The sequence below is a fragment of the Pinus tabuliformis genome, chromosome 4_1, assembly GCF_031772625.1.
Source record: "Pinus tabuliformis cultivar Carrire ecotype Pingquan chromosome 4_1, CPIR1, whole genome shotgun sequence".
Lineage (NCBI taxonomy): Eukaryota > Viridiplantae > Streptophyta > Pinopsida > Pinales > Pinaceae > Pinus > Pinus tabuliformis.
In genome coordinates, this window is record NC_142303.1 from 293,340,832 (window position 1) to 293,412,920 (window position 72,089).

At 36.2% G+C, this 72,089-nt stretch overlaps 3 protein-coding genes across 3 annotated transcripts in view; all 3 read right to left on the reverse strand.

Moving 5' to 3' along the window:
* Positions 1-518, reverse strand: part of LOC149175431 (late embryogenis abundant protein 41-like) — a 658-nt gene extending 140 nt beyond the window's left edge. The window contains exon 1 of the mRNA XM_089422828.1: positions 1-518. This exon is cut by the window's left edge and continues 140 nt beyond it. Coding sequence (XP_089278954.1) covers positions 182-472 — 291 coding nt within the window. The 5' untranslated portion in view covers positions 473-518 and the 3' untranslated portion in view covers positions 1-181.
* A 15,472-nt stretch (positions 519-15,990) lies between these two features.
* LOC149175432 (uncharacterized) lies at positions 15,991-28,711 on the reverse strand. Its single transcript, XM_089421133.1, has 4 exons — positions 28,212-28,711; positions 27,438-27,499; positions 16,460-16,618; positions 15,991-16,058 (listed from the first exon to the last, which is right to left on the reverse strand). Exons 1-4 carry the CDS (start codon positions 28,709-28,711, stop codon positions 15,991-15,993), a joined length of 789 nt encoding a protein of 262 aa, XP_089277259.1.
* Positions 28,712-53,787: 25,076 nt separating this feature from the next.
* Positions 53,788-54,697, reverse strand: LOC149175433 (late embryogenis abundant protein 2-like). Its single transcript, XM_089422830.1, has 2 exons — positions 54,501-54,697; positions 53,788-54,378 (listed from the first exon to the last, which is right to left on the reverse strand). The coding sequence occupies exons 1-2, from the start codon at positions 54,602-54,604 to the stop codon at positions 54,147-54,149; spliced, it is 336 nt and encodes a 111-aa protein (XP_089278956.1). The 5' UTR covers positions 54,605-54,697; the 3' UTR covers positions 53,788-54,146.
* Between the last annotated feature and the right edge of the window lie 17,392 nt (positions 54,698-72,089).

A 72,089-nucleotide genomic window follows, 5' to 3' on the forward strand; every position in this document is an offset into this window, starting at 1 on the left:
CCATAAGGCAGAATAAAATTGAGAAATTTTACATCAATTCATAGTTGGGAAAACAAAATATAAATCAACCCAGAGTACATCTTCTCGGACCAAAAGCGTCTGCTGCACGTGTATTTAGTCGAATGTCTTGACAGCTGAACAAGGAGAGTAATTGTCTAATTTGAAATTGAATCTACCAGCGTTAATTTGGTCCTCCGCGAGAAATAGTTGAATGTTCCTTTAGCATATTTTCTCGAAGTTCCGCTATATCAGTTTCTCCGAAATGGTCTTCCGGTATATAGTAACCGGTTACAGGATCCGGCATCCAGGACCTCTGTCTATAACCTGCAGCAGCCTTATCGTCGCCTTGTTTTGGATCCGCCCGAATTGATCCCGTGGACAATCGTACTTTGCCTGCTAGTACGCTGTATTCACGCCTGCAACGGAAAAATGGATAGGTAATCAATGCCCGAGACAGAGCACCGGCAGCCATTGAAAATTATGAGAAATTAGCGTATTGCAAGCGGACAAATTCCAGATTGCAATGGTGATGTTTAAATTGGAAAGAACATGGGCCATTTAAATAGGGCAAACAAAGTTGTTGTTTTAGGAAAGAATAACGAAGATGCGAAGATGATAGAATTTGTGGGACGTCTTTTGCAATGTTGACTTGTCGTTGTCAAATTCCAAAGAAGCAGAAAAAAACACAACCGCGTACGCTGCTGTCCAGGTCGTAGGGAACTGCAGGCTTCTGTGTAAAGGATACATCCATGTGTGCCGCCTTGAAGGCTATTGGAAAACAACGCCTTTTTCTAGAAGGTCGCGAGGCGTGAATCAAGGCCATCCATGGTTTTATGGAGAGAGCGTGAATCTACTTTTCTAAGAAGGTTGCGACTTGCAAGATGGGAGAATGGGAGACTACTTCTCGATGATTGTTGGAACTTGCAGACCTAAACTGACTGAGTCAACTTCAAACTTCGTAGGCCCATTCTCTTTAAGACTTTTCAACAAAACGTACAGAGCTTATTACCAGAAGCACCCTCGTGCCAACCGCGTAACAAAATTTACCTTGTCTTATGTGCATGTGGGCCTAGACAATGGCAAACCTCTTAAACCCTTAGCAGCACAATGAGAAGTTGAGCAAAACAATAGTTGATATAAATGCTCAATAAGAAGAGGCTCGCAGATTAAATGGGAGCCTAATCATTCAGCTAGATGAAGCTCACTGTGAGAGACACGCTGAAATAGTCTCATTGGGACATGATCTAGAAAAGAAAAATAAAAAATTGTCTCTATAACAATCTTGGTGAAAATTCCATGTAATAAAAGTTAATGAAGGAAAAATAATAACCATGGTTATGGGACACTTATTCCAAGTTGAATGTTGGGCAAAAAATCCTAGTGTGAGTCTTCATTTGATTTATTATGGCTAAGGAAATTGAAAAAAGAAATGGCAAAGGATTTGGAAAGGAAAAATGACATTTTTGGCAATTTATTTATGAAAATAATGGAAATTAGGAGAAAAGGAAAGTGAAAGGTCACAGGTTGCATGTGAGAAGGAAAATGAAGGAAAATAATGGAAATTGAAGAAAATAGAGGCTTCATTAATAAAAAGGCTTATGAGGATTAGTTTGTAACCTTTTGTGAGTTTAAACTTTTGTCAATTTAGTCTTGGAGCTCTCTCTCTATTCTCTCTCTCTCTTACACACTCTTGGACACTTAGAGTTTCTTGGAGCACTTTGTCTTTAGATCAAGGAAAATAAAGAAGGAAAGAGGAAGCAAAGGTCAAGCAAAGGAAGAGTAGGATCAAGTAGCTACAACGAGATTATTTGCAGGTATCGATTTGCATGTGTGATTTCCTTCCTAGTTTTGGCATGCATGGTTATGCATGTGTGTTCTTAGTTCCCTCACTGTCATTGGCATAGGTTTTTCTAGGTGTGATAGTGTTCTTCGGCCTTTCCTTGCCATTTCCGAATAGCCATTGTGTGATGGATTCTCATGTTTTTGGTTGAGCTGGGTTTCCAGATGGATTCAAAACTAAGTGAGGTGGTCTTTGAAAGAAAGAACACATGGCCTAGTGACCCATGAACTGGACTGTGGGTAGCAGTAAAGCCAAATTTTATGTTACCTCGGTAAGCCTAGGGATCCTTAACTAGTGAATGGAGGAATATATGGTAGATCCTAGAGGTGGGTGCTCTCCATTAGGCCTAGGAATCCTTGACCGGTGATTGGAAAGATATATAATAAAGCCTAGAGGGCGGAGTCTCAATTAGGGCCTAGTGATTTGGTGTGGATTACGGTAAAGCCTGGTTCTATTGATGAGGGTGAGGTGGTGTAGCCTCAAGAAGCCTAGTTGATTGTGGTTATGAGTCCCACATTAATGCTTGGAATATAGCACGGGAGTGATCCACTGAAAGAAATATTTCATTCAACCAATCTATGGTCGAGTGGTTCATTGAAGTCCCAAACCTGGTTGGATTTTGCATTCATTAATAAGAGTTTCTTTCCCTTAGTATTTCATGTGTAAATGTATTGTTTTATATGTGGATTCTATGGTTGTTGTATCCTTATTATTTTTGTTGTTTATATGTTGGTTACGAGTATTTTTTAATGATAGTGATGATGTATGGCTCTCATCATGTTTTGATTTGTAAATAAATGAACAAGCATATATGACCTAATAGATGATAATGCAACTAATGTGATAAGGCATCAATGCCTCTTAGAAATTCTCTAATAATTATGAGACCCATATTCTTAGATATGTTGTTATGACCTGTAGAATGCATATTTGTGACATATTTGACGAAATGCCTGCAATGGCTAGGAGGGGTCTAGTCACAGGGCTTCACTCAATGAATCTCTAACATAGCACATACGTTCGTGACATACTAAACAATACCCTTAATTTGACTACATATTGGAAAATACCTCTAAAAATCACTTTATTTAACCCCATGCCAATACGAACCCAATACACCTTCCCAATTTTAAAAACCACTACTTTCACTAGATATTGTAGGTATCCATTTTTCATTAACATTTTTTATACCCCTTTATATTTATATCACTAGTATAATGACATGATGCCTCTCTTATGATCCCACATGCATTCTACTATGCACCTTTCTTCTTTTGATATACATTGTAGATGCATATTAGTTCTCCCACAATGCAATTACTCAACCCACACTCAAGAACATGTTACTATGATTTGTGACATTTAATGGTCTAAGGCACACAAAGATCAACCATGTTTTTGGAAGATTGATTATGTGCATGTATATAAAATGACATATAAATTGATGTATATGATGATGAAAAATCAATTGATGGATCTTTATGAGTATGTTTGCACCAAACATGGTATTCAAGCACAATTTTAGACCCTCTAGATGCAAGAATATTATCTACAACCAAGGTTGGGGCCCCAAATCTCAAATCAAGGGTGCAATCCCAATCTAAACATGCTTATAAGAAGAGGATGGACAAGTCCTAACACATGCACTCTTAAGGGAATAACATGAAAGCATGAAATCACATTTTGATTCATTGTCATCTCACCAATGAGATATGGGCCATCACTCATAGACTATGTAAAATGAAACAACAATGGATTGGAGATAACATTGAGGCATTAAATGAATGGACTACAACTAAAATAGAAGAGAACAAAATTTTGGTTCTAGAGGTGATCTAATCCATTTGACTAGCTCAAAACAATGGTGTATTCCAAAATAAACCTCCAAATGTCTACAATATTTTCTACATGTTGAAGACAAGAATTCACTTATTGTGCACCTCACCAAAGATGAGGCTTCCTTGCACTATCATACCTTTGAAATACAATTATAAACTTTCTAGAGGATATTTTGATGGTGCCTCTCAAGGGAACACAGAGACTCAACAACACTAGAGGATGGATCTTAACACCCTCAAGTGAGACATTATCTTTCAAACATGGACTTGGAAGTCCCACCAACAATAGAGCATAGCTCATCGCAATGTTCACACTTCTCGATATTGCTTGGTAGATCACATTAGAGATTTGGAAATCTATGGGCTCTCACAAGTGATTCTAGGTTGGATTCCGAGTGACTCCACATTTATTAATATTTTCCATCAAGCACGAGTAAGAATCGCATGCGATTTTGTTTCCAAATTCCATCCTAATATCTTACTCATATGAGTTTAATAGTGAAGCATAACATTTAGCAGTTCATGTTGCACTATTTCCCCCAAGTTACAGATCAAGAGCACACTGGAGGGCCTCTCCCTTCCATGTACCAAAGTCCTATTTTGACTCTATGAATAGAAGTGAAGCTATCTATTTAAGTAGCCCCTCCCAAACACATGTATTACCATGGTCTCTTGTTGACTATTTCAGTGTAGGGGGTGTTCTTTTCACTAAATAAACATCCTTTTCAGCAAAAATATGGATGAAATACTTCATGTAATGGAAATCTACTATGAACTAAACTCTGGAAAATATGGAACCAATGAAAAGTTACTATTTTACATTCGTACAAGCTAAGAAGCCATATATAGGTACTCCCTCTATAAATAAGATGATTAGGTTGTTTTCTTTGGGAAAAAATTAATGACCCAAAATAATATGCAAATGCATGTGTGAGAATGCAAGGAAACTTCATTGAGGATTATTGAGATTCAAGGAAACCATGCTTATAACCAAAGTTAGGCACATTCACAATTCATAACCATGACACAAAATAAAGAAGCAAATTCTAAAATAACAAAGATAAAGACGTGTCTTCCCACCAAGGGAAAGTAAAAAAATCGACTTTGTGTGAGTCATTTCCACCAATCCATAGGTATTTAGGATATATGCCACCCTCGCACTAAGTTATGAAGCCACCAGGTCGAAGGAAGCAAACTATAGAGACAACAAACTCAACCAACCAATCGGTATTAATCTTAATGACTCTGCTCACTACAAATAAACCCCATCGGTGACTTCACATAAGAAGCTAAGTCTCCATTTATTGTTTTCCATTTCAGACTACCAAGAAAGGAGTGTTCCATGTAAAAACCTAAGTCTCCTCCAAATAAACCCCTTAAAGTATGATAATTACCAAGTATGGCATTCAAGAAACTTAACTTAATCTAGATAAAATAGATTGAATTAACCATTAAATGGTTAATTCAACCTCAACATGTTTCCACAAAGGTTAATGTTCTAACAAAACTACAACCCAACCCTTGAATAATCACCAATTGATTAAATCAACATGAAAATGTGTGCCAATAAGGGGGTGCAATCCAATGGTTGTTGTACCATGCAAATAATTTGTTCTCCGAACAAAGCCCCACCATTGTGTTGAAGCCCCGAAAATCGGGTCGACAACAAGGGGGATACCCACCCGGTCCGGACCTTGGTTGGCAGCTCCTTATCCGTTTGGTATAGCGGGTCCGACTGGGGATAATGGGACCAGTTTCCCAATCTAAGGGTGTGTGTGTGTGTGCAGAGTTGGATGTTGCTGATCTAAGAATACTTTGAGGCTAATCTAATTCAAACTTTTAAACTAAATCTATGCTATTGTAATCTAATGAAAAACAACACATCTAATCTATGCTAACCGGGGTGTATTTCTTCTATTATGTGATCTAAAAAGATTTCAGACAATAACTGGTAATAAAGATCATTCAGCTATCATAAGAATAGAAATCAATTAAGATGAACTACTTTGCATAAAAAGTTAGGCAAAACAGTTGTGAACATCATATCGCATAATAAGTTATTCATAAATCAGACATAAATAAATGGCTCCACCGTACAAAAGTGCCAAATGGTAACTCACACATTCATGCAATAACATATAAACAACTAAAACTGTATATCACTTTCAGAATATAAGCAGAAATGGTCAAGAGATAAAAGTACCATTTATGACTGATTCTACTCATAAGCTTCAAGCAACAATGATTTATCTCTCCTTGCTGTAACATCTACTAAGAGTACAGAAGTGCAACATCAGTAGCAGATATCAAATGCAAACATTAATAAACCTTGATCCATCCATTCATCAAAACCCCCTCCGAGGGTGCAAAAGTGCATGTTCTGAGGACAAGTTTTTGACAAATTTCTGGACCCTTCTCCAAACACATGAGAAGGGTTTAAATACTGCTAACTAATTAACTTAATTACATAAATTTAGGATATGGTTTAAATGACCGCCATTCTTCTAAAGCAAAACTATTTCTAAAAACTGAATCTAATTCCTAACTATTTTTGCATTTGCTCCTTAAACGTTGCGAGCATTCAACATTCGTCTGGGAAGAGTCGGCTGGTTGCCTTCTGCTTTTGTTTGAGTCACGCAAACAACAATGGCAAGCACTGGCACCACTTTTTAGTACACTAGAAGATATTTTTGAGAATTATCTTCTGGTTGGGCAAATTTACTGCGTATATACTTGGCAACAACCCAAATTTCCCTCAAACTGCTTCTGCTTTTTCTATTTCGGTTTCCGGACTTGCGAATGACTAAGCAATTCAGGGACTTTGCTTTCTGAACAATTTTCTTAGCGATGCGCGATTAGCGCTAAGCGCTAATCGCGCATCGAAAACTGCCTCTGTTCTTTGATCTGAGCTTTTCTGGTGCGTTTTCCTTCTTTAGCGCCTTTTTCCTTTACCAAGTAGAAGTTTCAGGATTTTTCGTAAACATGCTGCTTTTGTGAGCTTTCTGACCCTGAATGTTGAATCACCTATCGACCTCAGCATCTGTTGAGTGATACTTTGGAGTCTGTGGTTCTGTTGCATGCGGCATCTGTTCATGAAGGCATCTCTTCTCTATTCTCCGAGCATTGACGCTTTCCCCTTTTCCTTAGGTGTTTCTTGCTCATTGCTTCATAATGTTTCCTGTTTTTCATTCCTGCAGTTCACGCAAAGGAAAAGAGTAATGATAATAAATATTGATACGAAAGCTCTAACCTCTACGAATGCATAAAATAATGACACCCATCGTGAACTGACTCTTTGAAAAACACAAAACTGTCCTTCATTAACACTTTGACATATGTTCATTAATTTCTTTTAAGGCGCGCGCCTAATTTATGGTTTACGGACAGCTTTCCTTGAATGTTGAGATGAGGAAACTTGCAATGGGCGATAGCAGCATCGCATCATCGCATTACCTAGATATGTCATCGCAAGCTTTTTCAGATCGGATTATCGCAGATCGCAGATATCGCAGATCGCATTTATCGCAGATCGCAGATATCGCCAGATCGCAGCATCGCGGATCGCATGAGTCATTAAATCATTGTGTGCTGCTTATGCGATATTGCGATATGCGACGTCGCACATCGGCCGTCGGAGATTTCTTAAGATTTTCATTTAAGAGCGCTTCTTAATGTGTGCGATGCGATGAATTTCGCGTCGCTTCTTCGCAGTTTTTATTATGTTCATAAGGGGATGTTTTATCTTCTCCACGCGATGCGACATAATTTCAAGGAGTAGAATACAAAAAGTTTTTATAAAATGTTTTTTGGATTTTTTACTAAGAGTCCCCATTTGCTTAGTGTTATTGCTAATACTAAACAAAGAGGGGGGTTGTTGGTGGCCACAAAAATGGCGATTCACTTGGAATAACCAGTTATCTCTGCTTTTCTATTGAATTTTTCTAAACTTTCAAAACAGAAAAATTTTCATAAGTCTAAATTTTGTTATGGACAGATAGAGTACATTATGCCTTATCCTATTAATGATATTTTGTTTCAACCTTTTTTTATTCTAATTGTTTGCTTCCTCAGGCTTGTTCTTGTACTTATATCAGCCACTAGTTGGTCTTTTTAAAGATAAAATAAAGTCTTCTTTGTGTGCTGGCTTTTTAAAATATGTTCATTTGTCGTAGGTAGAGCCTCTGCTGCCAGCAGGCGTCCATAGCCTCGACAAGGTTACCTGTTACCCAGCAATGATCCTTTATCCCGCTTAAGGCTATCTACAACCTTCGAAGAAAAATCCACATCGACACTTTTTCCTTTTTTATTCTCAAAGAACAATGTCTTGGTTTGGTAGCCAAAATTATGACACAGTCATTCACTTGATTTACACTTTTGCTGAACAAGCTGGCTCGTGATGAGACTCCTTGTCTTTTGATTGCAACAATCTTGAGTCGTTGCCCTGTTTTGGTGGACAATATTGGCAAAGTCAGCAAGTTATAATATCTGTGATCATGATAAGCCGGCTCGTGATGAGACCTCTTATTCTTTGAGATATGGCATTTCTTGGATTGTTCCTCTGAATGCTGCGATTTTCTTTAGCGGGGAGAAAGTCATTGTTTTTCCTTAAGAAAGCTCTGGACGACAATAATAGAGTTTGAAAACAACAGTTTTTCAGAGAAGCCTTATTTTGCTATTGATACCTTTCATTGTGCTGATATAAAACAATTCCTTCGCTAAAGTTTGCTTTCATCAAATTTTTTGAAGTTGAAACTAGTATCATATCTAGGCTAAAGTTTTTAACTGTATCTGTCAATAATAAAAATCAGATTTTCAAAAAATTTTGCTACTTATACAAGCGAAAGCTCAAAATCTGAAAGAGAATTGGTGTCTTTTCCGTGAATACTTGTAGTAACCACTTACAACTGGTTTTATTATGAAGAAGAAAAGAAAAACTATTCTACAAAATAGAAGAATAATCTTCTATGGAAAATATATTTTAAGGATTTGTCCATTAACAGGAAAAGAATCCCTTATACCTGCTAAATCCTGCAACACAAACGTTGATGGACCTATGACTTCAACAATCTGAAAAGGACCAAGCCACATCTTTTGAAATTTCGTATGTTTGCCCTTTTCTTCATGAGCCTTATCCCATTTCAAAACTAAATCTCCCATCTGAAAATTTTTTCTGGTCATTATGGTTGAATCGAAAGAGGATTTTATTAGTGCTTGGTGATGAGCATGGGTTTTCTTAGCTTGTTCTCGTTGTTCTTCTAATTTAATTATTTCTATTTGTCTTAGTTGTATCGAGGAAGTAGATACTTCATTGATGTATTGTACTAAAGACAAAGAGGGAATGATTAAGTGAGTTGGAAGAACCACTTCTTTCCCATAAACTAAATTAAAGGGAGAAGTGCCGATTGAAGCTTTTTTCGTTATTCTATCTGCCCATAAAGCATTTACCAAAGCTTTGTGCCAATTCTTTTGGTTTTGGTCAACTGTTCTTTTAATAATCCTGATTAGGTTTTTATTTGTTGACTCAGCTAACCCATTACCTTGCGGATAGTAGTTAGCCGAATATTTCAGTTTGAACCCTCTTTTAAATGCAAACTCAGTCATTGCATTTCCAGAAAAGTATGATGCATTATCAAACATTAAAGCCGTTGGCAATCCAAATCTAGTGATTATAAATTGATCTATGAATTCAATAATATTTTTAGAATTAGCTGTCTTGAGAGGAACTGCTTCTACCCATTTAGTAAAATAATCTGTTGCCGTGAGGATGTATCTATGCTGCTTAGAAGAGTGAGGAACGATCTCACCTATTACGTCCAAGCCCCACTGACTGAATGGTTGCTCGATGTTTACCGGCTGTAGTGGCAGGGACGGCTTCTTTTGTCCTCCAGCAGTTGTTTGGCAGACTTGACATTTCCTTACGTAACTGTGTGAATCTTTGAACAGCGTAGGCCAGTAATATCCTGCACGTAAGATCTTATGTGCAGTAGCATCTCCAGCATAGTGTCCGCCTACTGGTCCGTCGTGGAGTTCCTGCAAAACTTTTTCAGCTTCAGTTTTCTCAAGACATCTAAGAAAAACAGAATCATAATTCTTTCTAAAAAGAACATCATTTATGAGCTGATATTGTTTAGCTTTCAATCTCAGAGCTCTTTTCTTAGTGTGATCTAGGTGTGATGGAGCATATCCGTTCTTAAGATAATAAATGATGTCAGCATATAATGATTCTGCATCGTTTAGGCTTACCTCATACAGTTGTACCTGTTCAGATGAATTTTCGGAAATATGCGATGCTCCGGCCAACATTTTGCAGAAGCTTTGACCTCTTACAATGTTTGCTGGCTTGATCTCAAGGTCATATTCCTGTAAAGCAGTGATCCAATTTTCTCTTTTCTCACCCACATCCTTCTGTACTAGAAGATTTCTTACCGCTGGAAACGATACTATGATCTTAGTATGGGTTTTAAGTAGGAAAGGTCTGAAATATTTGACCGCTTTGAAAACAACATATGCCTATTTCTCCATGTCTGAATAGTTGAGTTCAGCACTTTGTAAATTTGAGCTAAAAGATGCGATTGGAGCTTCCGCTTTTTCTTGATTTGCTTGAGTTAGAATCGCAGCATATGATTTCTCTGAGGCAAATGTGTATAAGATAAAAGATTCTGAAAAATTCGGGGTTGTTAAAGATGGAGCATTAATAATAGCTTGTTTGATCAGGTTGAATGCTTCATGTTCATCTTGACCCCATTTAAAATTTGAATTCTTTTTAATCATGGTTTGCAAAGGAGACACAATTCGTGAAAAATCTGGGACAAATCTCTTTACAAAATTGATTTGACCAAGGAAAGATTGCATGGCTTTTTTATTATGAGGTAGGGATATTTCAGAAATTTCTTTGATTCTGTCAGGCTCGATGTGAATACCAGATTTTGACACTATGAATCCTAGAAGTTTCCCTTCACTTAGTGCGAAAAAAGATTTCTTTGGGTTAAGTGAAATCCCATACCTTAAACATCATTGAAAGATCTGTTTTAAGTCTCTGAGATGGTCGCTTCGCTTCTTGGAGTACACTGTTATATCATCCAAATAAATTACTACGGATTTATTGACTAAACCCTTGAATGTGATGTCCATGGCTCTCTAAAATGTAGCACCGGCATTGATCAAACCAAATGGCATCTTCCGATATGCGTATGTGCCCCATTTAGTTCTGAATGTGGTTTTCAACTGATCATCGGGATGTACTAGCACTTGATTATATCCTGAAAATCCATCCAAGAAAGACATCAGTTCTGAGCCTGCTACTGCCTGTAATATCTGCTCCATAGGTGGGAGAGGAAAATTGTCTTTTAGACAGGCTTTGTTAAGATTTCGAAAATCAATGCAGATTCTAATATCTCCGTTTTTCTTTCTAACGGGTACCATATTGGAGACCCATTTGGAATGTCTGACGGGGAAAATTATTCTGGCTTTTAACAACTTATTTAGCTCAGTTTTTATCTGATTTTCTAAATTGGGGTGGATCTTTCTCAGTTTCTGTTGGACAGGTTTTTCGTTGTCAATCATAGGAATAGTGTGCTGAATGATAGAAGTGTCGTATGTCTTCAGCTCATCGTAATTCCAGGCAAAGACATTTTTATATTGTCTCAGAAGACGAATATACGCTAGTTTTTCTTCAGGGGCTAAGCTGATGCCTAGATTAATGTTTTGTGGTTTATCATCGGTTCCTAGGTTTACTAATTCGTAGTTCAGAGTTGAACTGTAGAGCTTAGAATTGGTAGACCTTTTAACTGACTTTTCAAATCATATAAGTCTTCCAACTTAACCACCGATTTAGGTATAGGATTATCAGTGCCATTTTGTTGAGTTTGTCGATCGTGATGGTCTTCGTCAATTATCTAATTGGAGTAGGATCCTTCGGAAGTGAGAAAATTTACAATATCGGGATTGTCATTGAATACTCTCCAATTTGTAATGTTGTCAGGGATGGATGGTCTGAAGATTAATTCTATTGAGAATCTATCTGGACTAAATTCTTCGGAGGGAATAAGCCTAGAGGCTACGTTAGCCAAAAGGTCTGCGCTTGCGTTTTGGAGTCTTGGGATTGAAGAAATATTGAACGCTATGAAATGCTCAGTCAGATCTTGCACTAAAGATTGATAGTGTTTTAAATGACTTGATAGGCAATGAATAGTGTTACGTACCTGTTTGACAACAATCTCAGAGTCTCCGAAGACTTGAAGATACTTGACGTTCAACCTGATTGCTTTGTATAGGCCTTGCACCAAGGCTTCATATTCTGCTATATTGTTTGTGCAATCGAATTTGAGTCTGCACGTAAGCATGGTCTTATTATCTTCTGGACTAATCAGAACGCATCCTGCTCCTACTCCTTCGTTAGATTTAGAGCCATCAAAATATAATTTCCAAAACAAAGATGTATTTATAGGTTTATCTACAAAATTAACACACTTTGAATTATCAGTTTGGGAAAAAATTTCGACTTGGGACAAAACTGAATTTTCTAAGTAAGGTGATGTATGAGCATTGAAATTGCCGAGAAAAGAATCTACCGAGTAATTGCCTATGATACTATTGTTATACGCTATTGCTTCATTTTCTCCCTCCAATTCCGTTACTATGTACTTCTGGTGTAATTCTCGTTCAACCTTTATTTGATTCGGTTTACCATTGTAGGGTAACCACATGTGTGACCAGTCGGTTGAAAAGTATCCATGGAGTTTCTCGGACCAATCCCTGCTAAGAATCAAGCCATAGAATTCTGGGATATCAGCCACTAGAATGTCAATAACTTGACATACTTTTGGGTTGGATGACAATCTTATGGTTACTTGATTAAGTTCACCAATCACTTCGACTTGAGATCGATCAAGTTGAACTATGCGCACTGCGGATTTTTGTGGTTGAACATTTAACTTGGCACATATTGATCTGGGTAAAATATTCGTTGAAGCACCAAAATCTATCAAACAATTGTGCACGTTTTTATTGAAAATTTCATAAGTGAGAAGGAAAGGAGGAGTGTGAGACCTTGATCTCCCTCCAATCAAGGCGATGTCATTTGGATCAATCTTATTGATCGTGTTGGTTGGAGGTTTTCCCATGTTGTGGGAAGCTATGAATGTAGGCAAAGGTGTAATAGGCACGGCATGTAATTCTTTCATGATTATCTTCTGTTGATGTTTCAATTTGCTCAATTTGTAAAGGGTAATATTAGCCCTAGTCTTTTTCATGTCGTCCATAATATTGTATTCCATTTCATCCGACACTATTAATGTTTTTGATGGAGTTGTCTGATCTGATTGGACCGGGCTAGGTTGAGTCGCTTTAGTGGTCTTTTTTTTGTTGCGACTTTATCTTTTGCTGCAGAGCTTGTGCTCTTCTGCTTAGGGGTAGTTGGGGAGGATCAAGTTGATTTTTGCTTCGAGTGCTAACCGGAAATGCTTCTTGATCTTCTTCTTGTGGGAGGATGAAATCCCACATTCCTTGTAATTCCACAACTTCTTCGTCATTAGTCTGCCCTTCAGTGGTATTCTCTTCTTCTTCCTCTTCTTCGGATTTGACATTTGAAATAACGTTGGGTGGTTTCACATCTATTGAAGGACCTCTTTTAAAAGCTCTGTAGGGCTTTTTCGAAGAAGTTTCTGCTACTTGTTTTTTTATGTCAATCATCTCATTGGACATGGTTTTTAATACTTTTTGCAATCCTTCCAAATCGAAAGGGTCTTTCGTTTGTTTCTTCTTGGAGTCTTCCTTGAAGGTGACTTTTTTAGACTTGCGTTCCTCTATCGCAGATCTCTTTTCCAGGGCTATTACGCGTTTCTCTACTGCTATCGCCTCTGTCAAGTTTTCAACTAAGGTTGTTTTATTTGCCCTATCCACGAAGATTGCTAAGTTTGATGGTAAGGCCGTAATATACCATTCACATCGTACTTCTTCGCTGGGTTGGGAAGCAGTGGGAATTTTGTTGAGGATCTTATTTAACCGTAAATTGAAATCTTTGATGGGTTCTCTAGCCTCGGCTTTAAGATTGGACAGGTCATTGATTAACGTTGTCGTTGATCTGTCATCACCAAACTTGGTAAGGAATTGACTTTGGAAAATGTCCCAACTTGTGATAGACCCGGAGGGTAATGAAAAATACCATGACCCGGCTGTTCCTTGCATTGTGTAGGGAAAAAGCCGAACAACAGCATCTTCGTTAGTAACTCCGTTGAGATTGACAGAAAGCATGAAATTGTTAATGTGTTCTTCAGCTAGCATGCCTGTTTCTGGATTGAATTTGGGTAGCCATTTCTCAGGATGGGCCGGTATTTGACTCAAGGGTGGAGGCATTAAAACTGCCCCAGGATTATTCCATGGAGACTGGGCCATCGTTGAGTTGCTAGTGCATGAAAGTGCAGAAGATGATCCTTGTGGCTGAGAAGATGAAGATACTATGATCGTAGATGATTGAAGAGGGGTTGTGGGAGTTCCAGTGAGCGGATGGATGATGGTTTGGAATGAAGATGTGGGTGGCTGACTTCGCGGTGAGGGAGTTGAAATGGAGGATGTAGATGAAAGAGTCTCATTGTCAGACTCTTGTGGTGTTCTCCTCGCTCTTTTCCTGGTGGGGAGAGGCAATTCAGTTGGCTAGATGCCAAATTTTTCCCTCTTTAATCTGGTCAGGGGATGAGCAGGATTGTACTACGAAGTCACGCTGCTTTGAGATTTATCAAACCTCTGAGTAGAAATGGAAAATCCCTGGAGTTTGTGAATCAGAGTTTGAACTTCAGGGGATTCAATGGTAGATTGGTCTGAAATATTAGGTTGTGTAGCAGCGGTTGATACTCGAGCGACTTCTGATTCTGGATTTAAGCGTGCTGGGGAAGTCGGGGGAGTTGACGAGGGCGATTTACTCTCAGAATGGTATTTAGATTTTGATTTAGGTGCCATTCATAGTTCGGGCCCTCCTTCTAGCGCCAAATATGTTGAAGCCCCGAAAATCGGGTTGACAACAAGGGGGATACCCACCCGGTCCGGACCTTGGTTGGTAGCTCCTTATCCGTTTGGTATAGCGGGTCCGACTGGGGATAATGGGACCAGTTTCCCAAGCTAAGGGTGTGTGTGTGTGTGCAGAGTTGGATGTTGCTGATCTAAGAATACTTTGAGGCTAATCTAATTCAAACTTTTAAACTAAATCTATGCTATTGTAATCTAGTGAAGGAACTTATAAATTTTTTCTCCAAATTATTTGTCTTTAACCATGCATAAAATGAAACACATAAATAGAGATCAAAGCATAAAAGATAAATATGAAAACCATTCAACGCATGGAACACGAGTATATTTGGTGGAAAACCCTCACGAAGGAAAAACAAACCACCCGCTACTCCTGCGCTGCTCAAATATTTATCATGTTAAGCAAGTTCTTTTACATAGAGATTCATGGCTACTATCAAATGGATATCTGTTTCTCATGTAGATCTACAAACTACCAGCTGTTGGAATCCACCATGACCAACGATCCTCATCCAATTACTCTTGAACTATCAAACAACTCTACATACTCCTATCTACTAGAAGCCACCATGACCAATGAGCATCGCCCAGTTTATTCCAAACAATCCAACTACCATTGGATTGAGAAAAGTGCTCACTTATACTGATTTCACCAGAGTCCTCCAACTCCACTCATCTATGTGGTTCCCATTTCATACATTTTCATACTAAAACTGAGAACTTATCAACACGATCACTACAACAACATATCATCAAGGAACACAATCAAAAACCAAATCCACACCACAACTGCAACACAATCTCACCAAGCACTACATAAAATAATATGATCAATATATCATCTAAAACTCTGTGTGCATGAAGAAAAACTGCTCTCAAATGATTGTTGCGCACAAACAATAAATTGAAGAATATGTTAGAAGAAAACAATCTCTAAATACTCTTAAAATCAAACTCTTCTCACCTCCTTGTTTGCTGCACAAAATACTTATTGAAACATACTGTAGCTAACTATTGCAACACCTGCAAACTACTTCAAAAAATATGCATCACACAACCCTCACAAAATTTGCACACTCTTCTCCACTCTCACACTCACTCAACACATCAAGAGAATCAACCATCTTATCATTAAGCTTTCTCCAATATATGGATGAACTGAGGTGCTCATCTCAATAATTACAAAGAACTGCTAAGCTACACAAACTTTGTTCATATGCTTGATTTGATATGGATTCAACTCATTGACTTGATCAAACCACTAACTCCACTTCATAAGGAACATTTACAATGTTAATCACATTCTAGAATCTCATTAACATTTTTCTGACTTTTACAAAATGAGCCTCGAACAAGACAAGCTGGAAAAAAAAATAAACAACTAATGTGCACGAGGAATGTGGAGAAAACCATGCTTTAGACCACAGTTCAGGGCACAACGATAGATGATTTCCACTGGATCCCTTTAGTCGCATGCATACACCTACTTCCTAGTGATTGGAGCCTCTCAGTCATTCCCACAAGCTTGCATCCCTGCAACGGTGGCACGGATAAGAAAAATCAAACCAATTCAGGCCATATCTCTGTTAAACATCTTGGACACCTTCATCGACTCCAAAACACACCTCCAAAACTCTATGAAAAGTTTGCAACTGATGACATAGGCCGAGACATCTACAAAAAGTTAATGATATGCATGGCCTATTCTGCCAAAATCCTCATCAAGACCAACACCTCCAACTCCTCAAGCAACAATAACAACCTGTACAAACTCCTCCAGCACATGTAGCAACATCTATAGCACCTGTAGCATCATATTGAACACGTACAACAACACTTCCTCCAATGTCGGTAGAGGTATCCCCAACACATGTAGCAACATCTCTAATGCTTCCAACACATGTAGAAGCATATGCAACACCTGTATTAGTAATCCAAGCACTTGCAGTAGCAACATCTTCAACCAACACAACATGTCCTAAATCCATCTCTACTCATCCTCCCATTCCTACACTAGGTCATGTCATAAGTATGTTGACATCAATGCGAACCAATAAGACCAACAAGCCAAACACTCATCTCACAACATGAAGACCACTAAGTATCATCAAGTAGACAAAGGAATATAATGAACAACATCACTACCTTGTTGACATCAATGCCAACACCACCCATTTTTCTAATTTGTTCTTCCAGGAAATAGTGATCTACTACATGGAGTACCCAAGAGAATTGTTTCAGATAGAGACACTAGATTCTTGGGACATTTCTAGAGGACTTTATGGAAGAAGTTAGGGACAAATTTAAATTTCAATTCATCCTATCACCCTCAAACTAAGTGGAAGACTGAAGCATTTAATAGGAGTTTGGGGAATTTTTTGAGGAGCTTGGTTGGGAACCATCCCAAGCAATGGGATTAAGTATTGGACCAAGTTCATTTTTCTTATAATAGTTCTCCAAATAGAAACACTTGTCAAAGTCCTTTTCAGATTATGTATGGGATTCATTCAAGAGAAGTCTTTAAGCTTAGAGAATTGGGAAGCGTTGAGAAAAGAAGTGCAACAAGAATATTTTTTTACATCTATGCATAAGATCCATGAATAAGTGAAGAAAAAGTTAGAAGAGAGAAACCTAAAATATAAAACGAGAGAAAATCAAGAGGAGATAACAAAACTTTGAAGTGGGAGATTTAGTTTTTGCACATTTGAGGAAAGAAATATTTCCTAAAGGAGAATATAATATATTGAAATTGAAGGAAATCAGTCCTTGTAAAATCCTTAGGAATTTTTCAACAAATGCTTATGAAATAGAAATGCCAATAGGGATTCGAATCTCTCCCATCTTCAATGTTGCAGACGTGTACACATATCAACTAGATGAAGAGATGCATACAACAAATGACAACATATTCATTTGCAGAAGAAGTTACCAACAATAGAGTCGTTGCAACCAGATAAGATTTTGTACAAGATATTGATCAAGAAAACCAGGGGAAAGGAGTACTATGAGTATTTAGTCAAGTGGAAAGACTATCTAGTAGTTGACACAAATTTGACCACTGCCACATTATTACAGAAAAATGGAAAATTTGTTGAAGACATCATGGGCAGGAGCCCATGATTTCTTTGTTTCTTGGGAGTATGATGTAGGGGCATCTAATAAAACTTCACTAACTGAAGAGGTCAAAATATTTTACGAGAGGAGCTTGTTCCTCAATGTATAGGATTTGTTAGGGAGGTTAGGATATAAATTCTTTTTATTGTTATGTAATCTATAAAAATAGCGAGCTGTTATAATTTTTAATTTACATCCCATGTTTGGGCTCATCTGATCCTATTTTCAAGGATCTGAAATGATGCCATAGATATGCATTTAATTAAAAGTTTTAATTAATAAAACGATAGTAGAGAGAGAGGATTTGAATTTAAATGAAATATTGTATTGTGCCTCTGTGATTCTTGTGTATTTGAATGTTTTTTCTTTCCTGTGAATCGAGCGAGAGGATTTGATCAGAGTGGAGTTGCAGAGGTGCTTATATACAATCCTATGTAAGGCTTACAATGAAGCTCTTCATAGAACGAAAGGTAGAAGCCGAGACCATATTTTTGTAATGGAGAGTGTGAATAAAAATTGAGACTTAGTTTTTTCAACCCTTCGATGTGAGTGTGTTACTAAAAAGAATCCAGGTAAACGGAATCATAGTTCTGTTGGAGAATTAATGTCGAGTGATGAAGATTTCCCAGAGAATCTTCCATGGAAGTTCTAACTTGAGTTAATCTCCAAAATGTTGGGGTGACGAGGAGGTTGGTTGATGTGGGGAAGATCAGCGGACATGTCGAAGCTCTGTGGGGTGACGTGATTTATTAAAGCATTGAGCAAATTGTAAAGAGACAAAGACAAGAATTTTCCCATTCCCTTGGTTTTGTCCCTCGGAAGATACAAGGCCTGACATATTGTGCAGCAAGAAAATTGTTTGGGCCCGGGGTCATTAATAGACATGGATCAAGTCATTTCTCGATGGGAACATTCCCGCCCCAGGTCCTGTCTCCCTAGAAATTTTCCACCCAAGTCATTTGTGCTCACTTTCAAAATTTTGAGGTCCGAGGTTCTTGGGTCTCGGGTGAGGAGGTCAAGTCATATGGGCCCGTCTCTTCGCACTGGTGCTAATAATAATTCATTGCGATATATATATTACAAGGTTGGTTTAAAAGGATTGGAAAGGGATTTTCCCCGTCGTTGGATGAAAGCTTGGCTCTGGTGGCTATCATATGAATGCTTGGATCCAGTAGTTATAATGCATAATACTCCTCCCACTTAGTGTGTGTGTAAATATGAAAGGATTGACTGCAATAGTTTTGGATAATTCATTGCGATATATATATTACAAGGTTGGTTTGAAAGGATTGGAAAGGGATTTTCCCCGTCGTTGGATGAAAGCTTGGCTCTGGTGGCTATTATATGAATGCTTGGATCCAGTAGTTATAATGCATAATACTCCTCCCACTTAGTGTGTGTGTAAATATGAAAGGATTGACTGCAATAGTTTTGGATAATTCATTGCGATATATATATTACAAGGTTGGTTTGAAAGGATTGGAAAGGGATTTTCCCCGTCGTTGGATGAAAGCTTGGCTCTGGTGGCTATTATATGAATGCTTGGATCCAGTAGTTATAATGCATAATACTCCTCCCACTTAGTGTGTGTGTAAATATGAAAGGATTGACTGCAATAGTTTTGGATAGTAATTGGGCTTAATTCCATATTTGGCCACACAAATATATACATGAGGTGAGCCTTGGATCTGGTGTTTTTTTGGGTAAACTTTGGCCTGTTTAATAAATAAGGAATCTCCCCTTGGCCTGCATCATTGGTCTCACTCTTAAATGTTTATTCATGATCTTTAATGATATGTGTCATTAAAATATGAGTTATATTCCTCCAATGTTTTATTTGTTGATGAATTAGTATTTATTATAATTTTCACCAAGGTTTTGTTAATGTTTGTGTCTCGAAAATCTCCTCACATAAGATTTTTCATCAATTTATCTTGAGGTGATCTAGGTTTAGCTCCCTTTATTTAAATTTTCCAATAATATAGAAGAACACAAAGGTACAAGGGTTAAAGGATTGAGGCCCTATAATAGTTTTTTTCCCGTGATTTCTTTGAATCCACATCCATCTCTTTTCTTCAAGGGATTTTTACTCCTAAACTCTATTAGCCCTAGATTGAGAATGGCACAAGCTTTATCTCTTGTGCCAATTGTTTAAAAACTTATTTGTTTGTTCTAAGGTAAATTAGGGTTTATATACAATAAAATCTTACATTTTTATCATTATTGTGTCTGAGATGTGTTGTCCTAGGTTTGGGTTTATTTGTGCTTGATTCCAAACATAAAAATATCAATTTACATGCATTTTCAGCCATAATTTAAGTTCATGTACAAAGTTTTTTTTGTGGCTTTTACATATTTGTCCCACATAATTTTTTTGTTGTCTATTCTCTTGATTAATTTATATTTAGCACTAATTTTACACTTTTATCACAGATTCTAGGCCTTTTTCTTATTTCCATTATAAATTCTTTGCTTGCTACAATTTCTAGTTAAAACCATAGCTTATGACAAGCCAAGTATAACTTATCCATGTTTTGTGTTTGGATACTTATTTGAGCATCTATTGGGTTGCTTAAACTTCTATCTTGAGCCATATGAACACTTAAAATTACATTCTTGAAATTATACCTTAATATACTCAAAGCCCTAATTGTTATATCCTTATTCTTTGGTGAAGCGGGGAATTTAGCTTAAATTAAATTGGGTTAATTAATCCCTAATATCTAATAGGGAAGCCTCCTTTGTGTTAGATTATGTCCAACACTAAAACCAAAAGAGTTCTTGCTATGGTGACAATAATAACACTCTCATTATTGCAGTCAATCTAGATTTGCTTACTAGATTTTCCAATAAAATGCTAAAATTTGTAAAAGCAATATTTATATAATTATATTACCATTAGCTAAATCCTAATTCCTCCTCCCCACAACCATGTTAAATTCCCACCAAACACTCATTTAGCAATAAAAAAACAAAAACAAAACCAAAAACATTTACTTATATACATTCATTACATAAATTCATATATTATTAATAAAATAATTTTACAATAAAAAAACCACTTAAAAACAATATACTAAAACAGGGCAAAAAATTAAAACTTCATACATCTTCCATCCCTCACTTTCCAACCCTCACTTTCCAAGTAATTAAAACTTCATACATCATCCACCTCTCACATTTCACATAATAAGTTCAAGCCCATTATTTGAACAAATATTGAAAATATTAAAAATAAATCATCATCAAATACGATATTATCTAAATGTATATTTATAATTTAATTAGAGAATTTATATAAATTAAATGATTGGTAAATATTGATAGACATGATTTTATAAAAAGCATCAAAAAAATTTCTTCATTATACATCTTACTTGCTAAAATTAAAAATTGCATTAAAATAAACTATATTACAATTTTATTTCAAATAGTATTATTTATAAAAAGAATTAACATATAAATTAAACTTATATAGTTAAAACAAAAAAACATTTAACAATATTCTTAATCAGGGAGATTTACCCGGTCTTACCATGGAGATTTTTAATTTATAAACAAGTTTTCTTACAATACCATGAGCCAATACCATGGCTTATGAACACCATATGCCCAAAAGATCATAACTCATTTCACATATATTTGTTTATTTGACAGTATTTTAATTAATCAATATAATTAAAAGGAGAAAAGAAACATAATTATTTTGAAGATAAATCTCAACCTTTAATTTGCCCATGGTGCATAGAATAGACAGTGATAAAGTGCTCTCTTAAGACATTCCATGGTGAAAAGGTCATTGGTTTCAAACTCCGTGGTAAAGAAATCTAGTCATGATAAGGGTTGGTGTGGTCTAGGTAGGGTATGACTCTTGAGTGACTTTGAGGGCTTAGATGTCCATAGGTGTCACTCATCTTAGGGCTCACAATGCCTAAAAAACAAAAACAAAAAAAATTGTAACTTTTGATTTGTGAATACTATTAAAAATATGCTAAAATATTTTTGGCTGGTTAAATTCCTTCTATCCACCTAATAATTATTGATAATTGAATTACTTTATTCCAAAATAAATAAGTGGAAAATCAAGTCTTTATTTTTAAACTTTTGATAAATTATTTTAATCTTATAATTTTTCTTTTAAATTTTTTTTTTTTTTGAAAAAAAGATGTAGATTCAACTTTTCACACTAATTGAGCCCTTTTAAAATAAAAAATAAAATTATGATCTAAATAGGAAAATAATGTGTGTTATAATTTAAAAAATGAGTATGTTGTAAAGTAATTAGAAGTAAAAAAAAAAAAAAAAAAAATGAATCAAATGTTTAAATTTTAATACATTTCAAAAATATTTTAACAAGAGATTTATATAAACTGTTTGAAGATCTATGTTAACTGATTTTATGTTGATATCAACTTCATATAAATCTAAAAAACACATTATATTTTGCATTCTAAAAAAAATTTTGCTCCGAAAAAAATTGATCCCTCTAAATTCATGTTAAATCCGTAAATTAAAATAAATCTCTACTAATTTATATTAATATATAAAATTTATGGCACATTTTAAACCCAAAAATTAAAATTAAAGCAATCCTATTTTATATTTTGATTAACATAAGGTGTGAAACATGCATTTAGTGGATTTAAATACTTTCCCCATTCTAAATACCAAGTAGGGTGAAAACAGTTTATGCCTTCCATCACCACATAAATAATTGCGATACAACTGGATAAATCTACAACAAAGGGCCTCATAATTAGGCCTAAATGTTTTATAAATTCCCTTCATGTTTCATGGAATATATGCCTTCCTAATGAAGTCGAATTGACAAAAATAAATAGAGTATTTTACATAATCGCCCGGCATATTAAGCTCAAAAACCCATAAAATTTTTACTCTGCTTTAAAGCACAGTTATGACCAACTTTATAACGAAATTCAATTGAACTGGTTTTGGAAAACCATACCCAAATACATCTCTATAAGGAACCATAGTGATCCTACCAAACAGAGCAGCTTAATTTCAAACCACAACTTCAAATAAGATATCGGTGAGCATTTTCTTTGTCGATTGAAAAATATCCCATACAAATTAATATTGACATTAAATAAATTATTTTATACAGCAAATTTTCTCTGTTGTTTTGTCCATATTATCATAAAGAAAAATCTATTTCATTCGTTTTATTTAAGCACCAAAAAGGTCTTACGATTTTCAGAAAGTGACAACCCTCCTTTTTGAGAATCCTCGAACTTCGAGCCTCTATTAGTATCATTGAAAGTTATTTTGTAGAACATGATTATTTTTTTTTGGAAAGTGGCTCAGAAAGTGACCAGCCTCGCATTTGAGAATCCTAGTAAATGAATATTTTTTTAAACCACATTTGCACTAATACCACTTTAACTTTTAGGTATATATCAAAATAACATGTCACACCAAGGTTAATGAGAATTTAAACCAACAACTTTGCAATAGTGTTGCCAATTAATCTATACCAAGAGCAAACAAAAGATAAGAATAAATATAAATGAAATTATTTTTATAACCGACATGTGGTTAATTTTTTTAATTATCAAGAATTTGCTTCTAAATTGAATATAGACTGTGTTATAAGCCACATAAAAATGTGATGTAAATATTTATTTTTATGTGTTTTTAATGTTTAAGAGCGTGTGTTTCTTTTTAAGAGATTATAAGTTCAAAACCAAAGAGATAGAGTATGTATGTCTTAGTAGACTTATGTAAATATCTACATTCATGTGCTTTTTAATGGTTAAGAGCATGTGTTTCCTCTTATGACGTTACCCATTCAAAACCAAAGGGGTAGAGTATGTATGTTTTAGTAGACTTAGCACTCAAATCCCTCAGCCAAGGTCAGTCCCTTGTCCTACAAACAAGGAGGTCTCATACACCAATTTAGTGTTTGGCTTGGTGGTGACCTTAAAATTGGATAATAATAATAATCATGGAACCTTGTGGTGTCTAGATCTTAAGCTTACATAGGGCGAAGCTAAGTCCCTTGTCTTACAAACAAAGGGGTCTCATACACTTACATAACGCAAAGCTAAGTCCCTTGTCCTACAAACAAAGGGGTTTCATACACTTACATAAAGCGAAGCTAAGTCCCTTGTCCTACAAACAAGGGGGTCTCATACACCAATCTAGTGTCTAGTTTGGTCACCACCTTAAAATTTGATAATAATAATAATAATCATAAAACTTTGTAGTGTCCAATGAATCTTAATTTTACATAACCTAAATGCCTAGATTTGATCCTAAATCATATCCATAGCACTCAAATGAAAAAAAGCACCGGCAGTCGCAACCTATGGAAAAGAGATCTCGCCATGAGGACATCCACAATCAAAAAGATAAAGTTGAGAAATTATAAGAAGTTTGTCTGAAAATTCGAAGGATGATGTTCAGAATCCAGGCGAGGGGCCATTCAAATAGGCTATTTGGGAACGAGCAATGAATTTTAGGAGTTGTAAAGGTATTTGCAGTATTTGTTTAATGTGGTCAGGTGCAACGCACACCAGTGGTTGCTTCCTTTAGGCATTCACTCCCCTAAACTTGGACGCAACTTGAAGTTACTTGGTAGATTGATGGGGACAATGGGGCCCTTTGCAATCATGCACGTGCAATAGCATTTGAGATAAAAATCAGATTTGAATTAAAAGAAGGAGTTACAGCTCACAGGTGAGTACTGCACCTGGAGACTGCACTCATACAAAGAGAACTCTCCGTACACTCTACTATTCATGAATGAAAGATTACATCATTAAGTACATCACTAGAAATCAGGTAGTTGCAAACAAACTCCTAAACTCTAGGAACAAATCCTAAACTAAGGAGATACGTTACAACTTATGTAACCATTTCTCCATTAATACAAAATAATATTAATTATTTTCAACTCCCCCCCTTAATGGAGAAAGGATTATCCTGAACTCCTAGCATCCCTCTAAACAATTCAAACTTTACACGCCCAAGAGGCTTAGTAAAAATATCAACCATGTTATCACAAGTTTTACAATATTCCACACATATTTCTTTTGACTGTTGCTTCTCTCGAACAAAATGAACTTGAGTATCAATACACAAGGTATTTTTATGAAAGACTGGATTGTTTGCAAGCTTGATGGTACTCTGGTTGTCGGTTTTGATAATAGTTGATTCTTGCTGCTCTTCTCCTGCAGCGTTGAGAAGTCTTCTCAAATAGATAGCTTCACATGTGGCTGCACACAATGCTTGGTACTCAGCTTCACATGAAGATAGAGCTACAGTGTGTTGTTTTTTGCTGCTCCATGCTATGACCCCGGATCCAATGTTGAATGCGTAACCTGTGATAGATCTTTGATCATCCAAGTTACCTGCCCAATCGGAATCTGAAAAACCTGCTAGAATAACATCAGAAGTGTCAGTGTACAAAATGCCATAATTACTAGTACCACTAAGATACCTCAACACACTTTTTGCTGCGACCCAGTGACTTTCGAGTGGTTTTGACATGAACTGGCTCAACACACTAACAGAATATGCCAAATCTGGTCTAGTTGTAGTCAGATATATCAAACTGCCAACTAGCTGTCTGTACATAGTGGCATCCACCTCTTTAGTGCCATCGTCACTGCTCAACTTTAAATTCTGCTATAATGGTGTTGCTGGTGATCTGCACTGCTCCATTCTGAACCTATCCAACAAGCTTTTGGCATACTTCCCTTGAGTAAGAAAATTTTGTCCAAAGTCTCTCCATACCTCCAATCCCAAGAAATAATGAAGGTTTTCGAGATCTTTCATCTCAAACACTTGTGACATCTGCTGTTTGATTTCTTTGATCAGATTGTTAGCATTCCCTGTTATGATCATATCATCTACATACAAAGAAATCAAAATAATTTGCCTCTGTTTATTAAACTTGGTATACAGATTTGGATCATTCAAGCTCCTATGAAACCCATGCTAAACAAACAATGAGTCAATTTTCTCATACCATGGCCTGGGTGCCTGTTTTAAACCATAAAGTGCCTTTTTCAATTTACACACAAGATGTTCCTGTCCCTTTTTCACAAAACCTTCAGGCTGTACTAAATAAATTTCTTCTTTCAAGTCACCATTCAGAAATGCAGACTTGACATCTAGCTAGTGTAGCTGCCATTTGTGTTTTGTTGCTAAGGAAATTAGCATTCTAATGGTGTTTAATTTGGCTACAGGAGCAAAGGTGTCATCGAAATCTATTCCCTCTTGCTGTGAGTAACCCTTTGCTACCAGTCTAGCTTTAAGTTTCTCTATACTCCCATCTGCATTTAATTTTGGTTTATACAGCCATTTACATCCTATGGGGGTTTTACCTTCAGGCAATTCAACCAAATCCCAAGTATGGTTTCTGTTTATTGATTCTATTTCCTCATACATTGCAGCCCTCCATGCATTAGATTTACTTGCTTCCTCATAATTTGCAGGTTCTACAATGTTTAAAATCTTTGACATTAATGCATAGCCTTTCAATTTAGAAGATAATCGAGTCTTCCTACCTGATCTCCTTGGTAGGGGACTTACCTCAATTTCAACCTTTTCCGAGCTTGCATCTTCATTGATTACATCATCTGTTACTTCTTCTTCTTGTTTCTCCTCCTGCTCTTCATCCTCCTCACTGTTTTCTTCCAATAGCAATGGAATGTGCCATTCACTGTTAGAGTCATTCTTTCCTTCTTCAACCTGTTCATGAAATATGACATCTCTGCTTGCAAAAACCTTGTGAGTCACAGGATTAAATAACTTATATGCCTTGAACTCAGTGCCATATCCAACAAATATACATTTCAGGGCTTTAGGATCTAACTTCTTCCTATCTGCCTTAGGTATATGAGCATAAGCTTTTGACCCAAATATTCTTAAATGACTCACTGCTGGTTTGAATCCAAACAATGCTTCAAAAGGGGTTTTGAAGCCTAGACATCTAGTAGGACTCCTATTCTTTAAATATACAGCAGTGTTAATAGCTTCTTCCCAAAGACCATTTGATAGACCCTTACCTTGAAGCATGCTCCTTGCGCACTCCACAAGAGTTCTGTTCTTTCATTCTGCCACTCCATTCTGTTGTGGAGTGTGAGGCACTGTAAACTGTTGCACAATCCCATGATGCTTGCAGGAATCCATGAACTCTCCCAACTTGTATTCTCCCCCTTGATCTGAGCGAAGAATTTTTATCCTTTTTCCTGTCTGGTTTTCTACCATGGATTTAAACTCTTTAAAATACTGAAAAGCTTGACTCTTTTTACTCAGAAAGTATACCCATGAGAATCTAGTGCAATCATCTGTAAATAAGAGAAAGTAGTATGCTCCTCCTAATGACCTGGTTTGCATGGGTCCACAGATGTCTGTATGCACCAGTTTTAAAATGTCTCTTTCCTTTCTATTAACATGTAAAGGAAACTCTTCTCTATGCATTTTCCCTATTGCACATCCATCACAATCCAGCTTAAAATTATGGAAAACAGGGAGTCCATTGACCATACCTTTTCTCTGAAGTAGGATGAGGTCTTGCAGATTAAGATGGTCGAATATCTGATGCCAGAGATTTTCGGCTGTCGATCCAGCTGCAACCATTTCCTGTTGTGGCATACTCTTCACATCTAGTTTGTACAGGTTCCCCACGCGCACTTCTGTTGCAACTGTTTCCATCTGGCTATCCTTAATGACACAATTAGTCTTAAAGAATTGAACTTGCATGTCCTGATCAGTAATCATTGAGACAGAGACCAAATTTTTCTTAATTCCTAGAACATACAATACATTTTTAAGGTGTCTAATGTCACCACTAGGTAATTTTACAGGAATGTCACCATGTCCTTTGATCTCATGTCCACTATCATCTCCTAAATAGATTTTTGACCCACGTGAAGTTTCTTCAAGAAATTCAAACCAATCCTTCTTACCAGTCATATGTGAGGATGTGCCAAAGTCGACATACCATATGTCGTCCTCAACTTCCCTTGAAGCTGAAAGAGCACAATCGACTATAAATAGTCGAAGTTCATGGCTATGATCCTCCTCTTACTTAACGAAGTAACCCTTATGTTTTCTTTGTTTGTTTCTTCCTTCGTCTGCCTACCTCTTATAAAAATCTCTAATCTCATGTCCAGGTTTTCCACAGTAAAAAACATTTCTTGATGGGAAAATTATTAGCAGACATACCTTTAAATGGTCTCTTCTGAAATGTGTTGGCTCCTCTCTGCTGCTACTGCTACGGTTGCTGATGCTACTTCCGTTTAAACTGTCTCCTTTTTTCCATCAGAGCAAGGTCATTGCTTTGAGATTTCAAATTTTGTCATCACTCTTCTTCTTGTATCAGAATCCCTGTCAGCTCTTCAAATGAAGGGGATTTCTCCCTTGCTGACAGCCCTGTGATAAATGTCTGGTAATCATCAATCATTCCATTCAACGTGATCGTGACCAGATCTGAATCGGAAACTTTCTCTCCGATATCTCCCAATCTGTCCTTCAGGTCTTTGACTCTCGCAATGAATCCAGCAGTGGATTCATTCTCCTCCATCTTCAATGCAAACAGCTTGCCTTTGAGTGACAAGACACGGTTTGAATTCTGCGTCTGGTATAGGTTTTTAATGGTCGTCCAAATGTCAGCGGCCGATTTACAGTCTCTAATATGTGGGATAACATTGTCCTTGACGGACATCTTCAATATGACCTTTGCTTTTGTCTCCCTTTTATCCCAATCTTGTTCTTGTGTGGCTGATCCCGATCTCAGCTCATTTCCTGTCACGATCGACCACGCATTTTCACTTTCAAGTAAAGTCTGCATCTTGAATTTCCAGTTGTTGAAATTTGATCCATCGAGTTTGCCAGACTCGTGGAGATACGATTCTAAACTGTTATTCATATTGACTTATACCAGATCCGAACCTCTGTTTTGCTGAAAAAAAAATTGTACCTTCAATGCGCCACCACCGGGCAAGTCCGATCTGCTGCCACCGAACAGATCCGGAACTCCAATGCGCCACCACTGGGCAAATCCGATCTGCTGCCACCGAACAGATCTGGAACTCCAATGCGCCACCACCGGGCAAGTCCGATCTGCTGCCACCGAGTAGATCAGGAACTTCAACGCGCCACCACCGAGCAAGTCCAATCTGCTACCACTGAGTAGATCAGGAACTCCAATACACCACCATAGGGCTACTCCGCTCGGCTGCCATCGAACAGAGCCGGAAATTCAAAGTTCCACCACCGGCCAACTCCGATCTGTAAAAAATTGCAGATTTTTCAAAGAGAAAGAGGTTGGCGCTCCTTCAACAGCGAAATGCCTGCGCCAGAAACAAAATCGATGCGAGGCACGAAATTGGTGTGATTAATCCTTGATTTTCCGTGCCAATTGTACTTTCTGGCACACTGGCGCGCTTATCACCCTCAAAACCGCGCCAAGTGGCGCGACTGTTCCTTAAAAACCCGCGCCAGCTCTTCTTTCCGCTCAAAAATGGCACGACTTGTTATCGAGAAAACTAGTGTCTATGCAGAGTTGCTAGTCCCACTAAGGCTGGTAGCTACCTTAGAAACAAACACACTAAAAACTACTTTCGTTTTCCTTTATGAGCAACAGATAAGAGAAGAATAAGGAGACCAACCTTTGTCTTGCGCTTGGTTCCTTGCTTGATTCCTCTCTCTTCTGGTAGGTCTTTGCCACTCGCTTCCTTGTCTACCCAGCTTCAAGGAGTACCTGTAGAATCAAAGCAGCATAACACTATCCAAGAACATAGATCTATTATCGTAAACAATATAGGATGAGATGTACATTGACCACACAAATGCATAAATCATCAATCATACAAGAATGTGGAGGAAAACTTGAATAGCTTTATTGATGATCAAGAAAGAGCAAAGAGGATTACAACCAATTGCTCTGACCCAGCATCATCATCTCAGCAAGAAAGCCCTTCTTCACCTCATGAAAAGCTTAGATCACCCAACACTATGATATTGCACCAAGAAACCAATAGCACTCCCTTACAAGATACAAAATTCCAGCCTATCGATCTTTGGGATGAGGGATACTTATATAGATGTCTGCAAGGGAGGTGAGTCAGCTTTTGAGATTTGATTAGTGTCTTCTCTCTTATAGTTATTGATTCCACTTGGAGATTGATGATCTCTTACTCATCCCTAGTCGAATTTAAGGCAAGTGTCACATGAGAGGTTTCTGGAAGATTCCATGCTCCTCCACCTTGCGGATTGACCCTGCCATTTGTCCTTTCTCGCCCATCGCACCCCATAGAAGGGATTTTTGACATGCATCGCACCTACTGTGTGTATTCAGGTGGGATGCAACGCACTTTGCCTATGGAGCAGGTGAAATGGTCTAGTTTTGACCAGTTCTGAGTAGTTTTTCATGGAGAACTTCTGGGAGATGCTGTAATCAGTTGACCTTGTTCTTTTAGGGGTTGGAACAACACCTTTAGGGACTTAGGAGCCCTTGGTTTATGGACATTTATGCTTGGGGTTGCAGTGCCCAAAAATTTCTATAACAGTTGCCCCCTAAAGCATGAGGTCGTTAATCTTTTGATGTCGGGTGAAATGCTTTATCATGAGGATCCGACCTGTAATAAGATACAATACAATACATTATCTTCATATTATTTTCATGATCTAGCTGAGGTGGGCATTCCCATGCTTAGCTTTATAAATTCATTTTCATGTACATAGGACAGACAATCGTCTGAGTGTAGACTGATGATTCTGGTAGAGCCATCATCCCTTAGATTGGATGATTATCTGTGCAGAAATGATGTACATTTGATGTCTTTATTTTCCTGAATATATATCGCAGCCCAGATGGATGAAACTAGATCCAGGGTCTTCAATCTCGTTTGATCTTCACTCAAAGTACAATTCGATCCATGTGAGAGATGTTTTGGAGTCGAACATGGGAAGACATCGCCTGATTACCAGCCAATGATGTAAGTTGTTAACAGGCGCGAGAGGAATCACCGATAATGATAATGATCCTCAAGGTACTGTAGTACAATTCACGTGGTGTGAATAAGGGACTTGGCGTCGAACACCACGCAAAATCTTTAAGTCGAAGGCCATTGATGTAAACCTGTCGCCGAAAGTGAGAAACTTGCCATTGAGGCATGCAAGCTTCAAAGTACTGAAAGGGTTGTTCCTAGATCGACTTCTTGGATAATGAGCTGATGTCGACAAGAAGCGATCTGTCGTAGGAGGGCCTTAGTGAATCCCACATCAATGACACGGAACGGAGCAAATGATTTTAATGGAGGTGAAAACGATCTGGTGATATACGGTTCAGGGTGGCGGTCATGAAAGAATGGAGCGAAAATGTATTATAGTGGGTGAGACATAGGTGAATTTTCTGAGCGACTTCTCTTGAACATATCGGCGACACTGACATGATGGATTGGTAGCATTAACCCCAAATGTGGATGGTGTGATGGAACCATGCTGATGTGACTAGTGAATGGAACAACCCAACCCGACTCGGATGCAGAGTGAAAGTTTCATGTTCAAGAGCGACTTGCTACCAACAAAGTTTCTTCAAGTTTTCTTCCCAATTATTCCCCAGTCATTGCTGACCAGTACCTCTTTATTTTTGTCAAGCTTGAGGAGGATAACATATGCTTTTTCTATAATTTTCCCTTCGGGCAAAGCCATTGCTATGTTTTAACGAACCTAGCGATAGTGAAACTCGTTCTTGTCTGTTATGGACAAGTTTGTCGCTATTAGGTTTTAACGAGTTTAACGACAAAGATAACTCGGTCCTTTTCAATTTTAGAGAGTCTGAAAAGGGACGTAAAGGAAACTCCAAAAATCCTTTTTCGTCATCTAATCCCTTAAGTCCGAAAAAGTATAAAATAATACAAAAGGGATGAATTTTCGGTAATTTTAACGAGCCGAACAAAACAAGCGCTCGATCTTTTTGTGTAATAATCCCTCAGGTCCAAAAAGATTAAAATCTAAAGGAGGGATAGCACTTCCGGTCACTTTAATGAGCTGGAGAGGCCAATGGCTCGGCAATCTTTTCATATTTTACGAGTCAGTTGAAAAGAGCTTAAAGGAGACTCGTTTTTTGAGGAACGAGTGATAGATTTGGGTAGCAGTTGATTCCAGGTAAGGTTTGGAATTTTCCAATCACAGTAGTGTCACAAGGATGGCTAACAAGATCACTCTTTACAGCTGTTCCTCAAAAGGGGTAAACAATCAAGTGGAGGTGAATGATCGGCCAATACAGAGTGGAGGTGATGATGAGAACACGACCAAGGCTTCAAAGGAAGTAATACATTCACGATGGTTATTTACCGGAAATTGGTTCATTTTTTATTTTAAAATGAGCTTAAATGCCGGGGCAAACACTTGCTCATTGCTTATGTTTAATTTTTAACGAGCTTGAAGTCCGCGTTAAAACTGCTCGATATAACCGTGATTTCTTGACTTTACCATTAATGACTTTGTTCCTTCAAAGGTTGTGCTGCATGCTTAATTGCTTCATCAAACTAGTTAGAAATGAACAATACATGTTTGGAAAATGAGTTAAGACACTAATATTTTACTTGAATTACGTAAAAATTAATTTAAAAGTGCTTTTACCCCTCATTTTACCATTTCATTTGAACTTTGGTCTGTTGGAGTCTTGGAGGTGCTTTCCCCCTTGATTTTCACCAGCTGATTCCGAAAGATTCTGTGGACAATTTTTGGCGCCGTCTGGACCAGGTAGGAGCTAAACCTGAGCTCTTTCATTTCATCCTTTCCATTTTGCATTCTGAGCCTGATTTCTGGTTTTTCTGAGCCTCTGGGGTTTGAAAAACTCGCTCTGGCTCCATCACACCCTTTCTATATCGAAAGGTGCGTTGCATGTTGGCCTACTCACTGGACAGTTGGCATGCAATGCACCCAGAACACTGCTGGGGGTGCGATGGGCGCAAGGAGGGAAATTTGTGCACAGTTTTCAATGGAAATTTTTGCCTGTTTCTCACCAAATCAGGATCTAACTCTTCTCTTGTTTGTTTTCAGAGATTTATTGGAGCAAAATGCCTATTACATGGCGAGAACGTGAGCATGAAGAAGAGGACATGCTTGCTTTACATGATCCGGTTATGGTAAATGCACTGCGGAACTGTGGCCTGCTCAAGTTTTTCCGCATCTCTAGCATGAGGCAACAAATCAACTTGTTGCAGTATTTGCTCGATGCCTGGGACCCTACCAGCCAGGTGTTCCAGATTAGGGGCAAATCCATCCCCTTGACTGTCATGGACATCTATTTTTTGATTGGCTTATCGAGGCGGGGTGCCCCTATCTCCTTATCAGGTTCAGCCCATGGGGGTGAATCTGTGAGAGATTACATTCGCAGGTATTGCAGAGAGGGATCTCAGCTGAGTAAAGACGAAAAGATCATGATTAGAGATGTCACTAATAGGTCCTTGAGGACCATTCTGTTCACCTTTGGTAGGATGGCTGGTGGTGCGGCTCTTCACGTGGCCAACCGGTCTTATATGCAGTATGCTTTAGAATGCCTCAAACCGAAGATGTTCAACTGGTGTGATGCAGTACTCTTTGTGATGAAAGAATAGTTTACCAAGGTGAAAAACGGAAGATTGAAGAACTTTGGATATGGTTCCATTTTGACCGCCTTTTCCTTAGAAAAGATCCCGCTGATGCAGCCGCAGTATTTTTCACTTGGTTTACCTCCACCGACTGAACCACGGATGCAGAGATGGGTCGACCATATGTCCAGACATGCTGGTCAGTCTCAGATTTCCTTTTCTGATACCTTCTTTGGGTGGTTCAATCGTCAGGAGATGGTTTTTTCCGAGTATCCATATGCTGGTATGGACTTCCGGGGTGACCCGGATTTGGTACTGTCGGCTGGCGAGCAGTGGGGTGCCATTGGTAAATTCTTTAACCATATTTCTATTTATCGTTTCTCTTTATAATGTCCTTGTGCTTTATTCTGTCAAGGCTAATTAGAACTCATGTGCTCATGCAGATGTTGGTCCCATTCGGCCAGTAGTACGCCTGAGAGTGCCAGCTGCTGCTCCAGCAGGAGAGGCTGTGGGAAGGGCTATCCTTCGCGACCTTGATGTGGCCGAGACTCTTTCAGCATTACAGGATCAGGTCGAGGGCCTCACTCTCAGTATTCCAGATGTGAGGACTGACGAGCTGCCTCTGAGGTTGCAGCGACATACTACTGGCGTGCCAAGTCGATGGACTAGGCTTTTACGCATGATTGCACAGGCGGTGACTTGTTATCACCAACATCATTAGACTAGGGTGCCCCCTAGCGTTTTGAGTTTTGGGTCATTTGACCAATTTTGTCTTGGTTACAGAACATTATGTGTAAACCATAAACAGTTATATATATATTTTTGATTTTCGGAGTTTCATTTTGGTTAAGTTACATGATCCAAATGCAATTATTGATGAAATGCTTCTTTTTATAAATGTTGCAAATGTCTATCTAACACATAATTTGCCAATGAGTCAATTAATGTGTTTAAGCTTCTGGAAATATGCTAATATTGAATAAAATCAAATTGCCTTTCCAAAATCTTGACCCTTAGGAACATGCGATAGATAGTTGGATTTCGGACGGAGTAGATACCAGTGAGTTGTAGTATGACGAGCTGTGAGTCTAGCCTGACAACAAGTCGGCGTATTCCATGTGTGATGGCATCAGAGAGAAGTTCTATCAACGCGCTATATTCAGCGATGTTATTCGTTGATCGACCAATACATACCCCTCTGAAACTTACTAACTCGCCGCTTGGATAAAAAATGGCCCAGGCCGCAGAAGATAGGTTCCGCGAACTACGACTTGCTCCGTCGGCATATCCAACAAAAGATTCCAATAGGTTCGACATCTGCGACAAATGTAAAAAGTGGATTTACTTGACCAAAATGATTACCCTTAGCGAAAACAAAAATGTAACAAAAGCATATAGGTTACCACACAGAATCATGCATAGTAATGCTTAAGGTACAACCCGTTACGGGGTTGCACCAGTGGAATTCCGTCGTAATCCATTAACTCGTAGGATCCTTTTGCTAATACACGTTTAACAATATAAGGGCCCATCCATAAAGATTTGAATTTACCTACTCCCAATTTATCGGATTCTTGGTCATAAAGTAAGACTAGGTCACCTTCTGAGAAGACACGGGGTTTGACATTCTTGTCGAACTGCACCTTGAATCGTTTCTTATGGGCTTCATTAGCCAGAGCGGCATCACGACGGGTTTCATCCAATTAGATTAGTTCCAAGAAACGAGCCTCCTCTTCTGAAGTTCCGGGGAGAAGGTCGATTGCGAGTTTGAGGGACGAGATTTCACATTGAACTGGTAAGATTGCTTCTAGGCCATACACCAGTTCGAAGGGTGTAAACCCGGTTGCATTCCTTACCGATGTTCGGTATGCCCACAAGGCTAAGTACAGGATCAGGTGCCAACTCCTTTTGTGGACTCCAATCATCCTTTGCAGCATGCGCTTCAGGACTTTGTTGATTGCTTCAACTTGTCTGTTGGCCTGCGGGTAGTATGGAGTAGAGCTGTCGTGAGACAACCCTAATTTGGCAGCTAATTTGGCCATCATGTGATTGCGAAAATGCGATCCATGATCTGTGACTATAGCCTGTGGAATGTCGAATCTGGCGACTACATGATTGAAAAAGAAAAGGGTAGCTGTTTCACCAGTGTTATCTAATGTAGGCATCGCCTTGGCCCATTTGGTAAAATAGTCCACTACGACTATGATATACCCATGCCCCCCGGTCGAGGTGGGGTTACATGTCATGAAATCAATGCCCCATTTGGCGAATGGCCTAACAGCAACAATTGGCTGCAGAGGTGCGGGTGGTCTTCTGGTTTTGCTATCGAAAACTTGACAGGCATGGCAACTTCTGACTGTGGTTATGCAATCTTTGAACATTGTTGGCCAGAAGTATCCTGCTCGCAAATTTTTTTTGCGTCATAGCGTAACCAGATTGATGCCCCCCACACGCACCTGAATGGAAATCATTCAGGACTTTTTCGGCTTCCTCATGGGTGAGGCACCTCCTTAGAACTGTATCGACGCCACGACGGTAAAGTGTATCACCAACGATCATGTAGTCTTTTGATTGGTATCAAATACGTTTTTGTTTGGAGCGGGAGGTATTAGGCCTATATTTTTGGGTTTGGAGATAGATGATTATATCTCCATACCACGGATTGCTTGAAGATATCAGAAACAAAGATTCATCCACGATTGTTTCATCTGATGTTTCATCGTTGGACGACGATGGGAGATTGCATAGTAATTCCGCGAAAACCAGGGCTTTCTTTGACTTGGATTTTACAAATTCCACATCAAACTCTTGTAGAATTGCTATCCATTTTGAATATTTGCCCCCCAGCAACTGTCGCGACAATATATAAGTCATGGGGTTGCAATCTAACAGAATGGTAGTTTTTCGAAAGAGGATATAGTGTCGAAATCTCTGTATCGCTTGAATAGTTGAGAGTGCCAGCTTTTCAACATAGGAATATTTGCTTTCTATATCATTTAAGTTCCTACTTAAATAATATATAGGATGTTCAATTCCGTTCTCTTCTTGAACTAAAACCATTGCGATGGTTATATCTGCTGCAACCAGATACAGGTTAAAGTCTTTTTGATAATTAGGAGCGTACATTAATGATGCTTTCATTAGGGATTCTTTTAACGCATCAAAGGAGGCTTGCGCGACCTGATCCCAGACGAAGGGCACTTCCTTTTTCAATAGACGTGTATAACCTTTAGCAAGTTCGACGTAATTTGGAATGAACCTCCTCAGAAAGTTTGCTTTCCCTTGGAGTTTCTGAATCTGAAGCAAATTTGAAGGTGGAGGCAAATTTATGATTGCCTGAACCTTACATGGGTCGAGACGAATCCCGTCCTTTGAGACTACAAAGCCAAGTAAACGACCAGAACTGACACAGAACACACATTTGTGTGGATTGAGTCGTATCTTGTAGTGTCGGCAACGTAGAAATATCGCTCTCAAATGCTTCGGATGATCGGTCCGCTTTCGCGAATGAGCCGGAAGGTCATCGAGATATGGTTGAACGATGTTTTTGATGTCATGGAAGGCATAATTCATTGCCCTCTGAAATGTTGCCCCTGCGTTCTTTAAACCAAAGGGTAATTTGCAATATGCGAATGTGCCCCACGGAAAAATAAATGCAGTCTTTGACTGGTCCTGTGGGCGGATATTTATTTGATTATACCCGAAGAATCCATCCATGAATGAAAAGATTTTGCATCCGGCGCATTCATCAATTATCTGGTCAATAAAGGGTGTAGGGTAGTTGTCTTTTGGACAAACTTGATTTACATCCCTATAATCGACGCACACTCTAATCGTTCCTTGTTTTTTCATAACAGGAGCAATGTTCGATACCCAATCGGCTAGAGGAACCGGGTAAATGAAACCAGCATGGAGAAGCTTTTCAACTTCTGCCTTGATGGTAGCGGCTTTCTTGGGGTGCACCTGCCGTAGCCATTGTCGTATTGGTTTGACATTTGGATACATCTTGATTTCGTGCTCAACTATACTCGAGTCAATGCCTGGCATTTCATCATATGACCAAGCAAAGACATCTCTGAATTCGCGAAAAAGAGAGTTATATATTTCCAGTTCTGAAGGAGAACAACATTTGCCAACATAAATATTCTCTACAACATCTGTTTTGGTTGAGATATTTATGGCAATAGTCTCTTCAATGTTGGACAAGTTTCGCTTAGAATCCACCGTGTTTACAGTATTTGATAGGAAATAAAAAACTGAAGGATGATGAAGGTCATCAGGAGTATCTTCTTTACAATCCGGAAGATGAGAACGATGGTGGTAATCTTCCCATGGTGCCCCTTCAATTACCATTGATTGAATAATTCTTTCGTCGGTGTAATGCACTTGCGACCAAGGATCTGAAGGGGTGCCATATTCCTTAGACCTATCTATCCAAACGCTTGATGAGTGTTGATTCGGGTCTGCCTCCCATGCCAAAAACATTGATTGCTACAATATTTCTATTGGGCTTGGAGGCAATACCTGCGTATGATCCATGTTTATATCGTTTTCTGAGATCTTTTGAATTGAAGATATCATATTGCAGGTTCCTACCGACGCTACTTCCGCCAAATTGATTAGAGGCGGAAGGGCAAAAGTCCCCATTAATATAGGGTCTTTTAGTAGGCCTACTCCGATATTTTGAAGCGTATGGGGGCTTCCATGGATCATCGGAATGCTTCCCGTAACTTGGGAACTATTCGGGAGAAATGTTTGTTGGTCGACGATCGTAATTCCTCCTTGAAAAGGAAATGCAATCTTCCTAAAGTAGGTCGACACAACTGCAGCCATAGCATATATCCATGGTCTTCCCAGTAGGATGTTGTAATCGAGGTTTCCGTCGATTACTTCGACATCTATTTCTATTGTTTTCCCTCCTAGTTCAACTTGCAAGTTACTTAGAATACCGTATGGGGTATACATTCGTCCGTCAAATGCTTTTAATGTTGTCGAAGATCGCGACAAGGTTGGAGATCCTAAAGTTTTCCAGAAACTCATCGACATAATACATGTGGATGCCCCCTCATCAATAATTGTTCGATGAACAGTTTTGTTGAGGGATTTCACTTGAATGAGGAAAGCTAGTTGAGCTGGTAACTGAGGATCGTATCCTTTATGATTAAAGGACACAAGATTAGAATCCTTTGGGTCTATCCCACCGATAGCTGATAATAAAGCCTGCTTTTGGGATGGGCAATTTTGCAGTACCTCAAGTGTCGACATAGCGGATGGCGATTGGGCCAGATCTTCCACTATATTATAATGCTATGCTGCTCTGGCACGAGGATTAAATGTCGACTTGTGTACTACTCCCTTTGGCGATTTTATTGTTAGCTCAGGAATGATGGGCGGCGCAACTTCTGTGGAAGTTGTTGTGAAACTACTAGGTTGATATTTATCCTTGTTGTTCGACAGCTGTGGATTCCCGTAATCTTTGTTCCTTGTTGATATCAAAGCATCATTTTGCTGTTTCGAAACCGACAACATCAGTACTTGGGACGGGGAAGCATTTTCACTAGCAACCAGATTTGTTCCTGGATTTGGAAACGGATCAGTCAATACTGCCGAGGTTTTTGAATTCTTGATGAATCTTTTAAGCTCAGCCTTATGTGGACAATCTCTTGTCCAATGATCCTCATCACATATTATGCATGGATTTTTTGGTTTCCTATCTCCAGGAGGGTTTGCAGAAGATTTTTTAGGTGATGATTCCTCCTGTTTCTTCTTCTTCCCTTTGTTTTTCTTCTTGCCTCCCGGTTGCTTGGTTTCTTTGCCTTTATCTGTCGAGACAACATTTACTTCCGAGGCAAGAAGTTCTTCTTTTGCATTTTGACTGGAAATCTTACGGGCCTTTTTAGATGTAGCCTTTGTCAATTTCGTGTCTGTCGTACCAATCACGCCATCGCCGGCATGAGAGTCATTGTTCAATTTAGGAGGAGGGGGGACGGAAAATTCTGGTCTGGGAGCGTTAGGGATTTTATTGTAGAGCGTGCCAGACTGAGTATAAATCAAGTCTAAATATTGCGCACGAGAAATAACTTGCTCTTCAGTGACGACTCCTCCTTTTGCCACATCTTATGTAATGGAAGGTAATAAAGACTTAATAAACCATTCAGCTAAAAGCTGATCAGGAACATACGTTTTTACCATTCTACGACGACATCGCCACTCATGAATATGATCGGATATGTGAGTGGCCGTTGTTTGCTTGAAATTGGTAAGAAGTTCTGTTCCCGTTTCGTACCTTATCGGTAACTGAAAATGGGTTAAAAAGGTTGTGGCTAGGGTACTGAAGTTGTCAAACAAAGATCTGGGTAACTCGATATACCATTTTGCTGCCGGACTAGTTAACGTCCTCTAGAAAAGACGATGTCTAATCGAATCATCGTTTAGGGTGTTTGATGAACACTACAGATGAAATGTCATCACATGATTCGATGGGTCTTCACCCGGATTTCCATTAAATTTAGGAATATCTGATGAACGTTTATGCGGAATCGTTGGCCCCTAAGGGGCGTAAGCAATTGGATCGTTTGTTAACCTATTTAGATCCGGTAACTCCAAAGTTGCCACGAAGGGTAACTGTTGATTCAGGTTTGGCGAAGCATACCCAGGATACGACAAAATTTCCTGAGCAGATGGTCTTTGCATACCAGCATAATGCATTTGATGCTGGTAATTTTGGTAAGGTTGATGGGCATAACCATTATAAAACGGTTGATTTTGACCGTTCTGAATATATGGCTGCCCACTATTTGCAAAGATTTGTTGCTCAGATCCTTGGTATACTTGTTGAAATTGCAGTTGTTGGTATTGCACCAGCCATGGTTGCGAAGCCATGTGTTGTTGTCCAATACTGACTTTTTGACCAAGATGAGGGGTAATTGTACCCGTTTGGGCCTGTGTCATTCCACTAGTTGGTGATTGTGGTTGAGTCGTAGGGACAAGAGGCTGTTGCATTACCACCTGAGAAACCTGAGGTTGGCATACAACAGGCAACGCTTGTACTTGCGACACTGTCACAATAGCTGGCGTAGTCGGTATATTTGACATAGGTAAGCATTGTTGCATCGAATATACAACTCTTGGTTGTTGAGGTAGTATTGGTACCCAACCACTAGATGTAATTCCAGCATAACCTGAATTTTGTTGTGAACTCCCGTATGGTTGTCCTCCCGGAGGAGACAATGAAAGGGTATACTGCCCCCCATACGGCGGTAATCTGGTACTTAAAGGAATTGTTTGCCCTTGAGGACCGGACTGCCCAAATTGACACCCTGAAGGATCAATTTGCTGAGACTCAACATAAGAGTTCCCGGATACTATTCTGGATGAACAAATAGGAATGGACCATACTGTCAAAATAGCCCCTGAGTGGGCCCCGTCTAGCGATTGAGAGCTAGTTGGGACAGATGGTATGCCGATGAACATTGTTGGAGTGACAACAGGGAGTTCTGCCGTCGCTGTGTCGGATGACATAGTCCTAGATGTCGACGGTTGTTCAGACATTTCTAGTCTATCCAAAAGATTGCCTAGCGATTCTACAGGAGCTTCCGATTGCGGTAGACTAATTTCTGACGAAGAAGGATATAGAGTGATCCCAACTCCAAATCGCGATGGAGTACTCGATGGAGGATCCTCCACAATCTCTTCTATAGCAATCAAACCAGGTGGAAGAGGTAGACCGTCAAGTCCGTAAAATATTTCTGGTGTCGAAGAAGGTATAGAATCTGCAGCGACAGATGTTTGGGGAATAACACCTTCCGAATCAGCTGTAGATGGAGCTGGCTCAGTAACACAAGTGTTTACCTTCACACTAGGATCAGTTCTACTGTCCTTTGGTGGCTGCTGAACTTCTTCTGTAAAGGCAGGGATACCAGAAATGTTTGGAGTAACCGGAGTCTCTGATGGTGTCAGAACACTTGTTCTAACTTTACCAGGGGATTTGGAACCAGTTAAACGAGTTCGCTTTGTCTGTAACAGTTTCGACTCTGGAGACAAAGACGGTTGACTCATAAGCCTCCACGAACGATGGGGTTTCAATTGACTTTCTTCCACGATTGCGGATTACTCGATCAACTAAAAATCAAGGGGAAGTATGTTTCCGAATTAGATGAATTTTAGACGCTTTGACACAACTTGTTTTTTCAATTTTTAAGAGTCAAGAAAAAACAAAAGATGACTCTACTCGCCTTCGATTTTTAATGAGCCTGAAGTGGCAAGTGCTAAGATGGACCTTTTCCGGTAAGGAGTCTGAAAAGGAACGAAAGGGACTGCTCTGGAAATCTAGACAGAGGGATTACCAAACCAATCACAAAACTGCAGAATACTTTTTACAGTACAGCAGTCAATCTTCCCGAATGCTGTGTTCAGTGCATTACGATCGATAGGGTGGCAGACACGGCTTCCTATGGATAAAGGATAAAGCCTATTGTGGTCTCCCAAAATATACTCGACGGTACATGGGAGCACAAGTCCGTACTGGCACTTATCATCTCAAAGTGGAGGAATCACCCAACCAACAGTGAAAACAACAGTTACCAGGCTTTACGACATCGAAATATGTCTCTAGCCTAGACTTCTAGATGTTGTGCGTTAGGTTCCAAAGTGTTTTTAGATTCATTAAATTTATTTTATGGTTGATCTTGCTTAAGAAATTTTCCTTTCAGGTTCACCACGTGATGTAGATGTACAATTCCTAAAATGCAATCTAAGATCATAAACAGTCGTTTAATATTCTTTCTGCAATGAAAATCCTAGCTACTAAGGAAAGAGAGATGGCGTTCTTTCAACAAAGAGCATAGAGCACACACTATATGCATTGTCCTAAATCAAGCCAACAAACAGTCTAAATGCAAATGCACATGCATGTATTTGTTTTCAGCCTTCTTAATGTGTGAATGATAAAAAGAAAGCTAAGTGCAAATCTGAATTATTTTCCAAAGCGACAATTACTAACAAGTTTCTTTTCAAAACAAAATGAGGACAATGACGACACTTTGTTATTTGGAATTGAAAACTTGCTTTCGACACTTGGAAAACTACTAACTCAAATCAAATACAAGAGTAATAGTGTAATCGACTATCAAGAATAATCAGATCCTCTTCTATGACTGAAAACGAAACTTGTGACACTTTCAAATCAAGAAACGACAATATAATTACGCTACTTCTTTGTAAAGGAGAACTGAAAATGACTCAAAAATACATAAAAAAATTTACACTTCTTTGCACAATGGAGGCGGAATAACAGCAAGGAAATGGGTTTCAAACAGAGGTGTACTGACTACAGGCAGTAAAACTCCTGAATAGATCTGAAAAGAGTGAACACAGAAACCAAAATTTAGGAACAAGGCCTTGTCTGATCAGCGCACCTGTAACACAGTGAAACTGAAATGCAACACACCTATTACACTCGGGAAGTGCGATGCATTTGAAGTTCACAGAACAGACAGTGCGTTGGATCAGGGACGAGACTTTGATTGGGTTTCGGGTCACAGTTTGCAGTTCAGTTCAGGGATTTAGGCCGAGCAAGTGGTAATCAGTAAATCAATCACAGGGGTAGATCTAAGGAGGTTACTAGAGCCACCAGGAGGGCAATTAGAAAGCTTGTAAATCTATCATTTAATTCATAAACAAAACCCGGAGATTGACTGAAGCAGCGTTGATCTACTTTGCACTTGCATAGCAAATGCAGTTCGAAGGCTAGCTGGCTTGACTTCAGGTTCCGTCTGTAAGTTTATAAAGTAAAAAAATGTAGATGAACAAACAATCTACTCGCTCCCTAGCGGAGTCACCATTTTGTTATCGGGAAAACTAGTGTCTATGCAGAGCTGCTAGTCCCACTAAGGCTGGTAGCTACCTTAGAAACAAACACACTAAAAACTACTTTCGTTTTCCTTTATGAGCAATAGATAAGAGAAGAATAAGGAGACCAACCTTTGTCTTGCGCTTGGTTCCTTGCTTGATTCCTCTCTCTTCTAGTAGGTCTTTGCCACTCGCTTCCTTGTCTACCCAGCTTCAAGGAGTACCTGTAGAATCAAAGCAGCATAACACTATCCAAGAACATAGATCTATTATCATAAACAATATAGGATCAGATGTACATTGACCACACAAATGTATAAATCATCAATCATACAAGAATGTGGAGGAAAACTTGAATAGCTTTATTGATAATCAAGAAAGAGCAAAGAGGATTACAACAAATTGTTCTGACGCAGCATCATCCTCTCAGCAAGGAAGCCCTTCTTCACCTCATGAAAAGCTTAGATCACCCAACACTATGATATTGCACCAAGAAACCAACAGCACTTCCTTACAAGATACAAAATTCCAGCCTCTAGATCTCTGGGATGAGAGATCCATATATAGATGTCTGCAAGGGAGGTGAGGCAGCTTTTGAGATTTGATTAGTGTCTTCTCTCTGATAGTTCTTGATTCCACTTGGAGATTGATGATCTCTTACTCATCCCTGGTCGAATTCAGAGAGGCAAGTGTCACAAGAGAGGTTTCTGGAAGATTCCATGCTCCTCCACCTTGCGGATTGACCCTACCATTTGTCCCTTCTTGCCCATTGCACCCCATAGAAGGCCTTTTTGACATGCATCGCACCTACTGTGTGTATTCAGGTGGGATGCAACGCACTTTGCCTATGAAGCAGGTGAAAAGGTCCAGTTTTGACCAGTTCTGAGTAGTTTTTCATGGAGAACTTCTGGGAGATGTTGTAATCAGCTGACCTTGTTCTTTTAGGGGTTGGAACAACACCTTTAGGGACTTAGGAGCCCTTGGTTTATGGACATTTATGCTTGGGGTTGCAGTGCCCAAAAATGTCTATAACACGACTGTTCACGTCAAAACCGTGCCAACACTTTCTTGCACTCAGAGATGATCAGTCATCTGAGACCTATGCTCCAGGTGTTACTGCAGTCCACCTGATTCTACAAATTCCGCCACTACAGTTCTGTAATCAATGATGCATCCTAAAAAAAAATTAAGGCTATCCCTACTCTATGCTCTGATACCAAGATAAAAATCAGATTTGAATTAAAAAGAAGGAGTTACAGCTCACAGGTGAGTACTGCACCTGGAGACTGCACTCATACAAAGAGAACTCTCTGTACACTCTACTATTCATGAATGAAAGATTACATCATTAAGTACATCACTAGAAATCAGGTAGTTGCAAACAAACTCCTAAACTCTAGGAACAAATCCTAAACTAAGGAGATACATTACAACTTATGTAACCATTTCTCCATTAATACAAAATAATATTAATTATTTTCAACTATTTGGCTTTTAGTAACTGAAGATGTTGGTTCAGCGGTACAGAAATATGTTGATAATTTCAGAAAAATGCAACTCTTCAAAGTCTAATTTATTTCTCAGTGGAATCAAACAGGAGATTGAGTTTCAGTTTACTATTTTAAAAGACTCACTCAACTGCAAACTTCTGCATCATTCGGTGTACGCGACTTACCATAAGCAAGACCTTCAAATACAGCTATTATACGTACATGTTGAGTCTGATTTATGGTTTTATTCACCGAATCGACCTAACTATTTCACTTTCTTTTACGTCATGCACGTGTAACAAGTTGATCGACACTGTACTTTGCTCTATGACCGTTCAACCTGATACACAAAAGTCAGTGCATCGTTATGTAGAACATAGTTACTAAATTCAAATTTGAATATTAATACAAATACGAATTCGAATTCCATTCGATACACAAAAAATATTGACTACCTAAAATTCAATACGAAAAAATTTGGAAGTATAAATCTTCCAAAATTAAATTATTTAAACAAAAAAATCTATATTTACAAGAGACCGAACCGTATTCCAAATATCATAAAACAAAATAAAACATCATAGAACAATATATTTAAAAAAAAATCTCATCCTCAAATCGTAAATTTTAATATAATACTTAAAAATGAAAAATAACAACATTATTAATTAATAACTAAAACAACCTAAATCTCTCTTTGTAGATTTAGCTTTTCTAGTGGATCCCAATGAAAACACACTTTCAAAGAGTTGTTTACAATGTAGATTTTGTTCGTCTAGTGGAAAGGTGTACATTCTACTCAATTCAAAACAAATAGGAGGGGAGAACCACACCCAAATTTTAGTTCACGATTCGATTTGGTTACTAGTGGGGATGTGGGAAAGAGCGTTGAAGTGTGCCCAACATACCATACTCACTAAATTTGAAAAAAATACCACAGTATGAAATTCAAATAGAAAAAATACACAATATTTTTTTAACATGCAATTTATTGTTTACTAGAAATTTCTATTTTTTAATTTTAAATATTAATTTTTATTAATAAAAACCTTTACAAATTAGATTATAATTGTATTTTTTTAATATAGAAATCTCTGATCTTAATGCCTTAAATAATATAGAAATTTCTATTTTTAAATATTAAATTTTATATTAATAAAAAAATTTCCCAAAATCTATCATAATTATATTTATTTTATTTATTTTAACCTATCAGTACAATTTATTATAAGTTTTTTTAATATATAAAATTTTATTTACCAAATTTCATCAAAATTGTACTATTTTTAACATACAATTTAAAATTTATTTTAATAAAAAATTTGATTTTTTTTTTTTTAATTTTTTTTTTCTATTATAAAAAACACACTGAATTTAAATTTCCAAATTTGCAGCCGAACCAAGTCGAACAGGTGTATTTTCGAATTTCTATGGCCAATATGACCAGACTTGGTAGCTATGATGTGGACCATATTGCCAAATTTACCTGTGCTTACATGCATGCAGGCCTACAGGTTGGCGAGCTGACACCCGGAAGATGCGTTGACAACCTAGCTTTGAAGTGTTCATATGAGAAGCTATCAATTGTCCAAAGGACATTGCTTCAACCCTACCCTCAAAAATCAAATTTTGGCAGATCAGGTGCGCACTTCACACTCACTTAGATGCTCTTTTTAGCTAAATGAATAGTAGGTTTTGTGTTCCATATCTCACTTTGTAGGATAGAAGGATAGATTTGAAGTTAAATAGATCTAAATTAGTTTCTAGTTTAAATACTCAAGTTTTGGTGGGGTTTTTGTGGTCATATCTCTAAAAGTAAGCACAAAACATAGTTCAAATAAAAGAAAGAATCTGCATTTCAAAAGATTATATCAAATTTAGACAAATGAGCATCAGTCAATAACATTGGGTAGGATTGTTAATAACAATAATTTCTCTAATGATAAAAATTAATTAAGTTAGCTAATAATTTTTCTAATGATAAAAAATAAAATAAATTAATATATTTAGTTAAATTAATTCAATTAATTAAACTTTAAAATTATACTTAGGTCGAGATCATGGTCAACCATGGTTCAACATCACATTGTGACAAAGCTTGTCTCAATATGAAAATCAAGATGGTCAATCATGGTCATAGATGCTCAAGTATGGTCAAACATAGTAGAACATGGTCAACTATGGTCAACCATAATCAACCATGGTTTATAATATTAATCAATGTTCCACCAAGGCTTTGGGAGGGCAAAACGCGGGTGCGGGGAGACACACAAGGGGGACATGTGGGAATACCGTCAAATTTTAGCGAAATTTAGGGGGGACGGGGGATGTTAAGATATATAATTTTTTCCTTCTTAATATATATATATATATATATATATATATATATATTGAAAGCATAAATACAATGATACATATTCATAATTGAATTAATGAAATATATTGATCCATACTCATCATCCTTACTAAGACATACATGATTCATCCATAGACCACAAGATTCAATAATGAAATACTCTCAATCCATATTCATTATTCACCATTCTAGAATCCACATTGATTTAAAAATAAAATTCATAATTCATCATTCCAGATTCTAAATTGATTTAAAATTAAAATTCATCATTCATCATTCTAGAATCTAATTAGTACTAAGAAAAATAGACTATAATAGACACTCAAATTTGAAGACTGAAATAGTAAATTGATATAACTAAAACTCAAAAACAGTGGAGTGAGGAGTCTAAAAGTCACTCTAAAGTACACATATGGCTTGCTATTCTTGATTAAATACTAATTACATACCCTTATACATGAGAAAAGCAATCGAAACATTGCAACCCATCGAATCCTGAATCCCTGAAAAATTGTTACATCTACTGGATTTTGAGTGAGATCTAAAATTCTACTTTCACCATATGAAATCCAATGAGGTAGGAACCACTCTCAAACATCCTGAGTCATTTCATGGTAACGTTAAAAATTTAAGTAAAAGGATGAAAATGAAAGATAAAGGAGAACTTTCATTTTCATCCTTTTACTTTAAGAATTTAACATTACCATGAATTGCATAGCATTAGTAGGGCAATATGGTCAAATACTAGGTTTCCCCTCTCATAAATCATTGTTTACAAGCAAATTTAAGGAGGAACACATAGCCCATTTTAGCGTCCCCCTTTTGGGGAGTTGTATCCCTCACACTAGGGAAACATCCCCCTATGTCTCTCCAAAAAGGGGATGTGGGGAAACGTTTCCCCAGACGCCCCCGTCATGGGTGCATGGGTTGCGAGGAGTGCACACCCCCGACCTTGGGGATGCGTCCCCATGGAACACTTATATTAATCCCTTGGACTTATTGATTTTTTAAATTTATAATATTAATTTCTTGAATTTATTAATCCCTTAAATTTATAATATTAAATATAATATTTTTTTAATTTAATATTTAATATAAACTTTAATAGTTAATATTAATAATAATAACCCTATAACGATTCAGGTATGAGTAACTTTATAACGAATTCCTATTGAATTGGTTTTGGAAAACCATACCTAATATATCTCTATGAGGAAGCATAGTGATCATACAAAACAGAGCAGCTTAATTTCAGACTACAACTTCAGATAAGACATTCGATGGCATGTTCTTTGTCGATTGATAAATATCCGACACCAATTAATATTGACATTAAATAATCGATAAATAAATTATTTTATACAGCGAATTTTCTCTCTTGAAAGAAAGAAACACATGAATATTTTTTTAACCCACATTTAAATTGGGAGAGTGTTTTTGGGAAGTTGCTCAGAAAGTGAGCACCCTCGCATTTGAGAATCCTCGAACTTCGACCCTGTATTACTATGATTAAAGTTTGTTTATGTAGTAAATGCATAATTTTTTTTAACCCACATTTGCACTAATACCACTATAACTTTGAGGTATATATTAAAATGACATTGTAAGAATAAATATAAGTGAATTTATTTTTATTACCGAGATGTGGCTAATTGTTTTAATTATCAAGCATTTGTTTCCAACAACCATAGAATCTTATATAAATTATAAATTTTTACATTATGATAAAGTTTGTTTTAATATGAAAATCAAAATGGTTAATCATCATCATAGATGCTCAAATCTGATTCATCTAGCATTTAGCTTTTCCCATTAGAGTTGGTAATTTTAAGATAAATCTGATATAAATTATAAATCTTTACACTATGATAAAGTTTGTCTCAATATGAAAATCGAAATGATTAATCATGATCCTAAATACTCAAACCTCACTGATCTCGCATTTAGCTTTCCCGTTAGGGTTGGTAGCTTTAGGCTGTTACGGGTTGATTCTGAGCTCACTCAAACCGTAGCGGCGGAGGGGTAGAAAGACGCTTTCAACCCCAAGTGGGTTCCTGTGTCACTCTGTCTCGATGTTCCTTCGATCAGCCTTCCCGAGTTTTGGCATATGACCCCACGCTCGATTTTAATCCTTCTAACCGTTGAGGCAAAAGAAGGATCGAAAATAAATCAGAGAAGGGGCCATCAAAGCTCAAGACTCAAGGCTCAAGGTGGGGCCATCCCATTGCAGGAGTTGTCACGGACAACGCACATCCGTGGTTGCTTCCTTTAGGCGTCCACTCCCCTAAACTTGCACGCAACTTGAAGTTACTTGGTAGATTGGAGGGGACACTGGGGCCCTTTGCTATCATCCACGTGCGATAGCATTTGGCTTTTAGTAAGTGAAGATGTTGGTTCAGCGGTATAGAAATATGTTGACAATTTCAGAAAAATGCAACTCTTCAAAGTATAATTTATTTCTCAGTAGAATTAAACAGGAGATTGAGTTTCAGTTTACTATTTTAAAAGACTCACTCAACTGCAAACTTCTCCATCATTCCGTGTACGCGACTTACCATAAGCGAGACCTTTCAAATACAACTAGTATACGTAGATGTTGAGTCTGATTTTTGGTTTTATTCACCGAATCGACATAGCTATCTCGCTTTCTTTTACGTCATGCACGTGTAACAAGTTGATGACACTGTACTTTGCTCTATGACCGTTCAACCTGATACACAAACGTATGGAACGTAGTTACCAAATTCAAATTCGACTACTAATACGAATATGAATTTGAATTTGTTTCCATACAAAAAAAAAATTAACTACCTAAAATTTAATATGGAAAAATTCAGAAGTATAAATTTTCCAAAATTAAATTATTTAAACAAAATAACCTATATTTACAGAAGACGGAACCGTATTCTAAAGATTATAAAACAAAATAAAACATCATAGAACAATATATTTATATTTGAAAAAAATGGCATTCTCAGATAGTAAATTTTAATATAATGCTTAAAAATAAAATAAAAACATTATTAATTAATAACTAAAACAACCTAAATCTCTCTTTGTAGATTTAGCTTTTCCAATGGATCCCAATGAAAACACACTTTCAAAGAATTGTTTACAATGTAGATTTTGTTCGTCCAGTTGGAAGGTGCACATTCTACTCAATTCAAAACAAATAAGAAGAGAGAACCACACCCAAATTTTAGTTCACGATTAGATTTTGTTATTAGTGGAGAAGTAGGAAAGAGTGTTGAAGTGTTCCCAACATACTATACTTACTAAATTTGAAAAAAAATACCACAGTATGAAATTCAAATAAAAAAAATACACAATAATTTTTTTAATATGCAATTTATTATTTACTATACTTGTTTAATATAGAAATTTCTATTTTTAATTTTTAAATATTAAATTTTTTATTAATAATTTTTTTACCAAATTAGATTATTAATTATATTTTTTTAATATAGAAATTTCTGATCTTAATATTTTAAATAATATAGAAATTTCTATTTTTAAATATTAAATTTTATATTAATTTTTTTTACCAAACTAAATAATATATAGAAATTTCTATTTTTAAATATTAAATTTTATATTAATATAAAAAATTTAACAAAATATATTATAATATAGAAATTTCTATTTTTAAATATTAAATTTTCTATTAATATAAAAGATTTACCAAAATATATTATAATTATAATATTTTTAACGTACCACTTACAATTTATTATAATTTTTCTTAATATAAAATTTTTTATGTACCAAATTTCATCATAACTGTAATATTTTTAACATATCATTTAAATTTGCTCCTAATAAAAAAAATTGATTAATTAATTTTCTATTATAAAAAAAACAAAGAATTTGAATTTCCGAATTTGTAGCCGAACCCAATCGAACTGGTGTATTTTCGAATTTTTATGGCCAATATTGCCGAACTTGGTAGCTATGATGTGGACCATATGGCCAAATTTACCTGTGCTTACATGCATGCGGGCCTACAGGTTGGCGAGCTGGCACACGGAAGATGCGTCGACAACCTAGCTTTGAAGTGTTCATATGAGAAGCTATCAATAGTCCAAAGGACATTGCTTCAACCCCACCCTCAAAAATCAAATTTTGGCAGATCAGGTGCGCACTTCACAATCACTTAGATGCTCTTTTTAGCTAAACGAATATTAGGTTTTGTGTTCCATATCTCACTGTGTAGGATAGAAGGATAGATTTGAAGTTAAATAGATCTAAATTAGTTTCTAGTTTAAATAATAAGTTTTGGTGGGTTTTTGTGATCATATCTCTAAAAGTAAGCGCAAAACTTAGTTCAAAGAAAAGAAAGAATTTATATTTCAAAATATTATATCAAATTTAGATAAATGAGCATTAGTCAATAACATTGGGTAGGATTGTTAATAGCAATAATTTCTCTAATGATAAACATTAATTAAGTTAGCTAATAATTTCTCTAATGATAAAATTTAAAATAAATTAATATATTTAACTAAATTAATTAAACATTAAAATCATATTTAGGTCGAGATCATGGTCAACCATGGTTCAACGTCACATTGTGACAAAGCTTGTCTCAATATGAAAATCAAGATGGTCAATCATGGTCATAGATACTCAAGTATCGTCAAACATAGTAGAACATGGTCAACTATGGTCAACCATAATCAACCATGGTTTATAATATTAATCAATGTTCCACCAAGACTCTGGGAGGGGGACATGCAGGTGCGAGGAGACACACAAGGGGGACATGTGGGAATACCCTCAAATTTTAGGGAAATTTACAAGGGACAGAGAGACGTCGGGTATATAATTTTTTCCTTTTTAATATATATATATATATATATATAATTTTTTCCTTTTTAATATATATATATATATATATATATATATATATATATATATATATATCAATCATACTCAATAATGAAAGCATAAATACAATGATACATTCATAATTGAATTAAATAATGAAATACTCTGATCCATATTCACTATTCACCATTCTAGAATCCACATTGGCTTAAACATTAAATTCATCATTCTAGAATCTAATTACTACGAAGCAACATAGACTATAATAGATACTGAAATTTGAAGACTGAAATAGTAAATTGATATAACTAAAACTCAAAAACAGTGGAGTGATGAGTCTAAAAGTCACTCTAAAGTACACAGATGGCTTGGTGTTCTTGATTAAATGCTAATTCCATATCCTTATACATGACAAAAGGCAATGGAAACATTGCAATCCATCGAACCCTGAATCCCTGAAAAATTGTTATCTTTGCTGGATTTTGAGTGAGATCTAAAATTCTACTTTCTCCATATGAAATCCAATTAGATCGGAACCACCCTCAAGCATCCTGAGTCATTTCATGGTAATGTTAAAAACTTAAGTAAAATGATGAAAATGAAATATGAGAATGTCACTTTTACTTTAAAAATTTAACATTACCATGAATTGCATAACTTTAGTAGGGCAATATGGTCAAATACTAGGTTTCCCCTCTCATAAATCATTGTTTACAAGCAAATTTAAGGGGGAACGCATAGCCAATTTTGAGGGGGGCATCCCCCTTTTGGGGAGTTGTGTCCCCCACACTAGGGAAACATACCCCTGCATCTCCTCAAAAGGGGGATGTGGGGAAACGTTTCCCCAAACGTCCCCGTCTTAGGTGCGTGAGGTGTGAGGAGTACGAGCACCCAACCCTGGGGACGTGTCCCCGTGGAACACTCATATTAATCCCTTACACTTATCAATTTTTTAAATTTATAATATTAATCTCTTGAATTTATTAATCCCTTAAATTTATAATATTGAATGTAATATTTTTTTTTAATTTAATATTTAATATAAATTTAATAATTAATATTAATAATAATAACCTTATAACGATTAGGTATGAGTAACTTTATAACGAATCCAATTGAATTGGTTTTGGAAAACCATATCTAATATATCTCTATGAGGAAGCATAGTGATCATACAAAACAGAGCAGCTTAATTTCAGACTACACCTTCAGATAAGACATTCGAGAGCATGTTCTTTGTCGATTGAAAAATATCCGACACAAATTAATATTGACTTTAAATAATCAATAAATAAATTATTTTATACAGCAAATTTTCTCTGTTGAAAGAAAGAAACACATGAATATAATTTTAACCCACATTTAAATTGGGAGAGTGTTTTTTGAAGTGGCTCAGAAAGTGACAACCCTCGCATTCGAGAATCCTCGAACTTCGACCCTGTATTACTATGATTGAAGTTTGTTTGTGTAGTAAATGATTTTTTTTTTTAACCCACATTTGCACTAATACCACTGTAACTTTGAGGTATATATTAAAATGAGTGAATTATTTTTATTACCGAGATGTGGCTAATTGTTTTCATTATCAAGCATTTGTTTCCAACAACCATAGAAAGTGCTACAGTCAACATAAGAATGTGATGTGCATCGTAAATCTTTACATTCATCATCGGACCTTGTAGTGTCCAGTTGATCTTAAGAGTGAATTTTTAATAGAGTTTAGGTTTTTGTGATTCATATCAAGTAATAGTTTTCCATGTGATTTTCGCCGAAGAATCTCTCTCTTAAGTGAATTTTTAATTGATTGAGAAAAATTTAGACATTTGATCTTAAGAGTCAATCTTCAATTGATTGAGAAAAAATTACGCATTTGTACCAGTCTAGAGAATTCATCAACATCCTGCTTGTATTCAGGACTGGGTATTGTTTTCAGCATGACAAGAGTCAGCCAGTCTAATTGGCAACTTATTGGGAAGCCAAGATAGATTGATTTTTTATGTGAATTCAGGCCAATCTTATTGATAATGTGTAATATGGTCATACAAACAAAGCAGTTTATCATCAAACAGCAACTTCAAACTCAGAAATTCGACAGCACTCTTTCATTGATTGATTGTGAAATCAATATTGTAGCGAAGCAATGATACGTTTGACATGTGAATCCATCCAGAGTACACCTTTTCCCACCAACAGTGTCTGCTCTACATCCACGTCTTGGGGTTTGAAATTGAATATAGAGCGTTAGTTTGGAACTTTGCCAGAATTAGCGGAATGGACCTTGAGAATATTTTCTCTCTGTTCCGCTACATCGGCCTCACCAAAGTGATCTTCTGGGACATAGTGACCCGTTACAGGATCAGGCATCCAAGACCTCTTTTTATAACCTGCAACAGTCTTATCAACCGCTTTTTTTGGCTCTGGCCGAGTTAATCCTCTATTTTCGACTGTCCAGGCTACTGCGCTGTATCCTCGCCTGCAAGAGAACATCAAGCAAAAGAGAACGGAATCAAGTAAATTAGTTTTCATTCCCAATATCAAAACCCTGATTTTAAAAGTGTGGAGATCATAGTATGGTGTTGGAGTGGTAAAGCTCACATAGCCTGAATGCCGAGATTTGATCCCAAATCATATACATGACCCCCAAATCGAGAAATAGCACCGGCAGCCGCAACCTTCAAATGGAGAAGAGATCTCGCCATGAGGACATCCACGATCAAAAAGATAAATCTGAGAAATTATAGGAAGTGTTTCAAGGATGATGATGTTCAGAGTACAGACGAGGGGCCATTTAAATAGGCCTAGACCTACTTGGGAACGAGCATGGAACTTGCTCAATCAATCTTAAGAGCTGTAAAGGTATTTGCAGTATTTTCTTAATTTGATCAGGCACAACGTACAACCGTGGTTGCTTCCTTTACGCGTCCACTCTCCTGAACTTGTACGCCACTGGAAGTACTTGTTAAATTGATGGGGACATTGGGGCCAGGGGTTAAATTTGACGGGTGACCTTACCCGTCAAGGAATTTTTGTTATAACGTTTTTATTTTTAAACTGCCCATCATATGACTTTTAAAATTTATTTGTACAAGTTTCATCTAATTTCAAATTATACAATAAAAGAACAATAGTTGTGAAATAATTTTCAAACCAAAAACTAATGTGCATGATTTCTCTGTTGGATACAACGACCCTTTTGGTGGCTCCCAGCCTTTCCCAACAACCGACTTTGCAGACAAAAAGTTGTGTTCAACCTCATTTCGGACAAAACCCAACAGTCTAATGCTATTTACTGCACAAACCGTTGTTGAAAGTGCAATCCAATTTTTTACAACAAATACAAAACAAAGCTCAATTTTTTACATAACCCACTACTCAGAATTCAGCTGGTTTAATATCCCAAAACACATCTTGAAGATCTAATGTCAACACAAAAAGAAACCCGGACTCCAGGTAATCCGTCTTGAATTCGTTTACCGTTTAGTTTTATTAGATACGTTAGTACATCTAACATCTCTTGTCGTTGTAGACTATAGTATAGTGATGACTCGATGAGTATTCCCGCCTATCACGCGGCCCGCGGGTGACCCGGGTTCGATCCCCGGCAACGGCGAGTTTTGATTTCCAATTTCTTCGCGGAAATCAATTGCAAACGGCGTGTTTTGTTTTCCAATTTGCCCGCGGTAATCAATTGCAAAATAACTAATATTTAGTATTTGGTTTTCCAATTTCAAAATTAATTATTCAGTTTTTACCACATTTTCTTGCTTCAACTTACATCACCCAATATTAATATGGTGTTGTAAGACTTAACAGAAGGCATTCGAAATCAAACGAGTCCAAAACCGCAACAGACATGATCTTGATCGAATATGGAAGCAACATGTCGAGTCAATAATCTTCACGGGAATCAGCCCAGAAAATAAGCCCATCACGGATTTTGCCATCATTGTGATTTTAACTAATTCAGAAATGGAGGAAGGCAGCATTGCTAAAACCATTGCAATTCAAAAATGAAAGAAATATACTAGCAAAACGAAAGTAATCTTATAGGGATATTTGTAATAATAGTTAAAAAATATTCTATACATTAAAGTTAAATTCAACTATGTAAAACAGTGCTGCTCATATTTTCACAAAAAATCTGAACATCAAATAGATATTTTGGGAACATCAAATGATAATGGGTAGGAACTAGGAAGCAGTGAAAGAGGGACTTTGCGAAACAGTGAGCCAAAGTAATAAACCATCCTTAGAATTACTGCGTACCTTTTGGCTGTTGAAGAGCGTCTTCAAAAGAAGAGTTTTTCCGGATCCACCCTTGCCAACAACGCCAATGCTCTTCGCCTTGGGTTCATCGATTACCAGCTTTTCGAGAATTGAAAATGCTTTTTGCTGTCCCACTATAAGGGGTTCGTCGATCAATTTCATCATTGCAGACCTCGTTGGAGCCAGAACACCATGGTATGTACTTGCAAAAGTGCTTGAAGAAGTCAAGGCTACGATCTGCCCTAGTTCCTCTTGGAGCTTTTGAGTTTGACCCTCTAGTAGCTCTGGAATTTGGGCCAACGCAACCAGAGGGGACAATTCGATATGTTCATTGATCTCTGAAATCAAACCCCTGATCCTCCGGCTGGTTTGATAACGAGATATAATGTTACACATAGGTATTGTGGAAGTTTGCACCATTTTAGATGCCTGCTGGAGAAGGGCGTCCAACTCTTTAAGCCATCCGTTTACAGCTGAAGCCTTATCTTTTTCCTTCCTGTTTATTGCTGGCCGGTATTTTTGGATCTCCTTAACGATAGGCTTGATTTTCACTACCAGATCTTTCAGAGATGCCATTTCCTTCTGGCAGCGAACCGCAATGTTTATGTGATCAAGAATGTGCTGGATAGTTTTGTCAATACCAACCCCAATAAATCCAGAGCATTGAATACCCACCAGAGCATTGAATACAACTACTTTTGATGCAGAGATTTCAGGGTATAAAAACCAAACGCTATGCGAATGCGATACATATCAAAAGCCGAATGTGAATTGAATGCTAATTTGATAACTGGTAAGCGGTAAACCCGAAGGGCCGAATGTGAATTAAATGTTAATTGAATGCAAAATCTGCATCCTGATCCGATCACTGTCACACGCGGTACACCATATTAAAAATGCCATAGGTTAAATATATATAAAGAAAAATTATAAAAAAAAAATTAAAACTTTTAATTTTTATACATGCCCGTCAATATGACGGTTTTGAAAATGAATGGCAAGTTCCGCATGACGTGGAGGTTCAAAAATAAAACGTATTTTACGGGTAAAAATGCAAAATACGTCCATACGGGCGTCAAATTTAACCCCTAATTGGGACCCTTTACAATCATTCAAGTGGCCTGAATTCCGGCCAATCATTCAAGTGGTCTGAATTCTGGCCACTTCAATTCCTTAGCTTCCATAGACGACTCTTTTGGCTTTGGCTCTTTTGGCTTTGGCTTTTAGTAATGAAGATGCTGATTCAGTGGTACAGAAATACGTTGAAAATTTCACGAAAACGCAGGTCTTCAAAGTAAGTAATTTATTTCTGAGTGGAATCAAACGGGAGATTGAGTTTCATTTTACTATTTTAAACGACTCAGTCAACTGCAAACTTCTCCATCATTTGAGTTTCATTTTACTATTTTAAACGACTCAGTCAACTGCAAACTTCTCCATCATTCCGTGTACGCGGCTTACCCAAATACAGCTACTATACTAATTTGTCATCGCCATAACTATTTCGCTTTCGTTTACGTCATGCACGTGTAAAAAGTTGATCGACATCTTACTTTGCTCTATGACCGTTCAACGCGATACACAAACGTCGGTGCGTTGTCATGCGGACCATATCCCAAATTTACCTGAGCTCACATGCATGCGGGCCTACAGATTGGCGAGCTGACATCCGGAAGATGCGTCGACAACCTAGCTTTGAAGTGTTCATATGAGAAGCTACCAATCGTCCAAAGGACATTGCTTCAACCCCACCCTCAAAAATCAAATTTTGGAAGATCAGGTGCCCACTTCACACACACTTAGATGCTCTTTTTAGCTAAACGAATATTAGGTTCTTGTGTTCCATATTTCTCATTGTGTAGGATAGATGTGAAGTTAAATGGATTTAAGTTAGTTTCTAGTTCAACGAATCAAGTTTTTGTGGGGTTCGTGTAGTCATATTTCTAAAGGTAAGCATAAAACCTAGTAAGCATAAAACTCGGTTTAAATAGAAGAAAGAATCTACTCAAATTTGTGGAACAACCTCCAACTTAATAAAACACTAAATTTTTCTTTCAACTTTCAAGTCTTTTGAGTCTTCTTTCAGACAGAGAAAAAAAAGTAGTCAAGTGAACCATGCACATTTCGTGGGAAACATGGGCATGCCTGAGCAAAGTATTGGGAGAGATTGGGAGCTTTGACTAAAGCCATGAAGCAACACAACATCTCGACAAGAACATGCTTTATAGATTCAAATTTTACATGGATCAGATAGTGAGGTACTTGATTAAGGTGCATCTCATTATATGACTCATTGTCCTACGTGCTTGTTTCTAGATAGTATAACAACATTGCATGGATTGGAGTGGGAGATTCTACCTAGCTTGATGTCTTGGGATTAGGCAACATGCAATGTGTTGATGGGTTTATTAATAGTGTGCTCCTTGTTTTTGAGATTTTTGTTAGTCTATTATACAACTATCAAATTTGCCATTTTGGTGATGGAAAACAATGTAGTTTTCTCCAAATGAGGTAGTCATTTGAGAAATACATGATTTCCTAGTTGATGTTGTTACTAGTAAGGATAATCGTGATTCAAGATTTTATAAGATTGCTAGTTTTGATCTTACCTCTACTTTTTTCCATTGCTCATACAGATTCTTAAAGTAAGATTTGGCATAAGAGATTTGGACATTTAAATCATATATATTTATAACGGTTATGCTTTCAAAATATAGTTCATGATTGTACCATGCTCAATCATTTGTGTAACCTAAGGACTTTGTGATTCTTAAAATCAAAGGATGGTTTCATAGAAAAACCTAATATATACTAAATAGATCATAATCTGTAAGATCTATTGCTATTAAGTCTTTAGGTACCATGTGGGCTTGGAACACTTTGTTATTAAGTCTTTAGGTACCCTGTGGGCTTGGAACACTTTTGCCTTCCATCAGAAAATGTTTCATGTTGATTAAAATGTGAATGACTTGGTGAAATTTGAAATGTCTATCTACATTTGCGATTTTCATATTTTGGGTTTACAATTTTAACTCATATTGATGAGATATGAAAATTCATAATGAAATTTAATAAAATATGGAAAAGGCTTAGTAAAATGTGAGATGCTAATTTGTGTTAATAATTTTTATATTTTGGATTGCAAGTTGTTTCAAGAAATAAATATATATGTGTAAGAGAATGGTAGGGTTTCGACCATTTAAAAAATAAAATATGGGAAAGGCTTCTTAAAATGTGAGATGTTCATTTGCATTAATATTTTTTATATTTTGTATTGCAAGCTCTTTTCGGGGAAAATATATATATGTGAGATAATTGTAGGGTTTATACCTTTTATAAACATTTACATGGAATTATTAGAATACATATTTTATATTTTGGGTTGTAACTTTTATATATATATATATATATATATATAAACATTATATGGTTTTAATCGATTTAAAACTTTTAAATACAATCATTAAAATACATAGGAAGTGTTGAGAAGGAATGTCAAGAAAGAGAAGGAAGAGGAGATAGTTTAATTATTGTTAATTTCTTTAATGATAAAAATTAAATTAAAATAACATATCTAACTAAATTAATCAAATTAATTAAACTTTATAATCATACTTATTTGGAGAATCATGGTATCTCTAAGTGACCTACACTGAACCATATTGAATAGTTGTGGTCAACTATAAAGAGTGATAGTGGACGGCTAGGGTTAATAATATTAATCCTAGGGTTTATAATATTAGGTTAATATTGTTCTTAATATTATAGTCAATCATGGTCAATCATGGTCAACCACGTTAAACAATGGTTAAGTGTCGCATTGTGACAAAGATTGCCTCAATATGAAAATCAACCATGGTGAACCATGCTCAATCATTGTCAACTATGGTCAAGCATTGTTAACCATGGTCAACCATGGTCGTCGATGCTAAACATGGTCAAACATGGTCAACCATAATCAACCATGGTTGACCATAATTGTTTATAATATTAATTCTTTGTATTTATTAATTCCTCGGGTTTATAATATTAATCCTTTGGATTTAATATTATTTTTTTTAATTTATAATCCATTAAATTTATAATATTAATTCTTTAAATTTATTAATCCTTAAACTTACAACATTTAATTTAATTTTAAATTTAATATAAAATATAAAATTTAATATTAAAAATTGATATTAGTAATATTAACCTTATAACGACTTTCCAGTAGGAATAATTTTATAACGAATTCCAATTGAATTGGTTTTGGAAAACCATACCTAATACATCTCTATGAGGAAGCATGGTGATCGTACCAAACAGAGCAGCTTAATTTCAAACAAATTCAAATAAGATATTGGAGAGCATGTTCTTTGTATCCGATACAAATTAATAATGACATTAAATAATAAATAAATTTTCTCTGCAACAAATTTTCTCTGTTGTATCATCAGAAAGAAACACATGAAATTTTATTTTTGGGAAGGGGAAAACGTCCGATACAAATTAATGTTGTCATTAAATAATCAATAAATAAATTATTTTATACAACAAATTTTCTCTGAATATATTTTTAACCCACATTTAAATTTGGAGAGTTTTTTGGGAAGTGGCTTAGAAAGTGACAACCCTCGCATTTCAGAATCCTCGAACTTCGACCCTGTATTACTATGATTAAAGTTTGTTTGTGTAGTAAATGAATATTTTTTAGCCCACATTTGAACTAATACTGTATAACTTTTAGGTAAATATTAAAATGGCACGGTTATAAGTGAATTTATTTTTATTACCGAAATGTGGATAAATTTTTAAATTAACAAGCATTCGCTTCCAACAACCGAATATAGAAAGTGCTATAATCAACATAAAAATGTGATGTAAATCTCTACATTCATCATCGGACCATGTAGTGTCCAGTTGATTTTAAAAGTGATCAAATAAATTTTCAATAAATTGAGAAAAATTTACACATTTGTACCATTGTAGAGAAATCATCAACATTCTGCTTGTATTCAAGATTGGGTAATATTTTCATGATGACAAGAGTCAACAAGTCTAATTCGCAACTTATTGGGAAGCCAAGATATATTGACTTTTTATGGGAATTTAAGTCAATCTTATTGGTAATATGGTAATACAAACAAAGCGGTTTATTATCAAACAACAACTTCAAACTCACAAATTCGAAAACACTTCTTCTTCTTTTTTCTTTTTCTTTTTTTCCCTTTTTTTTCTTTTTTTCTTTTCAGTACGAAAAAAAGTTGTATGTATTTATATAATTCCACAACGGAAGTCTGATACAGAAAATGTATGGAATAGGGAAAGTATAAGCAAAATTTTCTGCCGTCATACAACATATAAGAACATGTGAATCATGTACGGAGATGCATGTACATTAGGCACTAGATAATAAATACATATTCAGAGATATGGAGCAAAGTACCTATTCATGAAGCAGTTGGAAATAAGCAGGTTCTCGATACATACCAAGACATTATGACCCTATATACCAAGCATTGTGAATTGTTGGATGTGAAATTCGAAAACACTTCCTTGATTGATGGTAAAATCAACATTCTAGCTAAATAATGATATAATTGATATGTGAATCCATGAGAGTACATATTTTCATACTGACAGAGTCTACTTGACATGCACCTCTTAGGGTTTGAAATTGAATAGAGAAGCGTTAATTTGGTACTTTGTCATAATTAACTAAATGGATTTTGAGAATATTTTTTTTATCATGTTAAAAAATGAAAATTGTGTAGTAGAGGATTGCTTTTCTCAATATTTTAAAACAGTTATATAAGATTACATTAAATATATCAACAATAAATGAATACAATGAGACTGAACTAAATAGGACTAAGTGAAATTGAACTAGGACACTTGGTTGTATGGTTTTGACACCTAACAAGTGATTGGAATTAGATTCTCCAACACCCCCCCTTAATTGCAACCACATAAAAAATCAATTAAGATGTATGTTGGTCTATGTCTGAGCTAGGCTTACAATTTAAAAAAATAATTGACATCGCTGGATTACCTTTTCTTTTTCTTTTCTTCCATATCATGTATCCTCTAAATTGCTTCAGCTTTGTCTTTTAACTGTGGGTTTCAAACTTTAGTTTCTTCATTTTCCGCCACAACTCTTTCATTGTTCCAGGTTGTCCATGCATGTCCTCGACTTCTTAAAAAATGGATTGTGTGTCAGTTGCTACCACATATTATCTTCTGTAGTGCGCTTTTCATCATCTTTTTGTTGCAACATAAGATGAGAATACATTTTTATCTCTTCAAAACTTCAATACTTGAAAATTTCATTGATGTGTTCATCATGCATGTTGTCTTCAACATTCATTTCTATAGATTCTATGTAGACTTTATCCAGGCATGGTGTTGCAAGTCATGCTTCAAGGAAATTTAACTCTTTTTCATAATTGTTTTTTGTACCTGCACGTTGGAAATCAATGATAAGTGTAAAAACATCTACAAAACCACATTGGTTTTGTTCCTTTTGCTCTGCAATGAGAGCTTTCTCCTATTGCGCTTCCTTCTCTGCCTCTTCTTTTGTCTTTGTTTTCTGTTTGTGGGCTTCCTTCTTTGCCTCTATCTCTATCTCCGACTCTTCTACTTATGTATTAGCATGTGCTACTGCAGATAGGTTGTCTTCACTTGGTTTTTAGATTCAAGTGGGTTTCTCTCACTGAATAGCATCATGTTGATATGATGTTTTTGTTGCATCATCCGCAACCATTCATCTTTAGTCAACAATTCTTCATCAAAGCTTACAACAACAATATTAAATGTTGGATTTACCATAACATTGACTGCTCCAATAGCAAATTCACTGTCATCAATAAGCTTTGTTGTTGGATTCACCAAGTTGTCATCAACAAGCTCTATTGTTGGATTCACCAAATTTTCATCTTTAATTGGATTACTCCCTCTTACACAAAAACTCCTCTTAAAGGTATCCCTGGTCACTTTGATTATTCCCATTTGTCGAGTGTTGATTGGCTATGACTCAACGTGCAAATCGAATTACAAACATAATGATTTTTCAGCTCTAACAACAATGTTTATGGTTGCAACTCACAATAATACACTTTATTTTATAATTTCACAGAAACAATCTCACAATAACGATAATCTCATAAATACTTTCACAAAACCCTCTTCAACTCTTCTGATTAAAAAAAATCTTCAAAAAATTCACAACGCAATCTTCCTTCAATTTTTTTTAATAAAAACCCCTTTTTTTTTGGTTTCAATAACAAATTCCTTCTCTTCAATAATAAAGACTTTATACAATAGTGACTTCTCTTTCTTTTAAGAAACACTACTAACTTGAACCCCTTTTTAATAAATCACATGAATCCTTTAACAATATCACCGCATTTCAGATATTATATTAAGCCCCTTTTTAAATAAGACTTTGTGCTTTCCTTCCAAGTGCTTGCCTTTGAATAAAGCCTTTTCAACGAAGGCATGAAAAAATGATAAAAAAATGATAACGTCCCCTTCAAAAACTTTTGAAATAACTTTTTAGTTTTTGAAATAACTCCTTTAAAAGGATGCTTCGGGGCTCGTTAAAAAATGAACCTTTTGACGTTGACCTTCTTTTAAACCAAGTTTTCCCTCAGCCTTTCTCACATTCTGTATTGCATAAAAAATGAACAACATTTAACGTGGATAAAGATTGAAGAACGTGGAACTTTTAAAATTCGTGGGGGCGACGGACCTTTTGACGTTTACCTTCTTTTAAACAAAAGTTGCCCTCAGTCTTATTCACATTCTGTATTGCCTTTTCCGAGTGTCGCATGTTTATGATTTCCGATAAGTTTTTTTTGGAATATTGTGTTTTTTTTAAGAACAAGGCGGTATAGTTAGTGTTTTTTGTTTTTTTAAGAACAAGGCTGTATAGTTAGCGTTTTCTGCAGCTTGATTTAATTATTGAATTTTGAAAAGTATGAATCAATAACCATATTTGAACAAGGGCTACATTACAAATACTCGCTTAGTATATCGCTGAATTAGAATAAAAAATGATACTTCATTGGGTTGATTGAGAGAGATGTAATCATAAAAATGGACAAAGGATAAGTCTTAGTTGTTGTTGTTTTTTTTTTTTTGTGTAAACCGTTGAATTTGACTGTACTACCCTTCAGTTAATCATCTTTTCATAAGAATGGGCAAAGTATAAGCCATAGTTTTAAATTTTATGTGCAAAGGGTTGAGTTTGATTGTATTAACCTTCAATTAATCATCTTTTCATAATAATGGGCAAAGTATAAGCCATAGTTTTAAATTTTATGTGCAAAGGGTTGAGTTTGATTGTATTAGCCTTCAATTAATCATCTTTTTTAAGTTCCTTGTTTCATAACTAATATTCTTTTGTCCAAATCATTTTACAAAATCACAAAGTTTTCAAAGTAGAACAATCATAATGTAAGATCATGATGTTGTTAAATTGAAACATTTTCATACTTGTATTTAATGTGGTAAAACCAAGTGTCTTACACAATCACAAAAATGTCTAATTTGAAACATCCAAATAATACTAATTTGTGTAATACTAATTGCATGTTGATTTTTATTTTTAAATATAGCTAACATATTTTTTTATTGATTATCTCATAAGGGACATACGTAGACTCTCAGTGGAGCACTAAAGAAATTACATCTCTCTTATATTGGTTATAGAATGCTCTTTTCCACACAATAATTTTTTATTATTTTTTAAATAGAAATTATATGACACTTTTAAGTACTATTTGGTGAAGTATCAAGTAATATGGTGTTATTCATGGTTTTTGGATTAATGAGGTATTTGAATCTCATTTTATTGAACAATTTGAGGTTACTACAAAGTTGAAATCCCATTAAAAAAATGACCTAATGATTTAATAGGTGGAAGAAATGTTGCACTAGTAAAATTCAGAGATTTTTCTAGTATATGAACAATGGACTTTCTCTAAATCATAATATTTAATTTTAATTGTACTGTCTATCTTGTGTATTGAATTCATTTTAAAAAAACTATATTATTTAATTATATATCATTTATATAATTTATATATTTTGTATGTTTTCATTGACTTGGAAGATATCATGATAACATAAGTTATGGTAACTCAGATAGGAAAAAACGTCAATTATGATAACTTAGGTAGAAAAAAGCAAATTATATATATATATATATAAATATATATATATATATATATATATATATATATATATATATATATATATATATATATATATATATAATTTGATTTTTTCTACCGAGTTATCATACTTATTTCAAAATATATATTAAAATTAAATTAATTATTTTACGCAAAATTCATAATCCAGTGGTGGTATATATGTCATTGTTGAATGATTTGGTATTTATTAATCAACTAAGTTAATTCTAAAAACTTATTGGAATAAATTAGTTGTGTTGTAATGTTTTCATAAATTAATTAATATAATTGGATAATAAAAAGTTACAATTTTGATAATGAAATTTTGTTATTTCAAAAATTTTGATATTAATTTTTTTTTTTTTTGCAATAACTTCATTTTTTTAAATTTTAATAATTGAAATTTATAATTCTACTAATTAGTCACTTTTTTTTATCAAATTTATTTTAAAAAATATATAAAATAATAAAATTTATTTGTTACATAAGTCATATAATCTATTTTAAAAGGACTTTTTTTACGAATTTTTTTTAATTAATTTTAACCAAAATTTGGTAGAGATTTTTATAAACTTGAGTTTAAGTTGTTTAATCTGTAGAATTCAAGCACCCCAGAGGTTTTTCAAGTGTTGAATCCATTTATATATTCAAAAATGCATTTTAAATAACAAAAAAATCACATTCTTTCTTGAAATTGTTTTGTGGCAGTGAAAAAATATATTTTGTCTATAAGTTAGTCTATGCAATTTTAAAATAATAATTTTGAAATTTCAATCTTATTTATTAAAAAATATTAATTAAATAAATAAAAATCTTATTAAAAGATATAAATATTGAATCAACTTAATTTCAAAATTGAATATCCATAGATTATAATGGTGTTGTGTACTGGAGGTAAAAAAAAACTCAAATCCGGCCTTTTTTTTCTCAACAAATCTGATAGGAGTGCTTTAATCCTGTTTTTGATGATGGAAATGGATTATAATTTAATAACTTAAATATTAAATACCCAACACAACTATTTTAAAATTTCATAAAAGACGGGTAGAAACTTTCTTCGAATGTCCCGCTCATGGCAATTAGTTTTAATTAAATAAATAAAGTATTAAATATTTAACACGACTCATTCCCGGAAAATGATAACCATGGATAACTTTTGAATGATTTGAATTTCATACTTATAAAATGTGTCCTAATTTTCAATTTTAATATTTATAAAAAGATAAAGTTCTCTCCTATTATATTAAAAATATCAAATAGAAGACATGATATCTAATTTTATATTAAAAGGGGCGTTTTGAAAAAGCTTAAAACAAGGATCTGGAAGCAGAGCATGTTATATCACACACGCAACCATAGGATCCCAAGTATGTTAATTACGATTCACATGACAAGTTCATAATGCTAAAAGTGAAATAATGATTACAAAATAAGATTCCAACTCCTTTGCACCAATCAAAACTTAAATAAATAAAATTTAATAATATATATATAGATATATATGTCCACTTTACATATTGTTTAAAAAAAATGGTCAACCATAAATTAATTCAAGTGTCAGCATATTTCTGAATACGCTATACCCTTGCCTGCAATAGGGATAATAACTGTAATGTTGTTGTTACCCCTGTGTTAGTTGACTCTGTGACTATTAAATTTGGTGCTCGGATACCCTTCTTTGTGCTTGACTTTGACACTCAATACCATTAGCGCACTTCTTGATGGATTTTCACTGCATTGAAATGCCTTTTCTTAGAGTTTTGTGAGTTTACCCTGGTCAACGCAATTTATCTTTGAGCATGGGTGCATTGGGCACTCAATTTTTTTTTTAATAAAATTTTGGCCTTCTTTTTAAGAACTGAATCTTTCTCTGCTTCTTCTTTGCAAGAGGCTTCTTCAAAATTCTGCTTCTCTCTCAAAGAGTCTTATGCAGGCTCACCACTTCTCTCCTCTCTGTTGCTCTCTCAGGGATTCTTATGCAAACTAGCTTTAATACCATGTCAAAAAATGAAAATTGTGGAGCAGAGGATTGCTCTTCTCAATATTCTGAAACGATTATATAAGATTACATTAGAGACATCAACAATAAGTGACTTCAGTGAGACTGAACTAAACTCGACTAAGTGAAACTAAACTAGGACACTTGGATGTACAGTTTTGACACCTAACAGGTGGTTGGAATTAGATTCTCCAACACGTTTCTCTACATTGGCCTCACCAAAGTGATCTTTCGGGATATAGTAACCCATTACAGGATTAGGCATTTAAGACCTATTTTTATAACTTGCAACAAGCTTATCAACAATTTGTTTTCGTTATGGATGAGTTAATCCTCTACTTTTTGTTGTGAACATTATTGCATTGTATCCTCGCTTGCAAGAGAACATTGAGAAAAAGTGAACGGAATCAAGTAAATTACTTTTCATTCCCAATATAAGCTTTTATTTTAAAAGTGTGAATATCATAATATGGTGTTGGAGTGGGTAAAGCTTACATAGCATGAATACCTAGATTTGATCCCAAATCACATCCATGGCCCCCAAGTTGAGAAAGAGAACCAATAGTCACAACCTTTAGATGGAGAAGAGATTTCGCCATGAGGACATCCACGATAAAAGAATAAGTTTAAGAAATTTAAGAAGTGCCTCCAAATTTCAAGGACGATGTTCAAAGTCCGAACAAGGGGCCATTTAAATATGACTATTTGAAACGAGCAAGGAACTTGCTTAATTAATTTTAAGAGTTGTAAAGGTATTTGCAGTGTTTTTTTAATGTTGTTAGTTACAATGCGCCCCATTGGTTTCTTCCTTTAGACAAAAAATAACGTGCATTCCATTGGGTAGTAAATGTGTGGGTTTGTATATGCCCACAGTTGAATTTAAGAAAGTACATTATTGAACAATGGGTATATACAACCCCATGAATTAACTGCCCAATGGCACGCCATTTATTTTTTGCCTGTCCTTTACGCATCCATTCTTCTGAACTTAGACATTGTTTTCACTCCGTAAATCCCTTTAGGACGAGAAAAGGGATCCCAGAGGTAACCACAAACCACTTGTAGGTTAAGGTCCAGTCCCCCTAACCTTGGAGAGGGCTCTCTCACTAGATCAACTATCTATCAAAAAATTATAGGATATGGATTTTAGACTGGTTATGAGGATAAAAAAAGGTAGGTTTAAGTTGTTTCTTGAAGGTAGGTGAAAGAAGGGAGATCCACTTCGAAAAGGCTCATTATATTTAATTATTTAAGTGAATAAGGGATGATGATATTTTGAGCAGGGGAAAGATAGGCAGCTCTGTTGATAATTAACAATTTTCGTTATAGTGAGTGGATGAGTGCAACATCAAAAGGTGACAATAAGAGCATCAAAGTACGGATAAATTCAAATTGTAATTAGAAGAAAAGGAAACACATAAATGTTTAGTTGATACAAAGCAGAGCACAAAGTGAATTTTGCAAATTTCCTTTAGTTGAGCATGAAGAATTGTTTTCATACCATGGAAACATAAGAAACACTAATAACAAAGAGAATACACATACCAATAGACATATGACACGAGAATCCCTAGCAAAGAACCCTCGACCTTCTTCTATTCACTTAAAATACTTGAAAAATATGAATACAAGTCTCTTTTCTTCACACATGAACCAACCAACCCTTTCTACATTGCCTTTCAAGGTCTTAAATAGACTTACATCATAAAAATATCTCATGACCAGATTCAATGTATGAGTTATCCATTTAGAATAGATGGAAACCCAAAAAAACATAAACTTAATGTTTTTCACAAAAATTAGACACAAAAATTCAAAATAGTGCCTTTGGAAAAAACAGAAACTATATGCCATAATGCTAAAAATCTTGTTAAAAACAGCCAAAATCCTTCGGATGCCTGGGTTCATTCATCTTTTTCTTTGTCAGCCCCCTTCAAGCTTATCAGTTTCCTCTGCTTGAGCTTATCGGGTTCCTTTACCTTTGGGATGAAAAAAGAAGAAACAACAACCCCTCTATGCTGCGCTGCAAATGTGTAACAATCCCTGTTGGTGTGCCTTAATACATTTCTTTATTCTATGACCAAGGGTAAGACCAGGGCCAATACATCAAAACTTTAACAAAATCAGTGTTTTCTGTTGAGTGCCACTTTGAACTGTGCGGGGATGAAACTTTGCAATACTCTTAGCCCCCAAGACTCAGGCAGAAACTACATAACCAGGGTAGGCCAAAACCTTTTAGGGACTAAACCCTTTGGTTGGGACGAGGGCCAATTCTTTGAAATATCGCTGCGATGTATGGTCCTTTGGAACCATAGAACCACTTACAATAACCATTTCGGGACTTAGTGAAAGGGGGTCTATTCTAAGTCAATTCACTTCTTTACATATCAGAGCTTTCAATCGACACATTTAACTTTGATGCAGCGACAATACTTGAACCTCCGATCGCCAATGTGTGACATGGCCTAATCCACGCGGAGAGGGGATGAGGGAGGGCCCACGCCTTTGTTAAACTTGTCTTCGCTTTATAAAACTTTACTAACCTTTGTTAACCTTTTCACCCAAATTTATGATTTTAACACATAAAACATATATTTATGCCGTCGTCGTTGTACCAATAGTTGTCGGTCCTTTAAGCTTTTTATAACCATGGGCCAGCCCCCTCATCAGAGGTCCTCTATCGGTTTTTTTCAATCGAAGGTTATTCTTTGATGCAATGACATTGCTTAACCTCCGATCATCTATGTCTGATCTAACGTCACCCTATGCTACGTGTTGCTCTATGAGTGGTGACACGTGTCACCCTTTTTTGGCCTCTTAGGACCCTGAAAATGCTAAATATGCATGTCATGTGTCCATCATACTTCCACGTCATTGCTGGCGTCATACACCACCTGGCATATTGGGACTAATCGTTGCTCACCACGTGTTCCTTTGGAGGAGAGAGAAAAGGCCCGAAACTGCATTGGTTTTTCAATAAAACCCTTTGTAAAGTATTTCAGGCATCCCCCTGATGCTTTAGCACTAACAACACATTTTTGTCGCAATTCGCATATCGCAACATCCCCTTCTTACCAATTCACCAATTTCCAATTGTGATATGTGATTTGCACCAAACCCCACCGATTCGCCGATTGGACCCCCCCCTAATTCACTCGATCAATGATTGGAGATCGTCAATATGTCTTTGTTGTGGTGCTATGCTTGAACCTTCTGATTGCAGATATGCGATATCGGCAATCGCTGATTGCAGATTTGCTCCAACCTCTGCTACTCCTCCTTTAAAAACTTCCGATATGCGGGACACTTAGCCTTTTTCCTTTGTTTCCTGGTTTTTTAAGATGGATTTTCTTTTTGCCATAACTTTTTATGCTTGAACCCATTCAGAGATATCTATATCTCATTGCAAATATAATTTAGAGCTCTTCATGTTGATTTCACCTACAAAGTCATTTTACAAACACTTAAAAAGCAAAAATCCTTCCCAACCTTTGACTGATTTGATAAATGACCCTTTTAACATGGAAAACTTTTAGGCTATGACACCTAGTGATTCATAGGCTGAACTGACAAAATGAATAGTAAGAGGCCAACACCACTGATTTCTATTATGGGACCCTAACAAACACAACTAGAATTTACTTGTTAGATTGATGGGGTCATAGGGCCCTTTCACAATTATCCACGTGTGATAGCATTATAGTAAATGAAGATGTTGGTTCAACAATACAAAAATACATTGACAATTTCAGAAAAATGCAACTCTTCAAAGTCTAATTTATTTCTTAGTGGAATCAAATAGGAGATTGAGTTTCATTTTACTATTTTAAAAGACTCACTCAATTGCAAACTTCTCCATCATTCTGTGTATGCATCTTACCATAAGTGAGACTTTCAAATACAACTTCTATATGTAGATGTCGATTCTAATCTATGGTTTTATTCATCGAATCGCCATAATTATTTCGCTTTATTTTACGTCATGCACATGTAATAAGTTGTTTGACACTGTATTTTTCTGTATAACCGTTCCACCTGATACACAAACATTGGTGCATCGACATGCAAAACTTATGCCCAAATTCACCTGAGATCACATGTATGTGTGCCTACAGATAGGCGAGTTGACATTTAGAATATGCATCAACAACCTAGCTTTGAAGTGTTCATATGAGAAGCTACCAATTGTCCAAAGGGCATTACTTCAACACCACCCTCAAAATCAAAATTTGGAAGATCAGGTGCACACTTTACAAGCACATAGATGTTCTTTCTAGCTACACGAATATTAGGTTCTTGCGTTCCATATCTCATTATGTATCATACATTAAAGTTAAATGGATCTAAACTAGTTTCTAGCTCAATGAATCAAGCTCTTGTGGTCATATATCCAAAGGTAAGCACAAAACTTGGTTCAAATAAAGGAAAGAATCTTCTCAAGTTTGTGAAACTACCTCCAAGCCTTACCATAACACAAAATATTTCCTTCAACTTTCAAGTCCTATGAGTCTTCCTCCAAGACAAATAATAAGTAGTCAAGTGAACCATGCACATTTTGTGGGAAACATGGGCATGTCGAAGCAAAGTATTGGGAGAAATTGGGAGCCTTTACTAAAGCCATGAAGTAACACAACATTTTGACAAGAGCATGCTTTATCAACTCAAGCCGTATATAGATTTATGTATCGTTGGGTACTTGATTAAGGTGCATCTCATTATATGACTCATTGTCATGATGTG

What these genes read in the sequence shown, in the direction of transcription:
- LOC149175432 (XM_089421133.1), bottom strand. Translation starts at nt 28,711, where the DNA reads ATGAATAACAGTTTAGAATCGTATCTCCACGAGTCTGGCAAACTCGAT. An exon ending in CAGACATTTATCACAGGGCT is followed by an intron (nt 27,500 to 28,211) that starts GTCAGCAAGGGA and finishes CATTAAGGATAG; the next exon opens with CCAGATGGAAACAGTTGCAA. An exon ending in GTACAAACTAGATGTGAAGA is followed by an intron (nt 16,619 to 27,437) that starts GTATGCCACAAC and finishes TTACTAATACAG; the next exon opens with GTGTTGCATATGCTTCTACA.
- LOC149175433 (XM_089422830.1), bottom strand. Translation starts at nt 54,604, where the DNA reads ATGGCGAGATCTCTTCTCCATTTGAAGGTTGCGGCTGCCGGTGCTATT. An exon ending in AATCTCGGCATTCAGGCTAT is followed by an intron (nt 54,379 to 54,500) that starts GTGAGCTTTACC and finishes GTTCTCTTGCAG; the next exon opens with GCGAGGATACAGCGCAGTAG.